Raw genomic sequence first — 72089 nt, 5'->3', positions numbered from 1 at the left:
GAGTTTTCGGAATGCAAGAGACGGAATTAGGGACGGCGCACGTGCCAGCCATTCTTAAGTCCTCACAGGCCTTTCTGCTCTTTGTTTCTACCAATTTTCTGCCTTCCAGGCTGTTCATCATTCCCCCACTCTCTGAGATAGTAGATTTTGAAGCCAAGGTCTCATCCACTCTTCTTTCGTTGGTCTGTAAAACCCTCTGTGTTGGGGGTGCCCATGGGCCCTGGCCCTTTTCGTAGTGTCCAACCAGTGTTTTCAGAACTTGAGGCTTTTGCCACACCAGGCTTCTGATTGGCCACTGGGGATTTAATAAGCTGTTCAGATTTAAAAAAAACACATTGCTTTCACAGCATCTGCCACAACTGCATGAGGTTCATCACTGTGCCATTGGATGTACACTGCAGCAGCCATTTTGTGGCTGGCTCTACCTCCTGCGGCAGCCATTGTATTTATTTATTTTGTTGAGTTTTTATATTACCCCTCTCCTTTTGAACTCGGGATGTGTGGCTGGCTCCACTTCCTGCAGAAGCCATTTTGTGGCTGGTTCCACCTCCTGTGGCAGCCATTGTATTTATTTATTTTGTTGAGTTTTTATATTACCCCTCTCCTTTTGAGCTCGGGATGTATGGCTGGCTCCACCTCCTGCAGAAGCCATTTTGTGGCTGGCTCCTCCTCCTGCAGAAGCCATTTTGTGGCTGGCTCCACCTCCTGTGGCAGCCATTGTATTTATTTATTTTGTTGAGTTTTTATATTACCCCTCTCCTTTTGAGCTCGGGATGTGTGGCTGGCTCCACCTCCTGCAGAAGCCATTTTGTGGCTGGCTCCACCTCCTGCAGAAGCCATTTTGTGGCTGGCTCCACCTCCTGTGGCAGCCATTGTATTTATTTATTTTGTTGAGTTTTTATATTACCCCTCTCCTTTTGAGCTCGGGATGTATGGCTGGCTCCACCTCCTGCAGAAGCCATTTTGTGGCTGGTTCCACCTCCTGTGGCAGCCATTGTATTTATTTATTTTGTTGAGTTTTTATATTACCCCTCTCCTTTTGAGCTCGGGATGTATGGCTGGCTCCACCTCCTGCAGAAGCCATTTTGTGGCTGGCTCCACCTCCTGCAGAAGCCATTTTGTGGCTGGCTCCACCTCCTGTGGCAGCCATTGTATTTATTTATTTTGTTGAGTTTTTATATTACCCCTCTCCTTTTGAGCTCGGGATGTGTGGCTGGCTCCACCTCCTGCAGAAGCCATTTTGTGGCTGGCTCCACCTCCTGCAGTAGCCATTTTGTGATGCCCCCCCCCCCCCCCCGCTGTGTCAAAACTCCAAAGGTGCCAGCAGACTCAAAAAGGTTGGGGATTTCTGTTCCATACTGTTAATAAGAAAGCAACACTGAGAATTGGCAGGAGCCAGACCAATGCTCTGCATAAAAAGCCATTGTCCTGGCAAGCCATGTACCCAGGCGCTTGAAACAGGGTCTGCTGTTTATCAAACCCTCTAAATCGTTCTGAATTGTCCTGCCATGTTTCGAGTGTGTGCGTTTTTGCTCCGGACAGCTGCAGCAGTCCTCTGTCTGCCCTGCCCAGTCCACACAGGGATAAAACAAAAGAGATGTTTCTCTTGGCCATTTCAGGCTTCTTAGGGTGAAGGAGGGGATCTCTCTAGCATTTTCCACTTGTCCATTTTCTTCACCTCGCCTCCAAAGATGGGCACATTTGTGGCAATTGGAATGTGTAAAGCAGTCAGACTGCCTTACACGTTCTTGAGTTTTCAGGCTGGAATTTGGTAGTCTGGCCCAGTCATGACTATTATTTATTATTCATTTACTTGTAACATTTCTATTCCCCTGCCTCTGCAGAGTGTTAGTTACCAAAGCCATTTACAAAACAGATACAGATAAAAACAAACGACTGCCAATCATGAGAACCACAAGAAACCTTTGACTAATAAACTCAGCAGGCCGTGTGCTACTGCTGGACCTTTTTCTGCCTGTCCTGCCATGCTCTGACATCACAGCAGGTTAGCCAATCCCAGCCAGAGGCTACGGACACGAACAGAAAACTCCTTATTGCTTTTATAATGGAGATTGTATGTCTCCAAGATAATGTGGCTAAATGAGGATACAATTTGGCACTTTCAGCCTGCGTTCCAGCTGTGTCAGGAGAGGAAAACAGCGATAAAGAAATCAGGAATGTCTCCAAATTCCATTACTGTGCTTGCCTGGTCCAAATTTTGAGAGGATACCAAACCAGGTGGCTTTAATTTTTTGCCTCCATTTTCCCTACTTTTCCGCCAGATACGATCACTCCTCATTTCACCCCGCTCTGGTTTTATATACCCCATCTTTCAAAAAAGCAAGAAGGAAAAGATAGATCGTCATGAATTTGGAAGATCTCACTGGGTCTCTCACAGCCAAAATGTTCTGTCATTGTTGATGTATATGCTTAAATGCACACTGGAGCATGAATGGCCATCTGTCCACAGAAAGACGAGGCGCACACTGTTAAAATGGAAGCAGTAACAAAGTTTACGGCTGAAACATCTTGCCAGAATATCAGGATGTTCTCTGGAAGCTGCTTTATCGCCATGTGGGCTACATATATTTACACCAAATAGTCGAGCTGCTTGTTCAAGGGGCTGATAATTTTAGATCAGGGTTCCAGGTTGCTATTTTTGGGGGAAGGGATCAGTACATTTAAATGTTTTGGTGAGGTTAAATGCATGGCTTTTCACTCCACCATCTGTGGTATTTAACTATCCAACTAATCTATACATTAATGAATGTTTGGCGGGGCCGTCATTAATGACCTGTACTGTGTATGAAATCTTACATTGTATTTCCCCCATGTATGTACCTCTAAAACATGTTTTAATTCTTATTTATATGGCTGCTATAATCAAACCTGATATCAAGAAGCTTGTCTGGTAGAAATGCCAACTTCCAGGTGATGACTGGAGATCTTCTGGAATTACAACTGGTCTCCAGCAGGGGCGTATCACCCACGGGAACATGGGGTATCACATGTCCCCAGGCGCACACCAACTAATCACATGGGGGCACAGGGCACTGGCTGCACTCACCAGCTCTGGGCGGTAGACCTGGGCACCTTGCCAGCTTCAGGCAGTTGACCTGGGTGCCATCGCCAACCTGGCACTCCTCCATGAGATCAGCAGATACATCAATGTCCCCCCCCCCCCGCCCACCAGTATCTAGGGAAAAGGGAGTCCGTGTATGTGTGTGTGAAAAACTCAGATTTTGCCCTGGGCTCTATTTTTCCTAAACACGCTTCCAGTGTCCAGGATATAGAGATCAGTTCACCAGAAAAAAAAACCTGCTTTGAAGGATTGACTGTATGGTATTGTCCCCTGCTGAGATCGCTTCTCAGGCTCCGCCCCCAAGTTTTGAGGAATTTCCCAGCCTGGTTGACCAGGAATGACCTATTATGTTGTTATGTGGCCAGGAATGACACTTGGAGCATCTCTGCAGTACAAACTCACGTTCATTCTGGAGTGTTTTCGTCGTACTCCTTTCCCCCAAAGTACCCAGGAAATTGTAGTCTAGTAACAAATACTTTGTCTGAAAGCCCCAGCCCTTATTTTGAGAGTGGTGGATGTGAAGTGGAGAGCTGTCTTGAGTATTCACACTGATGGAGGGAGTGATAGAGACAGTCAGACAGAGATGGACTAATTTAGCTAAATGTCTTTCAGGTCAGACATGGCGTCATTAAAGGTGTAGCCTGGATATTGTTTGGGATGGAGGGAGAGCATTGGGGGGAGGGGGGGGTTTGGAATGTGCCATCAAGTCATAACTGGCTAAATCACAACTCCATAGAGTTTTCAAGGCAAGAGACCAGGCCCAACTCTGATTAAGCTTCCAAATTCCAGTGAAGTCAGGCTATTCTGAGCCATTCACATCAGGCATTGCTTTAGGGCAGTGGTGGCGAACCTATGGCACGGGTGCCAGAGGTGGCACTCAGAGCCCTCTCTGTGGGCACGCGTGCCCAGAGTTCATCATGCGGGGTGGAAAATCACCCCCCCACACACACACACATCTAGGCTGGCCTGGGCACAATCCTTTGCCTGGGAGTAAGCTCGGTTGCTGGCAATGGGGCTTGCTTCTGAGTAAACTCTCCTAGGGTTGTGATTCACCCATTCGAAGCTTATTTCTGAGTAACGCGCACCTCGGAGCCAACCGTTTTTTCTAAATGAAAACCTCAGCATTCAGGTTAAATTGCCGTGTTGGCACTTTGCGATAAATAAGTGGGTTTTGGGTTGCAATTTGGGCACTTGGTCTCAAAAAGGTTCGCCATCACTGCTTTAAGGGAACAGAAATGGCTATTCACTTAACCTTGTGTCTAGGATCTAATGGTTCTATATTACACAATGGTGGTCACTGCACATGTGCCATCTTGAAAAATCATGGTCAGGACCACCCTGCAAGAGGCATATTTATTGCCCAACATGAATTGGCTCCAGCAAGCCACCCGAGAAACGAGTTTGAAAACATTTGCTCCCAACCATGCAACACATTGAGTGTGGTAGCAGAAATGCCTTTTTATAAATTTTAATTATTCACCGAAGCTATGATATCCAAAAGGTGCAGGTGAGAGCCAGCGTGGCGTAGTACTTAAGAGCAGTGAACTTTTATCTGGAGAATGGGGTTTGATTCCCTGCTCCTCCACATGAGCGGTGGACTCTTATCCGGTGAACCAGATTTGTTTCCTTGCTCCTCCACATGATGCCTGCTGGGTGACCTTGGGCAGTCACAGTCCTCTCAGAACTCTCTCCCTCCCACCTGTCTCACAAGGTGCCTGTTGTGGGGAAAGAAAGGGAAGGAATTTGTGAGCTGCTTTTGCAACATTTTAAAAGTAGAGAGAAGCAGGGTATAAAAACCAACTCTTCTCCTTCCCAGTGGGACAAACCCTTGTTAATTGAGAAGCGCCTCTCCCAGTGGTATCCTTTTCTCAAACCGTTGTAAGTCTCAGTAAAAAGCATTGCAAGTAGTTAGTGCCTTGCTGGCCTATTATAACCATTTTTAATTCTGCTTGACTTCTATCTGATTCGGGGTTTTTTAAAGCCATGCACCACTTTTCCCCTTCCCAGAAAAGAGAGACAAAGGAAAGCATTTCAAGACACAAAGAGCTGAGGGAGAAAGCAACCGAGGTGAGTTTTATTCTTACGCATCCCAGTGAAGGGTAGTTTCCCCCCCCTCCCCCGCCCCCTCTTATTTATTTATTTACCGGGAGGGTAATGCCGAGAAATGAACTGTGAAACCCAATTAATGAAATAGCTGTTCTGAATGGCGGAAAATGAAGTCTGTCCAGCTGCCAAGCATGTAACCACCGTCTCCTGTCTGTGCGGCAATGGCTGCCAGGAGAGCCGTTAGCCAGCCGTCCTTCGCCGAAAGCCTCCTGCGTTTTAATTTTGGTGAATAATAGATCAAGCAGCCGTGGGAGAGACCTTCCGCTTCTTTCTCAAGCAACTATCACTTGAAGGGGAAACGATCTTTTCTCTTCTGCCCCTTTGGACAGTAATGGAACACTCGGAGACAGAAAGAGAGAGAATGCCTTCTGGTAAAAGAAGTCATGTGATTCGCCTGAGATGTGGGTGTTAAGTTGGAATAACCACAGTCTGTGCCCGCCCCGTGCTCTTGTGGGGGGGGACTGGCCTCTGTTGGGGGGTCGGACCCGGGGCGGGGGAAGGAGGAGGGGTGTGGGGTGATTTTCCACCCCTGTGTGACCAAATGGCCTGCGCCCAGGGACGTGTGACCCCACATGTCCCCATGGGGGTACACCACTGCTCTGTGGAGTTTTGAGGTAGGACTAGGATCTGAGAGAATGACTATGCCATGACATTCACAACTGTCTGTCCTGAACTGTTGGGTCAGTTTCTCTCAGCCCCACCTACTTCATGCCCTGACCTGGAAGGCCCAGGCTAGCAGTCTTGTCAGATCTCAAAACCTATGTCGGGTTAGCCCTGGTTAGCACTTGGATGAGACAGTTCCAAGGAAGACCAGGGTTGCTGAGACAGGCCTTAAAACTCTACAGGGCTGGCATAAGTTGAGTGTGACTTTCCGCCACCATCAACCTAGCTTACAGAATTATTGTGTAGTAAAAGGAAGATCTTTACACTCTTCTGACAGAGGAAGTACAGGATAAAAATGGTCCAAGTAGCCATCTCCATTATCTTTGGAGATTCACACCAAGCCATTTTTAAAGGTAGAACAATGGAGCCACTACCCTGGGCCTCACATGAAAACACAGGAAGCTATCAGCATGGTATAGTGGCTAGAAGCAGGTGGACTGTAATCTGGAGAACGGGGTTCGATTCCCCACTCCTCCATATGAGTGTCAGACTCTAATCTGGATTTGCCACCTTGCTCCTCCACATGAAGCCTGCTGGGTGACCTTGGGGTAGTCACAGTTGTCTCAGAACTCCCTTAGCCTCACCTGCCTCGCAAAGTAGGGAAGAATAGGGGCAGTTAGTTTGTAAGCCCCTTTGAGTCTCCTTACAGGACAGAAAGGGGGTATAAATCAGAACTCTTCTTCTTCTACTGAGACTTTGTTTATGAATATCAGTGTTTCCTGCTCTGACTGGCAGTGGCTCTCTGGGGTCACAGATAGTGGTCTTTCACACCATCTGCTTCCCGATCCTTTTTGATTAAACGTGGGACCTTCTGCACTCCAAACAGATGTTCTACCACTGAGTTGCAGCCCCACACATGGAAGAATTTACATTAACATGACAAAGTGTATTTGGACATGGCCCCTTGGAGTCCACCAGTCTAGCCCAAATGAGAACTTTGGGGATTACTGAATTGGATGGCTGAAACCCAGCAACTGTATCCCAACTTGGCACGATTTCTGTCAATAACGTCCAGAGCAGCGGATGCACAAAAGTCAACATCTGTTTGAGGCTGTCCGAACTCAACCTTCATCAAAATGATGAAATGCAGTGTGACTATGGGCTCCCATGAGGAAACGGAAAATCCTCTCTTGACTCCCGATCCAACATTGGACATTTGGGAAGGGTTGAAGGGACACCTGCCAAGCCCGTAGTTGCCACTTGGGCTGCCCATTCCCAATTCAACGTGCCGTGTCACCGCCGATAGCCGTTTTTATCAAGATAAATCTTGTGTTGCTCCGAAGGATATTAATAAATTATCCGGTAATGAAAAATGTGAGAAGAACCACACTCCCACATCAGGACCCAATGATTACTTTGATAGATGCACTGGCAAGCTTTCCCTGACAAGGCAGAAATGAAAAACACAACACACGGACCTCTAAGGGTGACCTCCGAGGAAAACACACGTTACTGAATGATAGAGAAATGGAATGGGGAAACGGGAGCTCCGAGGCGTTCGGTGTCAGCAGGCAGACAGATGGGCCGGGCCGATCAACTGATCATTGAGTTTACTGTCAAAAGCACGAGGCGGGGGAAAGGAAAGTGCTAGATTGGCAGGACAGCCAAAGGGAGCGGTTCTTAAGGAACCAAAATGGGCTCTATTGATTGTTTTAACTAGCAAATGTCCGTTGTTACGAGGTACCTGTGTGTGTGTTAGGAAGGACTTAAAGTGTTGTGATATGGCAGCCATGGAAGCCATTGCAATTCTGGGCTGCATCAATAAGAGTATAGTGTCTAGATCGAAGGAAGTGCTTGTACCACTCTGCTCTGCATTGGTCAGACCTCACCTAGAGTACTGTGTTCAGTTCTGGGCACCGCAATTTAAGAAGGATATTGACAAATTGGAATGTTTCCAGAGGAGGGCAACCAAAATGGTAAAAGGTCTGGAGTCCATGATCCATGTACAGAGGTTTAAGGAGCTGGGGATGTTTCGTCTGGAGAAGCGAAGGTTAAGAGGGGACATGATAGACGTGTTTAAATATTTGAAGGGATGCCATGTCGAAGAGGGAGCAAGCTTTTTTTCTGCTACCTCACAGACTAGTACACGGAGTAATGGATCAAGGTGCAGGAAAAGAGATTCCACCTAAACATTAGGAAGAACTTCCTGACCCTCAGGGCTGTTCAACAGTGGATTCACTGCCTTGGAGAATGGTGGACTCTCCTTCTTTGGAGGTTTTTAAATAGAGGCTGGATGAAAATATGTTGGGAGTGCTTTGATTGTGTGTTCCTGCATGGCAGGGGGTTGGACTTGATGGACCTTGTGGCTCTTCCAGCTCTATGGTTCTATTTATGCCCTGCTCTTGATAGCCCAAGCTAGCCCAATGTTATCTCATCTCAGAAGTTAAGGGTTGTCAGCCTTGGTTAGTATTTGGAAGTATTTGGAAAGAGTTGCTACACTGAGTCAAGGCATAAAAATCACCTCTGAACATCTCTTGCCTTGAAAACTGTACAGGGTTTTCATAAAGCTGCTGCCACGCAACGGCGCGTTACACACACAAGTCCGTTTACAACACTATACACCTTGAAGAAGGTACAAAAACGTCCCCCAAATAAGCTTCAAAAAATGTCTCCCCAAGTTTCTCAGATCCTTGTCCAACACTCTAACCATTGCAATGTGCTGCCTGTAGATGTCCTCTAACATCGGTTTTCTAGGCACCCTGGATCTCAGAGTTCCTGCTTGCAGCTTCTCTTGTTGAAGCCAGAAATTGATGGCAGGACCCCTGGGCTGGAGAAGCAAACATTCCCAGCCTAGAAGTTGGGTACAATTGTATGCATCCTTAAACAGGGAACAGGGGTCACATTGACAGCCTGCTCATGATTCTTTTGTCTTGACGTGGCCCCACCAGCAGGAAAAGCCTTTGGAGAGAGATTCTTTTTCATGATGGATAGATATACATGGCATGGCCTGATCTCACTCATAAATGCCTTTTTATGGTCTTACTTCTGAGCGAGGCAAATGGCTTGATTAATGGTTCTCTTTTCCCCCTCGTTCTTCCTTCCAGGTCAAACGGGAAAGGTGAACAGGAGCTCTGAGCGACACAGGGACAAGGCACACGATTCCACGACGGCTCATCGGAAGGTATTTAGCGAGATGTGCCTTTGCTGTGTCGCTGTTTTTCGAAACAAGAAGATACAATTCAAATTGTTTTGCAACTTTTAGATTAGGGACAAGGCTGTGTCCGGCGGATGGACGGATGCACTTGTCATACCCAGATTTTGTGGCTCGATTTTTCTTGCAACCAATACACCTTCTCTCAGGTGTGAACCAGGTGTTTCCACACTCCTACATTGCTGCTGGGCTAGTCACAGTTCTTTCTGAACTCTCTCTCAGCCTCACCTACCTCACAATGTAAGGTGTCTGTTGTGGGGAGAGGAAGGAAAAGGAGCTTGTAAGCCACCTTGAGTCTCCTTACAAACTCCTTTCCCTTCCTCTCCCCACAACAGACACCTTACAGAAGAGAAAGATGGGGTATAAATCTAAACTCTTCTTCTTCTTCTCCATTATTTATATGTTTCTGCAGATGGCCATACCATGCTGTACAAGCTGATCTCAAAAACTAAGCAGGTGTGTGCCTAGTTAGTACTTGGATGGGAGACCACCTGGGAATACCAGGTGCTGTAGAATGGTGGGTTGTTCAAGGAGCAGCAAGGCCCTGCTCCCCTGGTTTCTGTAGAAGATGGCAGAAAGTCCCCTGCCAGTTGGTTGTGGTGGGTTTTCCAGGCTGTGTGGCTGTTGTCTGGCACAGCCCGGAAAACCCACCACAACCAGTTGAATCCAGCCATGAAAGCCTTTGACAATCCCCTGCCATCTCTGGCAGATGCCCCATTCCAGTGTCTTTGGCATCTTCCCTGCCTCCTTTGAATGGAGAGTGGGGCCAAGGTGGGCTTCAACAGGCATCAGCCTCAACCTTCAGCACATCACACTACAATGTATTTTGCAGGGTTTTTTGGGAAACAGTTCTAGCCATTGAAATGACGCTCCATCCTGAAACTCTAGAGCGCTCCCTGAGTCCTTGCTCCAATTCCATCCCAATATCTCCACGTTCCAAAGAAATGTCACTTTACGAGCACACACGCAAACAGAATGCCAAGTAGACCTGTGGCTACATGAAATAGAACGTCTTGATTGATTTCCTCATTGCGTTTGGCCAATTAATCAAAGGGTATCCTTTTTAGCCAGCCACAGATCCCTGTGCCACAACTCTTTTGTTGGCAGGATAGGGCTACGTTTGGAGAAGAACAAGGTCGATATTTCCTTCAAGTGGGGAAGACGGGTGGTGAAAAGAAGGGTCTTTCCTGCTCACAACTGCATAATTACGTTGGACTCTAATATCTCTTGACTGCAAAATGACAGCTGAAGGAGATTAAAGTTTTTTTCCAGCCAATGGGAAGTCGCCTGATGGCAGCTGGCAATCTTCCTCGCTTACTTAGGAACCACAAGTCTGGTCATAAATCTGTATTCTTCTTGGAGGAGAAAGTTCTTGATTAAAAGCATTTCCTCCTGCAGCTGTGGTTTGGTGATAAGAGAGTTATGTTCAACCCCCCTCCCCCGCAAAAAAAGCTTCAAAAAGAAATGTATATATACAATCGTTTTTCATTAAGTTTCCCGTTCTAATGTGGGAAAGGGACGAATGCAATGTCTACACTGGGAATGTCAACAAGGGAAAGGAAATTTGGCAATCGTTGGTGTGTGCATACAGTTATCAACTCTGTATGGAGAATGTCTCAAGGTTTCCAAGAATATGTCTAGGGTTGGGAGCCTCCAAGTACTGAATGGAGATCTTCTAGAATTGCAAGCGGCCACCAGGCAACAGAGATGAGATCCCATGGAGGTGGACTCTGTGTCCTTCTCTTCCCCAAATCCTGCCCTTCCCAGACAGCACCCCCAAATCTCTATTGACAAGCTGAAACGGGTCCTGAGGAGGGCAACTAAAACGTTCAAAGGTTTGGAATCCATGCCCTACAAGGAGAGACTTAGTGAGTTGGGTATGTTTGGTTTGGTGAAGAGAAGCTTAAGAGGTGACATGATAGCTATGTTTAAATATTTGAAGGAATGTCGTGTTGGCGAGGGACCAAACTTCCTGACAGTAAGGCCTGCCCGACAGTGGAATGCACTACCTTGGAGTGTGGTGGAGTCTCCTTCGTTGGAGGTTTTTAAAGAGAGGCTGGATGGCCATCTATCAGCAGTGCTTTGATTGTGTGTTCCTGCATTGCAGGAGGTTGGACTTGATGGCTCTGGGACTTTTTCATGGTGGTTAATTTTCTGAGGGAGATTTTAATGACATGTGGAGATGACTTAGAATGCTTCACCAAGATCCAGTCAGTGTAAATGTCCAAGGACATTGGGGTGTGTTTTGGTTCACTGCGCAAGGTCGCATAGCTGATTTGTTGTATTTTTAATGGATTTTGTATACCACCTTGGCAGAACAACTTCACTGCAAGGCAGGACAAAATGTCACTCGTCAGAATAAATATCTATCATCTTGTCCTCTGATTCTAGAAATTGCCCGAAACTGACTAATTTGCTAACGTGTTCCGGTCTAAAAATTCAACCCCAGCAAGCCCTAATTGGAATGAGTCAAACATTTGTTGTGCAAAGTCTGAGCATTCCTCATGGCGTAAAATTATTATTATGCTAAGATGCTAATTAAGCAATAAACCAAAAGTGTTTCTGGGATAAATATGGAGTTGGGTGCTGCCACAAAAGGAGGAGGCCACACCGTGATGCCTTCAGCAATTCACGATATCATTTCCCCCCGTTCTGTCTGATGCATGCCCCCAACTTTGTTTTATTTTACCAATAAAAAAGGAGTATATAAGGAAGATTTCATTTCATTGGGTTCTATAATTTCTCCGTTTTTAAATTAGGATATATTGACGTCAGATTATTGGGGCAAGGAGTTTACTACGCTGAGCATTTAAATCTGCACCACACAGGCTTCGCAGAATGGAAAAGAGGGTTAATCAAAGAATTTTATTGCTCTCTTTTTAATGATCTTCATTATGTTGGAAGAAGATGTAAATTTTAATTTCATCTTATTAGCTCCGATCTTCCACCCAAAGCCTAGATTTGCTAATCAGCTGTCGTTTTTAATAGGAAGCAGATGCCGCCGATTTAGAAACTCAAATGCCCCCAGATTTGTAACTTTTATTAATTTCACTGATATATTATTTAATATAATTTAGCCACCATTGATGCCATTAAGCAATATCGAACAAAATGTTTGATTGCATACAGGAGAGTACATTCAACTACATACAATGTATTCTCCATTTATGAGAGAGAGAAAAGTGAAAATGATCTGGGAATTTTCTTCAGAAAAATATGTTTCTTTTTTTTCCTTTGCAGTCTTTGTGAACACCTTAACCTAGTTGGGAAGCTTGTTGTCTGGACATATGTTTAATTCTGAATATCTTGATGTCAGCCCCAAGTGTTTCAGTTATGCAATCAAAGTTGTGGCAAAGGCAACTGGAATATTACATATAATATACCATCAACTTCCATCAGATGGTGGGTAGGCATCACTCCACCATTTCTGAATCCATCTCCAGTTATCATCAATGGGACCATCAGAGGGAAGACAGGAAGCAATGAGGCCTCTCTCCAGCATTCTTGCATCCATCTCCAGTTATCATCAATGGGACCATCAGAGGGAAGACAGGAAGCAATGAGGCATCACTCCACCATTTCTGGATCCATCTCCAGTTATCATCAATGGGACCATCAGAGGGAAGATGGGAAGCAACCAGGCCTCTCTCCAGTATTCTTGCATCCATCTCCAGTTATCATCAATGGGACCATCAGAGGGAAGACAGGAAGCAACCAGGCCTCTCTCCAGCATTCTTTCATCCATCTCCAGTTATCGTCAATGGGACTATCAGAAGGAAGACAGGAAGAAATGAGGCATCTCTTCAACATTCTTGCAGCCATCTCCAGTCATCATCAATGGGACCATCAGAGGGAAGACAGGAAGCAGCCAGGTAATTCCATGCAATGCCTAAATTCAGATGTTATGACTATTTTATTTTGACAGCCAGTGCTAGTTGAAAAGCAGGTTACCATGTTAAATATGTGCATGGATCATAGGAGGAAAGGAATGTAATTCTTGACCACATCTAAGAACTGAGCTGAATTTCAATTCCCTTCCTCTGGCTGTGACGAGAGACCAAAATGGCACAACGACTTGGTTTGAGTGTTGAAAGGCCCTGGCCTTAGGCTCAGTGCAGGCCTACAAATTCAGAGCTCTGCTACACCCAAATCTCTGCCATCCAGAACTGGCTTTTCCGTCATGCTTTAAGATCTGACAGGTTTCCCACAGCTTGTCTCTAATACCTGCAGCTTTGCTCCCCTTTGTCATACCACCACTTCTGTCTCCAAATTATTCCTCTTAATTGTATAAAGATGTTCCCTTGCCCCAATTATGCCTTCCCGCATCTTACCATAGAAAGGGCCTATTAGAATTGTAACAAGATAATGGAAATATTACCATTCGTTGTAAGCAGATAAATTACTGCCCAAAACTTGTTTCTAAAATGTCAGACTTCCATTGCCCTTATCCTCCAGAAGCAAGACCACTGTTCCTCCTTGCTAAACCAATTATATTACAATCTCCCCTTCTGCTCTTCCAGAGGTCAGCTGTTTCCAAAGCCAAAGGCTGCAGAACCTAGGGGCTGATGATGCAAAGCACCCCGGTGCTTCCTTGTGCACACTTCCAGCGAACTGAACGGAAGTCGTGCAATAGAACAGGTGGAACTGCTCAGGGGCTGGGTGAGGAATGCTAAATAGGGTTATCAGGCAGTTTTTGCCATGTGATGGCACGTCTTGATGAGTGCCAGGAAGTGACATCACCAAATCAGCGACACTTCCCCTCCCCGTAAACCGCCCCTCAAACTTCCCCTCTCCGGATCCCGACAGCTCACCAAACATTGCCAAGAAATAGACGGTGTTCAGAAATGGTTTCTTGCCATCTGTACAGGGCGTGTGACATAGGGCTGAAAAACTCCAGGTCACACTTGGCGGTCTCTCTAGATTACCAAGATCAGCTGCTGTTGAGAAAATGGCTGCTTTGGAGGGCAGGCCCTGTGGCAATATACCTTGTTGAGGTTCCTCCCACCTCAAAACCCCGCCCTCCCCAGGTGTTCCCCAATTCAGAACTGGCAAAGGCCACCATTTGCACTTCTAATCCTATGCAAATTCTCATTGTCCCATTTTTAAGAAGGGTTTTTTCCCAAGCTGGCTCAGTATGAATTCAGTCTATCTGCTTGTTTCTTGTGGTACCTACAGGGCTCATTAATTTAATTACAGCTGTTTTATCTTTTTCCCCCCTTTTTCTTTTTCTTTCTTTCCTTCTTCCCGAAGAGCTGACTTCGTACCAAACGCAAAGCGATGCCAGCAGTAAACTGTTGTTCCATTATTAATGGGATTTGTAATTGTTAGTGTGAAACTCTCTTTCTTCTACCTCCAGCAAGCAAGGATGCCGCCCAAGCTGCATGCAAAATGAGAAGACACCGGTAAACTGTGCTGGAGGAGAGTGGAAAGAAAACAGGCCATAAAAGAATCAAGAAAGACGAAGGAGGTTTCGGTCACCTGCCAGGTCAGCTTGTATCTTCCTCGCAGGAAGCAAGAATCATTTTATTTACTTCACGGCTACCCCTAGTTTTCTCCCCAGTGGGTTGCAAATTGGCTTACAACGTTGCGCCCTCCTCCGTGCTGTTTTCACAACAAGTTAGGCTGAGAATGTGCTCCAGGGATTCAAACCTGCATCTCCTGTATCGGAGTTCAACACAGTAACTACTACAGTGCACATATTCTATGTAAAAGGCCACATGCAAATTGTGTCCAAAAAGCATACTGTGGGGATGCACGGTACAAGTCTAAAAATGGAAGGCACAGAACCCGGACAGTAACAGACGAAAACAAATTAGTATGAAAAGAAACTAAACAGCATCCATACGTGTGGATGGAGAGCCAGCGTGGAGAGCCAGCAGTTAAGAGCAGGTGCACCGTAATCTGGAGAATCGGGTTTAATTCCCCACTCTGCCACTTGAGCTGTGGAAGCTTATCTGGTGAACCAGATGAGCTTGCGCACTCCAACACATGCCAGCTGGGTGACCTTGGGCAAGTCACAGCTCTTCAGAGCTCTTTCAGCCCCACCCACCTCACAGGGTGTTTGTTGTGGGGGAAGGGAAAGGAGGTTGTAAGCCCCTTTGAGTCTCCTACAGGAGAGTAAGGGGGGATATAAATCCAAACTCTTCTTCTTCATACACAGGAAAGACTTTGTAGCTCCAGAGCTGCCTCTGATTCCTGGAATCTTTCTTTCTTTCTTTCTTTCTTTCTTTCTTTCTTTCTTTCTTTCTTTCTTTCTTTCTTTCTTTCTTACTTACTTACTTACTTACTTACTTACTTACTTACTTACTTATATGTATACCGCCCTTCCCAAAGGCTCAGGGCGGTGTCCATCAGTGGTAAAACAATTTAAAACATCATGGTATATAATTTACATAAAATAATACATAAAATACTAAAACTACAGATGGCTTCAACCCCTCCCTCCCCCCTTTTATGTACCCATCTTCAATATGTTCAACCCATCTTCAATATGTTCAACCCAAAAGCAAAAAAAAAACAAAAACCCAGGCTTGAAATGAGTCTACAAAAGAATCATGGGAAACTGTAAAAAATTAATATAAAGAATCTTTTTTTTCTAATGATAATAAGGTGAAAATAACTGAGCTGTATACTCCCTTTATGTGATACTGGGAGAAGATGGATTGCGTCTCAATAAAATACTTGTTTTCAATAGCTTATCATAATGAAAAATATCGCAGCACAGGATATCATAGAAAGGATAATTTCCATTTCCTGTATGAATGTTCAGCAATGAATAAACTATTTAATCACATCTTGATAACACTCCAAGAGGCTCCCGTTGGCCTCTCAGGTTGCAATTTGTCACTTGCCACCTCTGATGTTCTTTCCTAATTTTTCATCATTTACGTGACGCGGAAATTATGGCTGTAGGGCCACGCGGGCGTTTATTAATATCTCCTGCATCTCGGTCCTGAGTCAAATGCTTGTTCCTCGGCACCCAAGAATAGGCATCTGGGAATAGGAGCAGAAAGTCTTGAAGTGTGCCAATTATGATCCTTAACGGGAAAAGGAAATGGTTGCGAAGCAGGGCCTGGTGTATTCAGAATGAACTTTCTAACTGTCCTGGGCCCCAAGGATGTCCGACTGGCATCAACACGAACCAGGGCTTTTACGGCCCTGGCCCCAACCTAGTAGAACACCCTCCCCAACAACATCCAGGCCTTGCGGGATCTGTCTCCATTCCGCAAGGCCTGTAAAATGGAGTTGTTCCACTGGGCCTTCTGTTGGGCCAGCCAGACACCCCTTTGGACATCATTCTTGGTCCCACCTGGGATATGATGCTCACACCTGCTCCCTTATATTGTTATACTGTTAAGTTTTTAGTGCCGCCTTGAAATTGTAATTTAACCCGTTTTTAGGCGGGTTTTAGTTTTTATATTGTATTTATAGTGCATTCCTATTTATATTTGATGATTTTGTACTGTTTTAATTATATTTTTACTATGTATTCTATGTAAAGCCGCCCTGAGTCCTTTGGGAGAGTGGGCGGGGTATAAGTGTAATAAACAAACAAACAAACAAATATTAGCACTAGTGCCTGATTCTCATAAATGCCATGTAATACAATGATACCTAGTAGTGTTGAGGCCTACAGAGTGGTCACCTCTCAGATGCCTTTGGTAGGAGAAGAAGAACAGTTTGGATTTATATCCCCCCTTTCTCTCCTGCAAGGAGACTCAAAGGGGCTTACAGTTTCCTTTCCCTTCCCCCCCACACAGACATCCTGTGAGGTAGGTGGGACTGAGAGAGCTCCGAAGAACTGTGACTAGCCCAAAGTCACCCAGCTGGCATGTGCTGGAGTGCACAGGCTAATCTGAATTCCCCAGATAAGCCTCCACAGCTCAGGCGGCAGAGCGGGGAATCAAACCCGGTTCCTCCAGATTACAGTGCACCTGCTCTTAACTACTCTGCTACATCACGCTGGTTCCAATGGTACCATTGACCATGCGGCCTACAGAGTGGTCACCTCTCAGATGTCTTTGGTACTATTGACCATGGTAGCCTTTTAGGCTGTCTTTCCAGGCTGAAACTGAGGGGGGAGGGTAGATTTCAGAAGGTCATGTGGGAAGTCCGTGTCGTCCCTCGCAGCTCCCCTTTGTCCACCAAGCTCTTTAACATCTACATGAAACCTCTGGATGAGGTCATTCAGAGATTTGGGCTGGGTTGCCACTAATATGCGGGCATATTCCTGGGCTTAATTTGAGCAGCTGGTGTTGAGCATTAATGCTCTGTATGGCTTGGGACCAGCATATCTGAAGGTACTCCATCCCTTCAAATAATCTAACGACACAAGCAGTGAATAGAAGGGGTGCAACGTTCCGTTGTAATATTGACATAAGTAGTGTCATTCTCAGGGCAAAAATGTCCTATTCATTCTTGGAGATAATTAGCCCAGGCAGGCAACAGATTGGCCAGAATGATCATCCAATCCGGAGGGGGGAAGCCACAACGCTATTCGGCCAATTGGATAAGGGATGCACAACTGTGATGCAGAACTGCATTACAGAGCTTTAACAAGAAATCTGACCTTTTCAGTGGAAAATGTAATTCAGAGTTGAAAGGATGCAAAGAAGAAAAACACGCATGCAAGACACAGGGATTTGGAATTTATGGATTATGTGGGGAAAGCCGGATCAGCCATTGGGCAGATCCCAGTGACCATGTATGGGGTTTTTTTTGTAATGGCTACCAATTAAAGGATAAGGTTGAGGGTTGTTCCTCTAACAGGGATCCTATCTTTCTTCACCTCTTCTTCCCAGATAAAATATATCATCTTTAAAGCTTAACAATGTAAAATCATGGCCTAATTATTTGGTAATTCTTTTTGCTATTTATCGCCCAAGCTCTAATAATGATGAACTCATTTAGTTTTAATGGAGGTGTCATAAGAACTTCAATAGCATTTCCTCCACAATTTATCATTCATTAACATACCATTATTAGAAAAAGTGGTTCCTTCTAATGTTTAGAGCAGCTATAAAACCAGAGGTGTGTATTTATTAAGTGCTCAAGTTTAGACTTTACCTTTAGAGGTTAACTAAAGTAATGAAGGGCATCCTTTTACACACAGGATATCCAACAATAGGAGGGAGCGAAGAACAGAAATCTGTTGGTCCCCACAATGCCTTCTTTCTTCTGGAAAAAGAACAAAGGTATGTATCCTGGAAGAAAAAGAGCAGTTCGTTTTTCTTTCCGTTTTTTTTTCTCAACCTTTAAGGAGTCACAAAGCATTTTATAATCACCTCCCTCTCTCCACAGAAGACACTTTGTAAGGTAGGTGGGGCTAAGAGAGTTCTGAGAGAACTGTGACTAGCTCAAGGTCACCCTCGCAGGCTTCATGTGGAGGAGTGGGGAGACAAACTCAGTTTCCCAGATTAGAGGCCACCACACATGCGGAAAAGCAGAATCAAACCTGGTCACCAGACTAGAGTTTGCCACTTGTGTGGAGGAGTGGGGAGACAAACCCGGTTCCTCCAGATTCCAAACCCGGTTCCTGCCACTATGCCACACTTGCTCCTATCACAGGCTCCTATCTGTTGGACAGAACTCTTTCTCGGTAGAGAGTATGATCTAGATATAAACGTACAGGGACTTGACTTCGTATCACAGCCTCAGTTGTAGAATTGATTATAGACATTTTCAACTCAAAACCTGTATTCAGGCAGAATAGAATGAAGCGCAGAGCTTAATAGAGAACTAGAAGGCTGGAGGACCACCTTAAGTGCCTGGGTCCAAGCACTGGACCATTCCATGACTAGGGCAGAATTCAAGTATCTTGACCCATTGAAAGCCAATGCGATTCTGGACTGTTTCAATAGGAGCACAGTGTCTAGATCGAGGGATGTAATTTTACCTCTCTATTCTGCATTGGTTACACCTCACCTGGAATATTGTGTATAATTCTGGACACTGCAATTCAAGAAGGATATTGACAAGCTGGAACGGGTCCACAGGAGGGTGACCAAAATGGTAAAAGGTCTGGAATCCATGTCCTGAGAGGAGAGACTTAGGGAGCTGGGGATGTTTGGTTTGGTGAAGAGAAGGTGAAGAGGTGACATGAAAGCCATGTTTAGATATTTGAAGGGATGTCGTGTTGGTGAGGAAGCAAGCTTGTTTTCTGCGGCTCCAGAGACTAGTACCAGGAGTAATGGGTTCAAGGTAAAGAAAAAGAGATTCCACCTAAACATCAGGAAAAACTTCCAGACAGTCAGGGCTGTTCGACAGTGGAATTCACTACCTCGGAGTGTGGTGGAGTCTGCTTCTTTGGAGGCTTTTAGACAGATGCCATCTGTCAGGAGTGCTTTGATTGTGCGTTCCTGCATTGCAGACTTGATGGCCTTTGGGGGTCTCTTCCAACTCTGTGATTCTATGATTCTGTGACCCAAGGAGCTGTCTTCTAATGATTCAGACCCTTGATTAAGGGCACGACAGTCCAGTTTGAATATTAGCACCTCTCCGGGGTCTTAGGTTGAGATTTTTAACATCATCTACTACCTTGTCCTTTTACATGAAGGGGTTAAACCCAGGACATTTGGCATTCAAAGCAGATGCTCTGCCACTGAGCCTTCCTGCCGTGTGAATCCAGGGCGGGGGAAACAAACTCTTTCCATTTCAGTTCTCCCTCTTGCAAATTAAATTGCTATTTTTGTGTCTTTTTTTTGTTTCTTCTCAACCCATTAAACATGCATATTTCTTAAAAGTAAATAAAATCAGCATGGTGTGCATATTATACCGATAAAGGATACCTTGGAGGTATAAACTGTACACATCATCTCTGAACACTGTGCGTAGATAATGCAAACAAACACGCAAAACCAACAGCAGAGATCCGTGTTATAGTGACAAAAATATAAACTAGGAGGACAAAGGGAATATTGGCTCTCCTGCTACAGGAATCAGTTATGTTAACTAAGAGGTATTATCAAAATTTGCATAATTTTTACAGCTTTGCTTGATATGAAAAGAAGCTATAATGGGTGGAAAACTTGGATTATGATTCAGAATTTTTAAAAATTTTGTTTTTACAGCAAAGCTCTTTCACCTTAATGTATTGTCGAAGGCTTTCACGGGCGGATTCAACTGGTTCTGGTGGGTTTTCCGGGCTGTGTGGCCGTGGTCTGGTGGATCTTGTTCCTAACGTTTCGCCTGCATCTGTGACTGACATCTTCAGAGGTGTATCACAGAGGGAAGGCTGTTACACACTGTAACTGGTGAGAAGGGAATGTTTGGGGTATATATTGTCCATGTCCCAGGGTGGGGAACCAATCAGTAAGTGTTTGGGTGGAACTTGTTATGCAAAGATGTGGTTGATAGTATTGTATTGTATTGTAGTATGGTAGATATTGTATTGTAGTATAGTAGATAGTATTGTATAGTATTGATAGAATGCAGGATTTGCAATCAGGATCCAATGCTACTGCTGCTGCAGGGCATGAAAATGTGAATCACTTCCTGGACTGATAAGCCCCACCCACAATACAATACTATCAACAACATCTTTGCATAACAAGATCCACACAAACACTTACTGATTGGTTCCCCATCCTGGGACATGGACAATATATACCCCACACATTTCCTTCTCTCTGGACACAGTGTGTAACAGACTTCCCTCTGTGATACACCTTTGAAGATGCCAGCTACAGATGCAGGTGAAACGTTAGGAACAAGATCCACCAGACCACAGCCACACAGCCCGGAAAACCCACCAGAACCAACTCTTTCACCTTGTCTGCAAAGCATGCGGTGGATCATTGATGAGAGACTGGGATAAAATGTACAGCCTATTTATAGCAAAGCAGCACTTTTCATTATAAGGGGCTTATTGAATGGCTGAATATAATTTATATCTGCATAGGATTTTACAGAAACTGTTTCCAAGACTTTGTCAACAGCGGGGCGAAGTGCATTTACTTTTGTGTGTGAGATAGATTTTCAAAAATGTTGCAGGTTTCATTACAAATGGCTTGCTGAACATATCTGCAACCTCAGTAACTCCATTTGCAGGCTTAGTAATAGCCCTTCAAACAGTTATAGCATAACAATAACCACCGCCAGCATCAATATTGCACAAGGAATCTATTGTTACTTATTTATCATTTATAACCCAAGCACCAAAAGCATTCCCGAATATTTATTAAACATTTATAGATAATTTTATGCTACCACCAGCCTGTGATCTAAATGCATTATTCATCCAGCAGTGAATCATTGAATAGACAGCTCTTGAAAGTTCAGAAGGATCGACAAGGGGGTTCGAGCCCAGTTCGAAACTGCCATGGAGTCATTACACTTTGTTTCCTAGGTCTCCTGGTTGTTTTTCCTTTCCTTTTCTAAAGATACGCCACGAGGCATGGTGGGAAAAAAATGGCAGCCCTGCTGGCTATTTCCGTCAAGGTTACCCATGGGCAACTGAAGGGCTCATTCCGCTTCTGAACTGCCTCCAAGCACAATGTGTGATCCCAAGATGTTTCCTTATTATGCCCACTGGGTTTTTTTCTCCCTCTCCACAGGAATACGAGACATATACATCAAGGATCAGTTACACACGTTAAAGGCCTGTCTAGTTTTCTCCACTGCAGCCAACTGTTAGGTAGGTCTAATGTTATCCTTACATTACAGAAGGGGAATCTGAGAGGGTTTTCTAAGGGGACATCATGGCAGAGTTGAAGTTTCAAGGTCACATCACATCGCACTGTATGGTCTCACCAAAAGAAATGAAAATTGTAACTTCATCTTTGTTTTAGGATGCTCCGTTTGGGTCCTGGTGGGTAGGCATCTTTGAAGGATCTTTGAAGGGACAAATAGGACAGCTGGGTGGTGTTTTCCTATTTGGCCAATGTTTTGTTAAGCTGCTGCAGTCTTAATGTGAATGGCGACAACCTCTAGAGAGGGGAGGATGGAAGTGGAGAGCAGAAAATTAGAATGGGCCCATAGGTTTTCACATTAGGGATAACATGGCTCTTTGACCAATCACAATAGGCATTTTTCACCTGGATTTCATTCAGATTTTTCTGTGCATGGCCAAAGAACATAAATAGGAGGCCTGGTTGCCACAGACCCTATTCCAGACAAAGTTTTGAGACAGTCCTGTGCAAAACTTAACTTTAGCTGCTTTTCCTCACTCTGAGTTTCTGAAGCTTCTGTTGCAGAACCCCTGGGTCACTGCCTGCCACCTGGAAAAGAAGACTTCAAGTAATTGCTTTATTTCAAAATAAGTTGGTTTATTTATTTATTTTTATGTGAAATGCACCTGTGGCACATTTTTCTTCCATCTGTTGGTGAGTTGCAGGGAGCCTCAGGGCCTTGTAAGGCCTAAAGAACTTTCATTTGCCTCAAACTCAGTTGTTTGGTTTCCCTGTTGTGTTCTTAAAAGTTGCTTCAGATTTTTAAAAAAAATGTTTAGGACCTTATTAATGTGGGTTTTTTCCCCCTGAGCTGTGTTTTGGGGGATGTTTTGGCAGGAGGGGCTTCCTTTACCCCTTCCAGTTGGCTTGGAAATTATTTTCTTCTGGTGTGGGACCGTGGGGAAAGAACAGGCCAAAACTCCTTGTGAGGTCTTAGGGACTGGTTGTCTTTTCCTGTTTGGTTGTGTGATTCTTGGAAATGCCTTGTGCAGTTTAGTTAGTTGCCTTTTGTTCGTTTGCCCTTGAAAGGCTGGACATGGGTTCTGTTGGGCTTGTACAGCCAGAGCGTGCCTGGATTTTGCTGGACAACCGTGCCTTGTGTGGACTTGTGGATTCATCTGGCCTGGTAAAAGTCCCCCCCCTCCCCCCCGCCAAATTTGATTTCCTTGGGTTGTGTTTCTGTGTTGTTTTGACATTGGGTCTGTTAGGCATTGTGATGCGTTGGCTTGTAGTTCCATTGGATTGGGTTCTGGTAGTTCTGTTGGGCTTGTGTTGGTTCTTGGGATGGGAGGCGTTGAGCACCCAGATGGAGGAAAACTGGGTGCCCATAGAATTGGACCCCCTCACCCCTCAGAGCCCTGGAAAGATCTTCTGAAGAATTCAATTGGCGCAAAACAGTTACCCCTCCCCCATCATTGAAGTCAATGATGGGAACTTTTTCCCATAAGTGCTCAGGTATAACATTGGCTCATTAAAGTCTGTGGGGAGCTTTTGAGAGGCTCTGGGAAAACAATTGAAAACTCCAATGGAAGATGGGGCACCACTTTGGGCGGGTCCATTAAATTGAACCCCCTTATCCAAACTTCACTAGACTTGAGTGTTCTTCCAAGGAAAGTCACCAGCAGCTGTGCTGCCAATTTGGTCCCTCTTCCTTAAAAAACAGCCCCTCCTCCCAGCCTCACAAAATCTCTCCTTAAACTTTAATAGACCCAAACATTTTTAAATATCCAGAAAATTCGCATTATGGATATTCGGCTTTTCGGCTTTTCTGAAACTTTTGGGATCAATAAACCTGATTTTTTAAAAAAGAACTGGGGGGGAAATGGTGCACATCCCTAATGCCAACTGGCTATCTGGAATATCAGCTCATTTATAGACTACAGAGATTAATTCCCCGTCTGGCATTATACTGTGCTGAAGTCCTTCCCTAAGGTCGACACCCAAATGTCCAGGGATTTCCCAATCCAGGCAATCCTATCTGCCCACTCAGAATTTTGTTTCTTGGGATTCTGATCAGGGATGTGACAGAATCCAAAACTCAGTTTCTGTGCTGCTCAAGTGTAATTTATAAATGCACAGCTATAAAATATTTTGTTAACCTATTTCTCTTCCAACTCTGGACTTTAAATCACATCAGGAATCTTCCTGAAGGGGTCTTTTATTGTGTGTTGGGGACGGCTTATCCTTTTCCTTTGGAGGTGGGGCGTCCTCGGATCGAAACCACAGAAAGAAAGTCTCGTATAATCCTCGCAATGTATCGATTCTCAACATAATCACTTAGCAACGACATTACTTGGTCAGAAGTCTGTGACAAAATGCCAAATCTCTGGCATTTTCAAATATTCATTAGTACCCATCTTCTGGGGACATAAAAGGGTTGTTATTAACAAAAAGATCCCCAGGCAGGGAAAGGGCAGGGGAAGCAGAGGCTAACAAGAGACAGAATCAGAGGTGACGCTTGCTCTGAGGTGCCACATGGCTAAATTAGCTCTCGGAGTCTTAAACCCGGACATGTAAAGAACACCCGTGTCACGCGGCAAATTCTCCAGAGGTTAAATTTAGGTTCCACGGCTCAGCCTGCCAATTTTAAGAAGATAGGGAAATGTCAGATGGTGCAGATCTAAGGTTCGGTAACGTCGCTTCTGCAAATTCCACAGCCGCTGCCGAGAGATGTTACAAAAACGTGCGCTCCGCTTCAGAGGTCTCCCAAAGCGCTTCTCCTTTTTGCTTGTTAGGCCTTCTGTTTGTTCTGCCGCATGGCAAATTTGCTACAGTTGACTTGATAGACCCGACGTTTGGTTCTCTTCCCCTCCCCTCCCTTCTGCTGATTTACCTGTTGGCAATCTTTACCCTGATCCTAAACACGGCCGTCCGTAAGCATTTCTTGGAGATTGTCAGTGATCCTTTCTTCCAGGCCAAATTGCTCCGGATCGTAGCCTCAATCGACTAAGTGTGGCTCCTGATAAATTGGTGTTGTAGGCAGTGAAGAATGGAAGAAAAAAGCCTGCTCACTGGACCGTGTGTAAAGACAGATACCGGGCTACCGAGAGATGATATTATCCAGAAATGCCAGTGTCTTTAAACCTTTTCTAGTTTGGCCAGCTAATAAATGGGTGAGGTTAAACAGTCAATTTTAATTCAGGGAACAACGTAGAATTTTATTGAGGGTTCGCAGACTTGCTTGTTCTGAGTTCAAGCTGCGTGCTCCGTTCAGGCCTCTGCAGGGCCCAGAGCTGTATCATGTTTTGCAGATCTGGGTTCCATTCAAGGCACTTGTTAGCACCTATCAAGCCCTTCGTAGCTTCGGATCCTCATATTGGCAGGCCTTGCTGTGCTCTTGCACAACAGCCAAGTTCAGCTGAAGAAAGCCTCTTGAAAACAATGCCCTGCAAGTAAGCAGGATCAATAGCTGCTCATACATATGCATTCTCTGCAGTAGCCCCCACCCCCCACCCCTGTGGAATAACCTACCTACTCCACAGGAAGAATCCTATCCTTCCATCCTTCTGCAAACAGTGTAAAACAGAGTGGGCATTTTTATAAAGGGAATGAGGCCATAGTATAAAGGAATGGTTCAGAAATGCCCTGTTGTTAAGGGAGTGGGACCGTTGTCTATGCCACTATACATGGTATGTCATAACAACTTATTGTACGTATTATCCTGTTTCTCACTGTTTTGTTTTCCACGTTGGTGATTCCGTATTCTGCATCACTTGATGTAACTGTGATACTTTTTTTTTGCTGTGTTTTTCGTTTTCGTAATCCTGTCGCCTGGCTTATTAGACAGCTTTCTATATGTTAGACCCTGGAGGGACGCTGCCAATCAGAGCAGGCATTTCTGAACTAATGGGTCAGTGGTCGGATATGATCTAAGACGACTTCATATGTTGTTCCCAGGGACCCGTAGTCCCAGCCTGGTACACATTCCACATTCCAAATGTGTTCTGCAGACACACTGAAATGGTAGCAGGTACTGGGAAAAACCAGTCATGAGAACCAACATGGTGTAGTGATTAAGAACTGTGAACTCTAATCTAGAGAAACAGGTTTGATTCCCCCCTCCTCCACATGAGCGACAGACTCTTACCTGGCAAACTGGACTTCTTCCCCCAGTTCTACATTCCTGCTGGGTGACTTTGGGCCAGTCACAGTTCTCTCAGAATTCTCTCAACCCCACCTACTTCACAAGGTTGTGGAGAGAGGAAAAGAAAGGAGTTTGTAAGCTGCCTTGAGTTTCTTTGCAGGAGAGAAAGAGGGGCTACAAATCCAAACTCTTCTTATCTCTTACTTCCTGAAGCCGCAGAGAGCTACTGCCCATCAGGATAGATAGAATCATAGAGTTGGAAGAGACCCCAAGGGCCATCAAGTCCAACCCCCTGCAATGCAGGAACACATAATCAAGATCATGCTGCACTAGGCAGATTGATAGATCTTCCGTAGTCTACAGCATCAGATGAGTTGGATATTGTATTTCTCATTGATTTGGCCTTGGTGTTCTTAAGAAGAAGAAGAGTTGGATTTATATCCCCCCTTCTCTCCTATATGAGACTAAAGGGGCTTACAAACTCCTTTCCCTTCCCCCCCTCACAACAAACAACCTGTGAGGTGGGTGGGGCTGAGAGAGCCCCGAAGAACTGTGACTAGCCCAAGGTCACCCAGCTGGTGTGTGTTGGAGTATACAGGCTAATCTGAATTCCCCAGATAAGCCTCCGCAGCTGAGGCGGCAGAGCGGGAAATCAAACCCGGTTCCTCTAGATTACATTACACCTGCTCATAACCATTACGACAATGCTGCTCCCGCCTTCATTGTGGTGGAACCAGGGTTCTTCTAGTATTCCAAACAGGAACCTAGAACACCTACTTGGACATGGCCGCTCAGGCGCACTTCAGCACCGGAGGGGCCATGTTTTGAGCCGCCAGCCATCAGCCGGCCCAAAAGCAAAGCTAAGTTGGCTCAATTTGCACATGTCCAGAGCCTAGGCGGACTGGAAACCCCGCATTATCATAATCAGCAGATGCCACCTTTCCGAAGAGAGCAGAAGAATTGCTAATCAAATTAACGATCGGGGTGCCTTTGCCATGTCGGGTCCATTAATGCAAGAATGGCAGCTCAGCAGGCACCTGTGTCGCCGCCTTGACTATGTTCTAATTAGCTCAGTTAATGAACTATAATGAAATTAATGTAGGGAGGGGGCAGGGAATTCGTGGATATCGCTCAAAAATATCCAAATGGCATCATCGGGATACAGCAGATCTAGACGTTTGCTTTAAAAAAAAAGTTTTGCATGTTTGGAAAAATGTGCATGCGACTACATCTGAATTCTGGAAAGGATATCGTTTTCTCTCTGCCCACCCTGGCCCCTTTTGACCCAAGCACAGCCAAATCATGTCAGTTCAACTAATTAAGATAACTTGGAAAATGCATGAGCCTCAGGTGAACAGTACGAAATGGTACCTTGGCCACCAGACTCCCTAATATGTCATCTCCCTTTTGGCACCAAAATGTCAGATCTCCTCAACACCTGTGCTGCCAATTCTAGGTTGGGAAATTCTTGCCATCCAATCCAGACAATCAGTCTTTTATAGTCTCCAAGAAAATGGATTTCTGCAGTCTGGAGACCAAGTTGTAATTCTGGGAGAACTCCCGAATCTACCTGGAGGATGGAAATTCTTCTGACCTCCCAGGTTTTCCCCAGCAGCTGAGCAATCGGCTACGACTGGTGTCCTGCGCTTGTTGATTACCAAGAACAATTTTGTCAACGCTGTTATGCGGAAGAAATTAGAAGTATGACAGTGTGTCCAGAGCCAGACGAGAGCGCCCGAGAGAAGGTGTTCTCTGACGGGCAAGCAACATCTTTGGGGGGCATTCTGCGAGCTTAACAACACGTCTGTCACAAAACTGGTGATTCGGAAAATTTACTAGTGCCAGCCTAATGATTAATTAGCCTTCTTGGTGAGAAACGGAGCCTCCTCATTACGCATGTTGTCACCGAGAGATTCATCAGCTTTCCCAAACGCGCACCGGATGTGCTTGGAGCTTTTAATGAGAACCGGAGTCTGTGGATGTTGCTCGGCGGGCAAAATTAGTTTGGTTCAAGATCTTTTGAGCAGACCTCGAGGGGGGGAAGAGGTTCCAATCAATATGTGTTCACATTGGGTTGATGGGGAAGAGTTGCTTTTTCAAGGAAAGGACAGCTGGTTAATAAAGTTGAACTCCTCGTGCTCGGGCCTCGGTTGTCTGACATTCGTTGAGCTCCGTCCTGAGTGCTTGAGGAATGTGCTACAGTCCTCCCAGAGAATGCAGTGAATTATAGCTGCTTGTGTCGGACTGAGCAGAATTTTGATTTCTCGGATTAGGTATTTTTCTGTGGGAAGCCTACTTGCGGGGGCGGGGGGAAATGACATTGACAGCAATATGGCAGCATTCAAATGAGGTTCAGTCAATAATAGAGGAGTCTCTAGACCTCTAGGTCCCTCTGAGGGCTTAATGACCCTTTTGACAACCTTGTTCATGGAGTGGAATTTATGACATCTCCAATTCCAATAGTAATTTCTGTCAAGAGAGGTCAGACTGTTGGACTTGGCCTGGGAAGACTCAGCTTCAAGCTCTGTTCATCATGACATGATCTTGGGCTAGTTATTGGGTGATCTTGGGCTAGTTATTGGGTGATCTTGGGCTAGTTATTTCCTCTGGGCTGTGGCGTGTATAGGTAGGGTTGCCAGTGTCAGGTTGGAAAATTCTTGGCAATTCAAGAGGAGAAGTTAGAGAAGATAGGGTCAAGGGAAGGGAGCAAGGTCAGAAGGAATCATGCCAAAGCTGCCATTTTCTTCAGGGAAAATGAAGGAGGAGGAGGAGTTGGATTTATATCCCACCTCTCTCTCCTGTAAGGAGAGGGGCTTACAATCTCCTTTCCCTCCCTCCCCCAAACAACAAACACCCTGTGAGGTGGGTAGGGCTCAGAGAGCTCCAAAGAACTGTGACTAGCCCAAGGTCACTCAGCTGGCATGTGCTGGTTCACAACTCAAGTGGCAGAGCGGGGACTCAAACCGGTTCTCCAGATTAGAGTGCATCTGCTCTTAACCACCACACCACGCTGTCTCTCAGTTGCAATCTCTCCAGGTCCCACCTGGAGGTTAGCAACCCTAAATACAAGTTTTCCTGTACTACACAGAGTTACATTCCACTTTTACTCAGTCAGCATCACAGCTCTGGAATTGTGCTTGTTTCCCTGCACTGCCTTCACCAAACTACCATGGGCCCCCAAAGCTTCTGTCTCCTTCCTGGTATACCAAGACTAGGCAAGCTTTTTTGGAATCACCACAGTTCCTCCCATATTTTCTAATAAATGGCTCAACCCACTGATCTATTTTAAAAAAATAAAACCTCGGCTGCCAAGTGGAATAATGGAAAATTCATTTGGAGTTCAGGGTTTTTTTGGTAAGGCCTAAGAAACCACACCGTGTTGAGTCATGGTAGAAACAAGCTAGATCCCCCCCCCTTAAAAAGACTAGAATGAGATTACTTCTACTTGAGAGGAGGTGTAAAAACAACTGGAGGAAAGGGTTACAGGAAGGCTGTGTGGCTACCTTCCAAGAGGAGGAAACTGATAAAAGGAGGAAGCAGAAGTGGCTGACCTCAGGAAAGAGATTGTAACTGTGTTGTGAAGGCTGAGAGAAATACTTGGTTGGGAATGGCAAGGCAGAGGGTGTAGCTCAGTCAATAGGGTATTTGCTGTTGGGTGCAGAAGGTTCTAGGTTAAGGTGACCAGATTTTCACCTTTTTAAAATGGGACACCATTGGGAATGGCGGCGCATGTTATGCAGATGCGCATATCATTGTCAGGGAGGCACTGCCTTCTGCGCTCCTCGCTTCCCACCCTGTTACAGGGCGGGAAACGGGAGCACCTCAGAAGGCAGTGCGGCAGCGCGGGAGGCTGCCACACTGCCAAAACCCTGTTTCCCACCCTGTCACAGGGGAACGCCCCAGAAGGCAGTGCGGCAGCCTTCCAAAAATTGGGACATTTTAAAAACCCCGCAGGACGCGGGACAAATTAGTCAAAAGCGGGACTGTCCCGCCAAAAGCGGGACGTCTGGTCACACTATTCTAGATTCAATTCCTGCTATCTCCCATTGCCGGGATTGAAACAGCAGGAAAGTCCTGAGTTCTCGGTTAGACTGCAGTCATATTCTTCCCTATGGGACTGCCCTTGAAGTCAGCTTAGAATCATCAGCTGGCTTTGAAACGGAAGGGAGCACACAGCTTCACTGACTCCCATTTGGCTTTTTGGGCCCAGTTAATGTAGCTGCTGGCAATTAATGGTCTGGAACCAGGATTTCTCAGAGAGTACTTTGACTTGGGTCTGGAGAGATTTGGGTTCAAATGCCCTCTTGACCTAACACTTACGTAGTGACCTCGAACAAGCCATTATTCTCTTCCTTATTTCTAAATTATCTCATGCTATTATGAGGATAAGGCTGAGAAGGAACAAATTATCTCTGCTCCAATTTCAATACAGGGTCATTACAATATTGGCCATTTTATTTCACCTCCTTTCCTGTCTCCCACACAGAGCTTGCCCTTTTTAACTGCTGCAGCACCTATTTTCATTGAGCTGTCCTCTATAACCCCCAGTTCTCTTTCCCTCCTTCCCTTTGTCATATCTACTCTTTTGGAGAGGTCTTTGAAGAAGCAGAATAAAGGCTTTCAATAAGTAAATTAATACTGGGTTGAACTGAGCACGGTCCCCTTTAATTTTGTTTATTCCATGCATGAGTCAAACCATAGCTTTGGGTTGATTTTTTTAGAATTCCCCTTTTGCTTGCCTATTTCTGTTTGACAAAATGTATACCATTATTTATTTGCAAGGCAGTTATCGCTATAATTAATTTTCACATCTTAAGTAGTGTACTGTGTAGGAAAGCCTTAATCTTCTCCAGTGCTTTTCCTCATGCTGGATTTTTTAAAAGTGCATGAATGAGTTTTCTAGTTTGCTTCTTTTCCGTGTCTTCTGTTATGTGTTCACTTAGCTCATTTTTACTCAGTGTTTCTCCCCAGTGGGTACTCAAATTGGCTTATGTCGTTCTCCTCTCTTCCATTTTAATCTCACAACAACCCTGTTCAGTTGGTTAGGCTGAGAATGTGTGACTGGCCCAAGGGTATCCAGCTAGCTTTCATGACACGGGTAGATATTCAAATATCCCAGATCCTAGTCTAATGCTCTAACCACTACACCATAAGAACATAAGAAGGAGCCTGCTGGATCAGACCAGAGTCCATCTAGTCCAGCACTCTGCTACTCGCAGTGGCCCACCAGGTGCCTTGGGGAGCTCCCAGGCAGGAGGTGAAATCAATGGCCTGCTGCTGCTGCTGCTGCTGCTGCTGCCGCCGCCGCCACCGCCACCACCGCCGAGCACCTGGTCTGTTAAAGCATTTGCAATCTCAGATCAAGGAGGATCAAGATTGGCAGCAGTAGACCGACGTCTCCTCCATCAGTCTGTCCAAGCCCCTTTAAAAGCTATCCAGGTTAGTGGCCATCACCACCTCCTGTGGCAGCATATTCCAAATGCCAAGCACGCGTTGCATGAAGAAATGTTTCCTTTCATTAGTCCTAATTCTTCCCCACAGCATTTTCAAAGTATGCCCCCTGGTTCTAGTATTGGGAGAAAGACTGGCTCTCTCATGTTAATCTACAGTAGCTTTGAATAACCAAAATGATGATGGGTGAATCTGATATCAGGTTGTCACTTTCACCTGGGGGGGGGGGTAATTATAGCAGTTACCTTCTAAGCCAGGGGTCCCCAACCTTCTTCAGCCTTCAGAAACCTAGTATGGTGGGCACAGTCACAAGATGGCTGCTGCAGTGTGCATAGCCAGCTGCAAAATGGTTGCCACAGCTTACCTTCAGTCAACCAGTGAGGATGCCTGTGCTATTATGGCAGCTGCTGCCAAAACAATTTAAAAAAAACTTGCACTGCCGGTCAAATCTCCAGTGGTTAATTAGATGCTTTGCTGGGCAGAAGTCCCAGATGGCCCCACTCATTTTCTAAAAACATTTGGTGGCCCCCTTGAAAAGTGTTGGCAGGCACCACAGTGCCCACAGGCAAGACTAGGCCCTGTTCTAAGCCTGGGTAGGTGTGGGAAATCTAAAGAAAACACACTTGTGATCATCATTACCGCGGAGGCATAATGCCCATTGGGCAAAGTGGGCAATTGCCCAGGGTGCCCCCTTGTGGCGGGCCCCAAAAATGCAAAGTTTGTTTGTGGGGTTTTTTGGAATTTTAGTGGGTTTTCCGTTTTTGGCCTGCAGGGGCACAGTTTTTAGGCTAGTGGTACCAAAATTTCAGAGATGTTTCAGGAGACTCTCCTGATGCTATCACCCAGGCTTGTTGAAGTTTGGTTCAGGGAGTCCAAAGTTATGGACTCCCGAAGGGGGTTACCCATCCCCCATTGTTTCCAATGGGAGCTAATAAGAGATGCGGGCTACATCTTTGAGGGTCAATAACTTTGGACCCCCTGAACCAAATTTCACCAAACCTGGGAGGTATCATCAGGAGAGTCTCTTACTGATACCACCAGGTTTTGTGAAGTTTGGTCCAGGGGGTCCAAAGCTATGGACTCCCAAAGGGGGTGCCCCCATCACCCATTGTTTCCAATGGGAGCTAATAGAAGGTGGGGGCTACATTCTTGAGGGTCCATAACTTTGGACCCCCTGAACCAAATTTCACCACCTGGGTGGTATCATTAGGACAGTCTCATAAAGATACCCTGAAAGTTTGGTGCAGCTAGCTTAACAATTGCACCCCTGACAGCAGGCACCCCCCAAATTTCCCCAGATTTTCTTTTTAAATCCCCCCCTTTGGCATGGTTTTAAAGGGAGAATCTGAGGACCCCAGTTTAAACATTGAAAGTGATGCTGTTTCAGGGTTGGGGAGAATCAACCCCAAAATAGCATCACTTTCAATGTTGTTTAAACTGGGAACCCCAGATTCTCCCTTTAAGGTGGATTTAAAAGGAGAATCTGGGCTCCCTAGTTTAAACACTATTGAAAATGATGCTGTTTGGGGGTGGATTCCAGCATCACTTGTTTAAACTAAGGAGCCCAGATTCTCCTTTTAAATCCACCTTAAAGGGAGAATCTGGGGTTCCCAGTTTAAATAACATTGAAAGTGATGCTGTTTCCCCCAATTGGGGGGACTGGATACAACACCGTAAAATGTTTTCATAGCAGTAATAAAACATTTTGAAAGCATTTTGAAAATGTTTTCTTGCTGTGTGGCATAGCCAATTGCTGTGTTCAGATTTGTGAGTTGGGGCATGTTCTGTAATGTGATGGTGACTTTGAAAGGACCTGGTGTAAAAATCATTGCTTGGTCATGGGGGTGGAGGGCGGCTGCCCATGGGGGGGGGGCTAAACTCCAGTTTGCCTAGATACGCCACTGGGGGGTGCACGTTGCACCAGGCACGCGCCTAGGGGGCATCAAACTCAGTTTTTGCCCAGGGCTCCAGTTGGCCTAGTTACGCCACTGCATTATCCCGAAGGATCTCTGTATACAGACCCAAAGGGGACAGTGATTTACCTGGGAGACCTTAGAACAAATGGGGACCTCCGTGGGCTTGGAGTGGCCCTGATAGTACAGCCCTTTCAGTGGCTACCAATCCGCTCCTGAGCCCAATCCAAGGTGTTCGTTTTTATCTGTAAAGCCCTACATGGCTTGGGACCTGGACAGTCTTCTCCCAGACGTTCCTGCCTGGGAAGTACTAAGATCACTGGTAGGGACCCCCCTGACTGTCCTGTCAATAAAAAATGGTTGCTTGGTGTAAAAATGAGAGAGGGTCTTTTCAGTGGCAGCCCCACAAGTAAGAAACAACCTCTCTGGAGAGAGCTCCGGATCCCGTCCCTTTTGGCCTTTAGGAATCAGGTGTTTTGTTTAGGACAGCCTTTAATTAAAGTGGTCCTCAATTGCATTTTGAAGTTTTTGGTTTCATGTTTTACGTAAGCTACCTTGAGCTCCGTAAGAATAAAGGCAGGTGATGAATATTTTAGATAAATAAATACCTCCAGACTTGAAGGGTCGGTGTGTCCCTTTGCATTCATCCCCAGTGCACAGGGCTAGAACGGATTGCTTATGCTATGCATGATTGTATTGGTAAATGGCATCTTTAAAACACGGCTTAACACACATCGTTGCTGAGATATAGTTTGCTCCAGAGAGCATCGTCCTCTGTGGGGCCGTGCGTGTAATATATCTCTAAAAAGGAACATTGTTTTGGCCGTTCGAAGCCATCTGAGAAGCCATGGCAGAAGCAACGGGCTTGCAGTTTCTTCCCCTCCACCCCCCGCGCCGTACAAATCAAAACCTATAGCTCGGTATGCATTATTAATACAGGCTTTATTGCATGCCTTTCTCCGGCTCTACCGCCACGCTCCTCTGGGGAAGGCGCCGAACACGGGGAAGATTGTGCAAATGTCCACATTAACTAGAGCCAGCCATAGACAAGGCAAATAAAGGCCCACAAATACAAATACGCGCTCCCCCCTCCCCAGTTCACATAAGCAATAATGCAGAAGGCCCGTCTCCCTTGTCGCTCCTCATTGAAGTAGTTTGTTCATTCATTATCGAAGGCACTTGGGTGGCTCGAAGAATACCAAGCAAAATCTTATTTCCGGGCTTCCTGGGAAAGAAATAGCCCCATCTGCTTGCAGGCAGGGAATGAATTGATGCAAGAGTGGATCGGGGCAACAATCTATTTATCTAAAAAAATTGGCCCTTTAGCCAAACAGTGGTTGGGCCATAAAGGGTACCTGGTTTTGGGGAATGTGTTATGCCACTATTTTGACAACAACGTTATAATTCCATCCAAAGGTCCAGTTCAGAAGGGCTGGGGTGTTGCAAACTGGGGTTGGCTCCAGGATTGGGGGGAGGGGGGCTTGAGTTGGTGTCTCTCCAGGGCCCCCTCTGAGCTATGGTTGTGGCCCTGATACTGAAGGCAGGCAAGTAAAAAGTGACTCAGTTTCTAGTCACTGTTCCTGCCTGGTTTGTTTGTTTATTTGTTTGTTTATTGCATGGAATTGTTTCGTGTTACAGAGCAATGCAGTAAACGTGTATCCCTCTGTCCATTTTAAATCTCAGCAGCTTAAAATATAAGCATGACTTTGAAAATAGAGCAGCAATACATAATTTTAAATCAGGCGCCCGTTTCAGGCTTTTCCAAATGTTTGCTGCGTGGTTTCTGTTAAAAAAACAAAATCCGACATAGGTGTTTGGCAGAGACTCCTTTACTATATGATTTACCATTTGGCTAGGATGCGCCCATGGACCTTTGGGGGTTCCCATCTATCGTAATTTATGTTGCAGGTACCCTCAGCACCCATGTCAACATGACTGACAGCCCCTATTTTTTAAGATTACTCTATTTGTAACATTCAGGACCATGGAGAGCTCTCATTAGACAAGCCACTTTTCAACCCACAGTTGATAGCTATTCCTAAAGAGATTAAATGAGCAATCAACAAGGATTTAAACTGCAGAATTCACCGCCAGTGAAGGAAAAGATGACTAGCTTTAAAAGAGCCATCGTGGTGTGGTGATTAAGAGCAGGTGCACTCTAATCTCGAGAACCGGGTTTGAGTCCCCGCTCTGCCGCTTGAGCTGTGGAGGCATATCTGGTGAACCAGATTTGCTTGTGCATTTCAACACTTGCCATTTGGGTGACCTTCCTCTCTCACTCTGAACGGGGAGGACACTGCTCATGGAATCATAACCTGAAGTGGGAGGAGCTTCTTTTAGAGGGCAACATGGCACAGCTCCATCTTTTTGGCTTACCACAAGTTCTCATTCAGCCACTAGGCTCATAAGAAAATAGCTGATCCAAATCTACCTCCTTTGTGTCTGAGCAGAATTTGGAAGGCAGGGAGGTGAAGGGGATCAACAAAGGGCTTTGCATTCTTGCCTTTCCTCGCCGACTCTCTGTTCTTTTGAAAATGATGATGCTTTGGCATTTGGGGGATGGGTGGGCGGGCGAACTAGTCTCTCTTCCCCCATCACACCCTGTGTAACTTTATAGCAAAATTCATTCATTTTCAATTCCCTCAAGTTCTGCTGTGCTCGACGTCTTTTTTTCTTCCTGAAGGAAACAGACTCTTCAGAGGCTTCTCTGGAAAGACTCTTTGTAATATTAGCGAACATGTACAGGAAAACCCGGAGGTTATGTTCTAGTCTTGGCATCTTTCACTTTAGATTTAAGAAATCCCCTTAAACTCTCATTAGTGGAGACACTCTCATGCCTATAAAAGTTTCATTAAAAAATATTCTGTGCCTCATCAGAACCAGTCACTGGCAGGCAGCCCTTCTGCGTGGTTTCTCCTCTCTTCCGTTTTTGTGAGAGGGTCGCCCACTTCTGAAATCCAAAATTTCTGGTGTCTAGATGTGGAAGAACCTTGGACTGGACCCAAATTATTCAGAATGTGGCTCCTCTTTCAACGTCAGTCACTGCCAGGTTGTTTCTGGGCACCGTATGTAGTGCTGGTGGAGACTTTCAAGGCTTTCAGTTGCATGAGCCCCAGGGGGAATTGATAGACAGCTTCTGATCCTTTCATATCTGCCCGGGGTGGGGGGTGGGGAACTGTGTTTCTGGAACCCATAATTTCAGAGATAGAACTGGTCGGCTTTTGCACGAGGACCTTTGAACAGTCATGGACACACGAAAGTGCCTTATCCTTAGTTTGGTGAGAAGACCTCTGAAGGCGGATATGATTGACATGACATGATGGCCACTACCCTGGATAGCTTTAAAAGGGGCTTGGACAGAGTGATGGAGGAGAAGTCGATCTATGGCTACCCATCTTGATCCTCCTTGATCTGAGACTGCAAACGACTTAGCAGACCAGGTGCTCGGGAGCAGCAGCAGCAGAAGAAGGCCATTGCTTTCACATCCTGCATGTGAGCTCCCAAAGGCACCGGGTGGGCCACTGCGAGTAGCAGAGTGCTGGACTAGATGGACTGTGGTCTGATCCAGCAGGCTCTTTCTTCTGTTCTTATCCTGAATGAGACCCTTGAGTCATCAAAATCAGTATATTCTACTCAGACTGGCATTCACTCTTCAGGGTCCCAGGCCAGGGTATTTCATATTTCCTACCACCAGATACTTTCAGCTGGCAATCCCAGGGACTAAACCTGGAACCTTCTGATGACTGTACACTGGTATTTATATCCCCCCTTTCTCTCCTGTAGGAGATTCAAAGGGGCTTACAATCTCCTTGCCCTTCCCCCCTCACAACAAACATCCTGTGAGGTAGGTGGGACTGAGAGAGCTCTGAGAAGCTGTGACTAGCCCAAGGTCACCCAGCTGAATTCCCCAGATAAGCCTCCACAGCTCAGGCGGCAGAGCTGGGAATCAAACCCGGTTCCTCCAGATTAGATACACGAGCTCTTAACCTCCTACGCCACTGCTGCTCCTCCTGGGTACCAGTGTTCCTTCAAGTGCCATTTTGGAATTGCTGCACGGGGCATCATGTCCAATTGTTCTAAAGTGCATATAGGTTACTGGAACAAAGGAAGTCAGCAATGGTTGTGGCATGCTTTCAGAAAGAACATTTGCAGAGAAGTGGGGATTATTGGCTGACTTCCCCTGAAGGGCTGAAGGCCGAGAGTGGGGGGCATCTATTTCCAAAGCCCGAGAAGCTGTTCATTTTATTACCTTGCATATTGCAAGTTTACAATGGTTCTGGGCTTTTAAATATAGCCATATATGCTGTTTATTGATTTTGGAATATAAACATCCAGATATGGTGTGTTCCCCCTTCCCCGCTCCTGCCTAAAAATCCGCTCTGCTTTAAAAAGCTGAAGGAAGAAGCTCCTCTAATGGAGATAATGGCAATTGCCTTGGCGTTCGTCCATCTCCGGCTTTGGCAAAACCGAGGCATTCGCATTTGTGCAACCTGTTCGGAGCTGCATTAAATAACCCACTTTATTTTATAAATTTATTACGGACATCTGGACAGGCATGGATCTGCCAAACCTTTTCCAGAATGTGTCTCCAGCAGCACATGGGGAGTTCTGGGACCTGCTTGGAAAGTACTTTTGTAAATAATCACACCCTTTGCGGTCACGAAAGCGATGGCATTGCAGATTTGTTCTTTGGTTTTGAACTGGCCTTCAGCCTTTTCTTGTGTGGGTATGAGGATTGATGCGGTGGAAGAGGGGGAGGTTTTGTGTCATGGCAGCTACCACTTTGTATGAAAGTGTACCTGAGGCAGGTTGGTCATTAATGCCACTGAGGTAGTCCTGGTCTACTGATGGGTTGGGAGAGAAGAAGAAGAGCTTGGATTTATACCCCACCTTTCTGTCCTGTAAGGAGGCTCAAGGTGGCCTACATGCTCCTTTCCCTTCCTGTCCCCACAACTGACACCCTGTGAGGCAGGTGGGACTGGGAGAGTTCTGAGAACTGTGACTAGCCCAAGGTCACCTAGCAGGAATATGAGAGTGTGGAAAAAATCTGGTTCACCAGATAAGCCTCTGCCACTCAGGTGGAGGAGTGGGGAATCAAACCTGGTTCTATAGATTAGAATCCACCTGCTCTTAACCACTATGCCGTGCTGGCTCTCCAGCATTACCTGCTGGAGCTACCAGGCTCAAGGTGAGCTGGAAGGTCTCTGCTGCTAAGGCTCTACAGTCAAGATAGTGTTAACAGGCCGAATTTCTGGGCAAATGGTTTCATTCCTCAAAGATCTACATTTCCCGCAGTCGGAGGAGAGCAATATTCCCCCTTCCCCTCCCGACAACGGCACTCCTTTGCTCGCAAAATATTGCAGAGCTGTCTGGTAATGATAAATGATGTACTTTGCTTTACATTTCCTTTCTGCTCAGTAGTAGATACTGGCTGGTGTGGATGTGTGTTCATTGTGGATAAATGACTTTGGCAAGTTGCGCCTTCTCGATGTGCGTCGCCACAGATGTGCAGCGGGCTGTTTGTTTCTTCGTTGCCCGGCTCACTTCTACCTGAAGCCGTTGATGTCACAAATAACTGCTTCCTTTCCCCCTTCCTATATTTCTCCCCTACCCACCCACCCCCTGCTCTGAACTTTACTCCCTGCAAGCTCATTCCATTTCCACAAGGTTGTGGATGGAAATAGGACGATGGAACTGCTCGGCTGTTGAAGATAGCCATTACTGGGCATTGATCCTTTTCAGGAACATGTGTAGCATAGCTGGATCATCTTTTATTTTATGCTTACACAAATGTGGACAATGTCTTTGTTTTGTTAATGAGATGTATTACTGGCCAGCTGAGGTTCCTTTGGGAAGGGCTGCGACTATAAGGCTTTCTGTACAGGAGGTCCCAAGGTTCAGTCCCCTGCTTCTCCCATTGGAGGATCTCAAGTGTCAGGTGAGGTTCCAACAGAATTACCTGGTTGAAACAGGGGTTGCACCAAATTCCCGTGTAGTTCAATTAGTGGGTTTTCAAGGCCAGCAAAATCCCCACTTCTATACCGTACTCACTGGCAGGGGTGTCAAACTCAGGCCCTCCAGATGTCCATGAACTACAATTCCTATCAGCCCTTGCCAGTATGGCTAATGCTCATGTTGGGAAGGACTGGTGGGAATTGTAGTCCATGAACCTGAATGTAGTCCATGAACCTGAGGGCCTGAGTTTGACACCCCTGCCTGTTTTTTTGCTGCTCCTGTCCCATGGTTTGGCTTTTTTCTTCTTTGCTGGAAAATCCTAACCAATCAGGGAACACATGGAGAAAATGAAGAAGAAGAGTTTGGATTTATACCCCACCTTTCTCTCCTGTCAGGAGACTCCAGGTGGCTTTCAAGCTCCTTTCCCTTCCTCTCCCCACAACAGACTGTTTGAGGACCATTTGATTCCACTTAACCAATCAGATCTGGTTATTTGCTTTCACTGACATCATGACGTTGACATTGCGCATAGTTGGACAGAGGGGGAGCAGATGGGTCTCCATTGGCCAGGTAAATCCCCTGAGTGGTGCTCCCTGTCATTTCCTGTCCACACTGTGCAATAAGACTCTGCTCATGTGTCGCTTACTCATTGGATCAGAACACAGAGACATACAAGTGCATTCAGATGTTAGTTAATGGCCTCCTTATTCCACATGACCACGGAAAGCCTGTTCATTCTGTCCTTTTGTTGTTGCTGCTGAGATCCCTGATTGTTAGTTTTTACAGCATTTTATGGCCCTTGCATATTGTAGGCTGTTTTCGTGCAAGTCACACCAAAACAAAACAAGGGTCCATTCTAATGAGAAGAATTCATTCCCATTTTGTTGTAGGGGGGAGAGAGCAGAGGTGGGATCCAACTAGTTCTCACCACTTCTCTAGAAGTGGTTACTAATTTTTTCTGAGTGCCGAGAAGGGGTTACTAAAACAACCTCCCTGCCCGATAGGGACTGGAGGTGCGTGTGTGCGGCGGCGCCACTGTTTGAATCCCACCACCATCGGAACCTGTTATTAAACTTTTTGGATCCCATCACTGAGAGCAGCAGTGGAGTGAGGAGTGGCCCATGCCAGTGGAAAATGTGTTCATGAACATTTGGCACCATCCTTAATTCAGGCACTGGAAGTGATGCAAATAATACCCCCAGGTGGGTGGGTGACTTTCAGAATATCCCAAAACCAATGGCATCCATCCATGTTGTATTTCCCCTCCAATGGAATGTGTCTGTTCAGTAGCAGACCCAAAGACACACCTTGCCCCGGCTAGTAAGCCATGCAAGGCTCGAGAGTGGGAGGGAACACCAGTCCAGTTGCCTTGACTACAGGATCACGTCTCCCTCTTCTTTGCCATGCCCCCTCTTTTTGCCAAAAGGTCCCCACCTTTTTGCAAGAGGGTTTGAAGGTCATCAGAAGGAGAGGAGGGATTTATTTGGGGTGGAGGGAGATATATTTGCAAAAGAACACTCAGTTTGACTCACCTGAGAAAATGTTTGTGCATTCGCCGTTGCGTGCATACACACAACACACACATATCCCTTGCGCAAGTCACAAATGGGGTATTGCCACGCCGGAAATATTAGCTCTTAAAATCAGGAGAGAAATAGCTCTTTGACATGAGGGTTCTTTTCTTTACAACCCTCCATTAAATATTATATTCAATTACAGAGAAGTGATCGTGCCATTTTTTCCCCCTTTCCCCTTCCCCCCCCCCCATCCCCCAAATCCACCCAACAGCTAAGAACCGGGGACTTTCCGTTCCACTGTAAATCCTGCACACTATAAACTCTTTTCTTTCCCTCTCTTCACAATAATGATATTGTAAATTAACGGTGAATCTGAAGAGAGAAAGGTAGTTTGAAATATTAAAAACTGGAGCGTCGTACAGCGTGGCTATTTAGAACGGCGCTCGGTGCCATATCATGAAGGTTCTATCAGCAAATTTCAGCCTTTTGCTACTTTCCCACCAGTAGCATTACTGGTCTGTGAGTTATAGCTGTGGTCAATAGATCTTTTTTTTCCTGTAGCATTCTGCTTATGTAGGTGATAAATCTTCCAGCCTTATGGGAAAGCCGGGTCAGGCGGCTTGTACTCTGTCCCATTATTTTTCTCCTACATCATTTAGAAAACTGCTGTTCTGGACCAATTTTTGATGCATACACTTTTTGCTTGGCTACATACTAAATTTTATTGTGCATATTAACTTTTTAGCTCTCTCCGTGTTTTAAATCTCGGTCGCGGAAGGGAGGGGCAAGAGAAGAAAAGGGTTGGGTTTTTTTGGTTGGGGCCAAAGCGTGTGTGTGTGTGTATTGGGGGGGGGGAATAATTAAAAACAAGACAGGTTCTAGAGAGGTGGGCTAGAGAAAGAGAAAAGCTGGTTCCAACGCAGCTCAGAATGTGTACAATCTTGAACCAGATTGGCTACGTTTTTTGATATGCTTTGCTTATTTTCTTTGAGTACTTGTGTCCCATTTTCCTCCTCAGTCTGGGGATTCAAAGACAGGTTGCAAAGAAATGCAACCCCCTCTCCCCAGATCCTTCAAATCTCGGCTAATTCTTCCTCTGTTAAATACCTGCAAAAGAAGAAGTCCGTCCCAGATCCCCTTCAGCAGGTACAAAGAGGCTTCCACTGTTTCTTCCTTGCAGCCAAGTTGTATTTTTTTAAACAGTGCTATAGTGAACTTTAGGGGCTCTGCTCTCTGTGTTCTCTGTTGAAGTCAAGTTTATGCCTAATTGTGTTATATTCCCACCTATCCTACATGGAGCCAGATACCAAATACCCTTGCACATTGACGAAGAAGTTATCAAATATTAAATTCCATTGCAAGTCGGCTATAAAATAGTGTCGCCATTTTTCTCTCTTGCGCACTTTGACCCCTGCTTCCTCCTCCAGTTTATCCCCCAGCTTGGCATCGTGGTTAAGAGCGGTGGATTCTGATCTGGAGAACCAGATTTCATTCCCCACTTGTTCACATGAGCAGTGGACTCTTACCTGGTGAACTGGATTTGTTCCCCAGCTCCTCTATGTGACGCCTGCAGGGGGACCGGCCAGTCCTGGTTTGCTCCAGACTCTCTCAACCCCACCTACCTCACAAGGTGTGTGTTGTGGGGAGAAGAAGGGAAAGGAGTCTGTAAACCACCTTGAGTCTCCTTATAGCGGGGAAAGGTGGGGTATAAATCCAAACTCTCCTCCTCCTTCTCTTCTTCCTCTTCTTCTTCTCAACAGCCTTCTGAGTTTTTTTTGTTCAGCTGTTCACTGTTCCTTCAAGGTGTTCAGTGTGGTTCAAGGATGGTGTTTGTGGTCTTCTAAAGAATCTTCCGAAGGCCGTTGGGCTAAGCATTAATGACCATCCCGAAGAGATCCAGTGAATTTGAGGCTGGGTGGGGACTTGAGCCCAAGTCTTCCAATCCCAACCTGGCACTTCATCCATTACCTCCTGAATCTCAAACACAGAACTCAAATATTCAGGAACTAACTCATGAACATTCGGCATTCAGAATATAACTACAGAATACAGGAGGCCCCAGAGAGGATTGCACAGGGGCTCTCTTGAATCAAATTCGTTTTGACCTTTGGAATGAAGTCATCCTTCAATACCCCAGCCAAAGATTTTTTCGGAAGCTCAATTTCCGACACACCTGTGTATAAAATCCCCTTGCCGGCCAGACTGTCAAAAGAGAAGGCAGTTTATAGGTGGGTTCGCATTTGCTGTCTCTTAAAACATTGAAAAGATTAGAGATGTCAGTAACCTTGCTCGTAGTAGGATGGGAACTTAATGGGAAGAAACTCGCCATTAGATCTTGATTGGCAGGCAATATCATTATTTTCACGGATGCTCCTTAATCAGCCATGCATTGAATTACAATGCAGATTGCTTCAAAAGCCCCAAAGGAGAGACCTTGATTCAGGGAGTCCCTCATCCCAAACCTTTCATACAACTGAACTTTTTTGGCCATTGATCTCAGAGGTGCTGTGTTTTGTAAAAACTCTGTTACAACTGTCAGAACCTTTTTGAGCAGTAGACCTGTCCTCCATTGTCTCTTTTTCCTTTCTGACACCTTTGCTGCCTGGAACGAAACCAGCCGCCGCCTCTTTTTAAGACGTTTCTTGAACGTCTTATTTTGGCCGTGCAGAGCAAAAAGTAGCACCCGCCTCATTTTAAGACATCCCACAGATGTCTTTTTTGCGCAGTGCAAAACGCACCACTGGACATGCAGCAAAAACCCATTCGCCATGATTGGCTACAATCACATAATAATATTCTTCATAATCTTGGGCAGCAACATTTTAGCAGCTCAATGATTACCTTGAATTACAACGGTCACCTTGAAACCACGGCAACCTCCTCCTTATAATCGCCGTGTGTAAATGTGGCAATAAATGTAGCATAGATATTGTGCAGATGGGCTAATAAACATGCTTCTTATTAAAAAAAAGGGGGGGGGGAAGTCACCTCCAAAGACATTGATCAGCTGTTGATGAAGCAGAACGCAGCACAATCGTTTTTGGTAGGTCACTCGCCAGGGCATGATTGTCCACCCCATTGGTGTCAATGGAACGACTCGGTTGTGAGTTGTGACAGACTCAAAAGTCTTCACTGTGAAGTCCACCATGTTAGGTCTCAAGCTTTAGATGTCAAACTGTTCCTATCAAAGCCGCGGTTGTATGTATTTTAGAATTGGTCTTGGCCTGTAACAAATAAGGCAATTAAAACTGTTCCCCTTCTTGACATTTCTAATTATTGATGTGCGCTGGGCCTCAGTGTACCAAACGTCAACACACTCCAGAAAATGCTGGAGTGTTTTAATACTTTGAGGAGAAGTTTTATGGGAAAGTATGTCAAATGTCCCTTTTTTTCAGTTCAGACTGACCCTGGACTGATGTGTGGACTGAATTTTAACGTTCTGGGTGGTGTGGGAAAAGCATGGGATGAGACACGCTGCTAGTCTACATGAAAGTGGGAATTTAATGAATTCCTGGGGTGGGTGAGGCCTGTACATCTTTTGTAAATACTTTTTTCATCTCCAAAGGGAGAGTTGAAAACAAGTACACAGATCACTTTGAAGCCTTATCAAGGAAGCAATTAAACAGAAAATACAGTTAATAGCATTGGCTTTAACCCGGCTCATTATAGCTCTTCGTCTTTCCTTTTATTGAAATATTAATGATCATTCCTACACTGTTTTCATTTTTTTCAGCATTGCCCTCTAACAGTTGGAAATTTGAGGAACTGGAGGGGAATGTTTAACACAGGATCTTTTTAAGGTGGAAAAACATCCAGTCTGAAACTGTGGCCAGCCTTTTGACCTCTAAAGCGACAGCTTATTACTCCTTATGAGTAATTTCTCATGACTGTTTCGTGCATTATTCGTGCAGCCTCAGGAGTTGTTCCTCGGTGCCTTAAATTGCAGGAAGGGGGTTTGGTCCCTCAAATCATCTCCTTTGCCCTTCTTTTTGAATACCTCTTCTCATTAAACTTTGTTTATTTGGTTCCCTCAACTTGACTACTTTGGCAAGAGTGTGAAGTTGCGTTGGAAACAGTTTGTGTGCTAGAACTGGGAGGTTGTTTAGCAAGTTAATGAGAGAGCCCAGTTTTCTGTTTTTGAAGGAATACAAGTTGAACTCTGTGTGTATGTGTGAGAGAGAGAGAGAGAGTGTGTGTGTCTGTCTACCCAGGTTGAAACTTGAGAGCCTGACAAAAAAAGAAAGTTCTAAAGGGAAAATATCCCTTTTATCTTTAATGCCCTTGTCTTCTTGAACTACACAAGGAGAGAGAAAAAGCAGTGAATCATTTAAGCTCGGAGAAGTTTTCACAACAATCGAGGCCATTTTTGAAGAAAATCTAAAAACTTTGCTTTTCTTTTAACCTGGATGAAAGACGCCCGGCGCACAACCAACACCCCAAAGTATTTTTTTTAACTTCGTGCTGGTAGTTCTGACGGAACAGAGGGCTGTGAAGAAAATGTCCTCCGGTCTCCGGGCTCTTTTGCATAAAGCTTGATCGCAGATGGGAGCAAGGTTAAATTGGAGTTCGGGTGTCAGGCGTTGCACTTCAGAAAGTGTTTTTAAAGACTCCAGATGCTCCTTATTATATTATCGGTATCATAAAAAGGTCCTCGTGTACAAGATTCCATCGGCGTCTCCTTTCCCCCCCCCTCTCAAGAGCCACACTGGGTTGGTCTTTGCATTTAAATTAAAGACTAATTAGATCCAGGAGGAGAAATTAAAAAAAAACCCGGAGTGTATGTTATTTCCCAAACTCTCATGCAAATGGAACAAAATCTTTTAAACAATTAATTGGATGGAGAAAGGGGATGAAATCAATCAACGGGTTGGCGGAAAATGCAAAGAGGTTTCCAGTATGAAGCTTGCTTCTAAAAGGTGATGTGGAATTGTGGGTCCGGGACTCATCTATGATGATGGGGTTGCCAGGTGCCCATTGGCCATCAGGGAGAGATGGGTGGGTAGGGTTGCCAAAACCCGGCTGGAAACCCCTGGAGATTTGGGAATTGAGCTGGGAAAAGAGGAGGGGGAAACCTCAGTGGGCTACAGTACCATAGAGTCCACCTTCCAAACAGGGCCATCTTAACAGCCTTATAGGCTTCCAGCAAAGCAGTGCACTGGGGCCCCTACCCATGCAACCACTCACAGGAATAAGAATGTAAAGGGTTGATAAGATTAAACATTTATTTACTTCAAACAAAACATCTAAAGTACTGCACTACAAATTCGTAATCTTGAATAACTACTACATTCTTACCCCACAAGTGTTCCTAAAGAACATTTGCCCTTCAAGTGTTCCTAGTGAATCTCAGATGCAATCTCTAATAACCGATGGCAAATGAATATAGCCAACATTATTGCTATGAACAGTTGTGAGTTGGAGTGACATTAACAGATATGCTTTTATGTTATGTAGTGGGCGTGATACATACATGTATATGCATGTGTGGTTGCAGAGGGGCCCGTGATACTAAATTAGAAGTGAATGCCAGTGTCTACTTGTTATCATAAAAATTAACATTAATATTGTTCATTATCTCTAGGCCCCACCTGAGGGATGGCATCCCTACCTATGCCTGCCTTAGAATAAGTTACTTGAGGGAGGGACAGTTGTAACGTTATTCTGTGTCTAACTGAAAGATATTAGTAGTCAGTTGAGGTGTAGCAATTAAGAAAATTGTATGCTTCTGCACTAGAAGAAGAAGAAGAGTTTGGATTTATACTCCACCTTTCTGTCCTGTAAGGAGACTCAAGGTGGCTTAAAAGCTCCTTTCTCTTCCTTTTCCCACAACAGACACCTTGTGAGGCAGGTGGGGCTGAGAGAGTTCAGAGAGAACTGGGACTAGCCCAAGGTCACCCAGCAGGAATATAGGAGTAGGGAATCAAACCCGGTTCTCCAGATTAGAATCCACCTGCTCTTCACCACCACACCACGCTTGCTCTCTTAGAATATAGTCCCGAATGGATATGAGAATTACGGTATCATTCTTATTTAATGAGCATTATTAAACATGGTACTTTGATACAAGAGCATTTATAGTTCATTGAACGATCATCATCAAATGAATGGGGGGGGAGCAGGACTAGGTAGGCACTAGGACCCAGCAGGAGCAGTTTACAACAAAGAAGATCTGGCATGTTGAGTTCTGTGACAGGGGCATATACAATCTACTAACATCTTCTTGTGAGACGGAGTACAGTTGCGCCAGGTTGACTTTGAACGTCTGTTTACGTTTTACTTGTATAAGATTGTCCAAGGTTATGTAAACCAACCTCAGTAACCCACACAGGTTGAACAGCACCGGCATATCATTTTTCAAACAAACAACTGAGTTTCCCAGTTACTTCTTGCGGAAAAAAAGGGTTTTTTCCCCCCCGAAAGTGTCAGTTCTGTGCCGAGGTAGGTGTTTAGAGTACAAAACATGGCAATATGCTATAAATCACCCAGAAAACAGCACTGAAGAGGGAAAGGACACAGGTCAGTTCTTGCAGCCAATATTTTTACAGTTTAGAAGTGGGGAGGGGACCCGTATAACAAATGGCTGCGTCAGCACTAAGCACTGCGGTCATTGGTAGACACTTTGTCATGGATTCTAAGCACTTTCTGTGAATTAAACTGTAATTCTTTCTAGCCCTTGATGACATTTGCCTGCTTGTATTTTTGAAAAGACACTGAAAGCTGGCATTGGCCAAGAACAAAGACCAAAGGGACATCTCTGTTTTGAGATAATATCTAGAGATCGGCGCCATCATTCCCTTAGCGCATAGGTGTCAAACTCGCAGCCCTCCAGATGTTATGGACTACAGTTCCCATCACCCCTGCCAGCATGATGCTGGCAGGGGATGATGGGAACTGTAGTCCATAACATCTGGAGGGCCGCGAGTTTGACACCTGTGTGAGGGACAGCTATCTCTGGCACTGAGCTTTGGCGACCATTACAGATAGGCCTATGCATTTCTTGGCCTGCCCTTCCTGCAGAGGACTGAGGTTGAGTGGCCAGCTTCAGCTAGGAACGCTTTTGGAGGTTTAGGGGTGCTATCTAGGGAGGGAGATCAGCCTAGATGTGATGCCATAGATTCCACGCTCTAGAGTTGTCTGTGTCCTCCAGGGGAACAGATTTCTGAAGTGTGGAGAAGTATTGATGAAGTCTGGTAAGGTTACATTCTGGATTTAATGATGTTATGGCCCTTTTTGATGGAAACATATAAAAAGGGAGGGTTTTCTGGGGGGGGGGGTGTTCAACTCTGTGTAGCTCAGGACTTCCAAGTCCAGTAACATGGTAACATGGCGCCTTAGTGTTCTGAGGGATTGAGGGATTGAAGCACCTTCCTTATGAGGAGAGGCTGCAGTGTTTGGGACTCTTTAGTTTGGAGAGGAGACATCTGAGGGGGAATATGATTGAAGCCTATAAAATTACGCATGGGGTAGAATATGTTGACAGAGATAAATTTTTCTCTCTTTCTCACAATACTAGAACCAGGGGGCATACATTGAAAATGCTGGGGAGAAGAATCAGGACTAATAAAAGGAAACATGTCTTCATACAACGTGTGATTGGTGTTTGGAATATGCTGCCACAGGAGGTGGTGATGGCCGCTAACCTGGATAGCTTTAAAAGGGGCTTGGACAGATTGATGGAGGAGAAGTCGATCTGTAGCTACCAATCTTGATACTCATTGATCTCGAGATTACCCAAAATGCCTTAGTAAGGCAGACCCCAGGGTGCTTAGAGAGGGAGCAGCTTGAAAAAAAGCAGCTTGGCGAGAAGGCCATTGGTTTTGTATCCTGCATGTGAGCTCCCCAAGGCATCTGGGGGGCCACTGCGAGTAGCCCTGAGTAAACCCCGCTGCCTGACAGAGCAGGCAGCAACCTGCTCCATAGGGCAGGGGGGGATGGCGGCTGTGGCCTGCCTGGTGCCGCCGCCTCTCATGCTGCGGGAGGCAGCTGCGCAGGGCAGGGAAACCCCCACTGCTTGATGGAGCAGGCAGCTGCCTGCTCTGTGGGGCAGAGGGGGGATGGTGGCCGTGGCCTGCCCGGGGCTGCCGCCTCTCATGCTGTGGGAGGCAGTGGCACCAGGCAGGGAAACCCCCTCAGGCAGCTGCCTGCTCCATGGGGCAGAGGGGGGATGGCGGCTGCAGGGTTGGCAGAGGAGGGATGACAGCTTCTCTGGAGGGACACGCCCATGCTACCCTCCGCCCTCCAGGGATCAGAGGGCAGTGTGGGCGTGTCCCTCCAGCCCTCCAGCGCAGCTCTGGAAGGAGAGGTGAGTGGAGGGGAAGCAAAAAGCGGTGCCCTCACGCACAGAGCTGCCTCCAGTTTGACTCCTCCACTCACCTTTCCTTCCAGCGCTGCTCTGGAGGGACACGCCCACGCTACCCTCCGACCCCCAGGCCATGTGGAGCTGCAGTATAAGGCTGAAAGAGCCACAAGCGGCTCCGGAGCCACGGGTTGCAGACCCCTGCTCTAGAGGCTCAGATGACTAACTGAGGCTGTTGTACTCTGGTCACATCATGAGGAGACAAGAGTCACTGGAAAGGACAATAATGCTAAGAAAAATTGAAGGTAGCTGGAAAAGAGGAAGACCCAACATGAGATGGATTGTTTTGATAAAGGAAGCCACCGCCCTCTGTTTCCAAGATCTGATCTGATTAAAGCTGTTAATGTTAGGACATTATGAAGAAAATTAATTCATTGTTTCAGCACAAGTTGGAATCCACCTGACTGCATTTAACACACATACGTGAAAAAGTGTTCATGGGAAATACTTGTCAAGTCCACACAGACTGGATGATTTTGAATTCCCCATCGTTGGCTGGTACTCAAACCTGTTATCCTTTCTTTTCACACTATTTTTCATCCCTGTGGTCTGAAATGAAATGTCTTCGTTTTTCAGCACTCTTTGTGTATCAGTAACCCAGCAAGATATGTCAGAAATAAATCTGATGTGTAAACAATGCACCTGTAAATATAAATACCATCTAAATTGCATTCAAAAGCCATCCAACATGCGCTTGTGATGGAAACAAATCTGCAACACCAAAAATCATAGAACCCGTATGCCTAGCACGTGCATTTTTTTAAAATGTTGGTACAACAGCAGGACTGTAAAATTGGATTTGAATTTATTCTCCATAGTAGAAATCTTTCCCCCCCCTCCCAGATGGGTTTGCCAGCCTCCAAGAGAGAGCTGGAGTTAATCCCAGAATTACAACTGATCTCTAGACTAGGAAGTTGAGTTTCCATGGAGAAAATGGCAGCTTCAGAGGACAGACTCAATGGTATACCATAGGTTCTAGGTAGAATCCCAACCCAAACTGCCCCCCTCCATAGGCACCATGCCTGAGTCTTCAGGGGTTTCCCAGGCCAGAGTTGGAAGCCCTTATCCGAGCCAGAAATCTGTCCTGAAGATCCACATATGCATTTCCTATTTCTTGCTATTTGATCAGCCCTGAAAACCCAGGAATTTCCCGCTCTCCCTCCCCTGTTCTGTCAGGAGCAGTCTCAGGGATTTTGTGGCGTTCTTGTGTTTTGAAAGCCATTTGGTGGCCTGCAATTTTTCATGCATTGTGTCTTTTGTCACAGTCCCCTACCTGTTTAGTTTATCCTCCTTGGGCTTGGCATTTGTTTTATGAGGCCCATTCGCTTCAAGTATCCCATTCAAATGCCGGGGTGAGGACAATGTTGGCTTTCAGACGGGGCTCTGGACGAAGATGGATGGCTGATTCTTCTTGGAAACACCTCATTCCTAGAATGCCCTGGCCAATAAAGGCAGCAACCTACACCGGCTTTGGCAAAAGACTTTCAGCTGCTGGCTTAGGCAGCCAGGAAGTCCTGGCTCGGAATGGGCCAGAGAGAAAGGCAGCGTCTGCTTTCAAGCTTGTATCTGTCCTTTCAGCCAATATCAAGAACTCTCATTAAGATGCGGGCAGAATATCCAGCAAGAGAAAATGGAGTTTCTAGGAGAACCAACAGAGAAGGGACAAGAACTGAGACGAGGCAGGAAAATATACCTGTTTTTTCCTATATATAAAAGGTTCTCTATACCAGCTGTATAGGGACTCTGCTCCTAGATACTCATCCAACACTCTTAACCACCACATAACACTGGCCAAACAGAAGACCTCCATCTGAGACACTGGAGAGCTGTTGCCATATGTAATGTGATACATAATCCAATGTGTAGCCTCTTTCCATGCAAAAAAACCCCTCGTCTGTGCCATGCCATAGAAAAGGAACCACAAGAATACACCTAGAGTTCAGATCAGAATGGAATATTCCAAGGAGAGAAATACTGAAGCAACCTGAGAATTTTGGAAGCGTTCGCCTCCCAGCACATGTGGCTGCTGTTTCTAGCGCCGAGGGAGACAAACCAGGGAGAAGTGCAGCATGCCTCTACAAACCTGGGCACGTCGTCCTTTGCAGTGTTCTGCGAGGGTTCTCTGCATTCCAGTGATTCCCCATGCAGGGTTGCTGTAACCCAACCAGCCCCGTCATAACAGACGGCTCCAAAAGCACTTTTTCAAAAAATGGATGCATTCAAATGGCTTCCATTTGCTGCTCTCTCAATGGGTAAACATGACCACAGCCAAGTTGTATTTCCTTTGGGTACAGCCTGTGTTTATTTACTTGATCTATTGATAGCTTGATGTCAGCCAGGCTAGCTTACTGTTCAAATCCATCTGGTAAGGCAGTTGAGCACCTTGCCGGCATCCACCAGAGCAATGGACCAAAGGAACGTATATCTCAAGCCTTCCCCAAGTTCAGGGGCAGGCCCAAAATTAATGTGGAGCCCGTGCTGCAAATAAAAGTATGGTGAGTCTGAAAGGCGCAATGGCTGGTAACTCAGTGCTCACCGGACAGAACCTGCAATTAGGAGAAGCCCTTTGTTTGAATCACTTTCTGAAGGTGGCCAAAGAACAGAAGAGATCTCCACACCACTTCCAGAAGATTATTCCAAAAGAGAGATGGACCCTTTTGAAAACCCATGCCCTTGCATGAGTATGTTTGGATAGAGAGCATGCTTAGCCATGTCAGGTAGATAGTCTCAAAGTGGGCCTTGATCCCAACCCATAGCCCCAGTGTCCGAACCAAAGCTTCAAAGACTTCATTCAGATGTATTGTGTTTGATGTTGGCTGATTGATATGCGCACTGATTGACAGGTTGAAGGGACTCCTCTTTTCCTTCCTGTATCTCTTTCCTTGATGTTTACTTCTTCACACCAATCGTAAATAACTAGGAGCGACCCTGAAAAGCCTCTTAGCCTCGGATGACAGGATGTCCGTTGAACTGCAGGTTCTCTCTCTCTCTCTCTCTCTCTCTCACACACACACACACACACACACACACGCACGCACGCACGCACGCACGCACGCACACATATATGACCTTGATGTCAGCATGATGTTAGTGTGTGCATTGTCCTTGGGCTTTTCCCCGCCTGTCATCTCTGGCTGTCTGCCTAGGCTGGGGGATTCCGGCTGGGCATTATCTCTGCTTGACTGTGTGAAACTATTCTTTGTTTAGTTTTCTGTGGCGGGAAAGAGGTTTGCTACTGTATTAAACTGCTACAGAGTTCTGAGGCTTTCAGAACTCGCATTGCTTGTCTTCGACTATGACTGCCACTACAATAAAGAACTGTTGAAAAGTTACTTTTGCCTGGACTTTCCAAGTTCGTTGCACTTGAGATGCCTCCACAAAATAACTCTTTTTTTCACACTTTTGCTTGGGAAGTGGGTGGGTGGGGGGTTCGAGTAAGGATATAACAACGTAGGAAAGCCAGATTCCCCCAGAACTGGCTTTCTTAAGCTAGACGCTTGCTGCCTTCAAACATCCAGAGTCCATTTATTGGTTCAAGGTCCGAGACCTAACACCCGTACAGTTGTTAGATATGCTATTCTGTGCAGCCAGCTTCAATGGTGTTTAGGGCAATTATTTTCCCAGGCAGATGGGGGTGCATTATAAGATGGCTGTTGTCTTACTTGGGAGTAAGCCATGCTCTACTTAGTGAGACTTCTCAATAAACGTGCGCGGGATTGGTTCAGGCTTTTCTGAACCTATGCCTGCTTACTCTGCTCCGAGGGCCTTAAACGTGTCCTTATTGTCAGAACTGTCTACCCAGAATATGAATTGTGGCGACCGAGGCCATACATTTCCACAGGGGAGACAAGGCGATAACTCCTCAGGCTGGTTTATCTTTTTGTGCAAGAGGAGGGGTGAAATCTAGAGTGGATGGATGAGGTGAAACACATTTAGGATCAATGGCACTCTGGCAGTGAAGGTACCTAATTTAAGAAAGCATTCCAATTTGTTCACCCCTCTGACAAATAGCCTCGGGACCCAATCCATCCAGAAGGGCCTCCCTATCCAAGCCAGAGGAGCTTCGGTTTTTTGTGATTGATCAAGGACAGTGGCGCTGTTTCCAAGATTGGGTGGAAATAGGTGCTGGGGCCCGGAGAAGAAGATCCAGGCAGCTGTATCCAGTCTTGTAAAAGCAGAGTTCTCGCCGGCTCTGCTCTTCCCCAGCCTCAACTACCCAAGCCTTGTATTTTTCACCAAGGGGCATATCGCCTCCCCCTCTTTGCAGCCAAGCGTTGCCAATTTCCAGGTGATGGCTGGACATCTCCCAGAATTACAACTGATCTGCAGATGAGCTCAGTTCTCCTGGAGAAAACAGCAGCTTTGGAAGGCAGACTTCATAGCCTTATATATCCTGCTGTGGTCCCTCCCCAAATGCCCACTCTGCACCCACCAGGCATTGGTGAATACTGACTTTCTGAAAATGATGCAGCTGAACTTTGCTGTTTCACGCTGTTGCTTGTACGAACTCTGTCAGTGTCGTGAGAATGATGCTCCAAAGTGCATTGGCAGGCAGGAAGCCAAATTCCAAGAGACGGCGTGCATAATCGAAGCACCGCCAAGAATCAAGGGATGCATTTGATCCGCAAAACACGCTGGCCAAAAAAGGCTTCGGTGTTAGAGATTTATTGCCCAGTTGGGAAGATGAGCTCTGCAAACGCCTGGCGAGAGGACGGAATGGAACCTCACCAGGCCGGGGGGGGGGGCTCGCATGCGAGCCTTTAGGCAAATTATCAATTGGACCCTGCAGGTTTTGTGTCTAAGCTTAAAGTGCTCTGGCCAATTAATCAGCCGCTACCAATTGATGACAAAAAAGGGGGTGGGGGGAGAAGAAAAGCCCAGCAGGCTAAGAAACCGCTGACAGAGAATTGCATTCAAGTTTGGACTGATAAGTTTGTCTACGTCAATCGTTCCGATTGGCCAGGGACAGGCCTGATGGTCCTTTCCCCGGTCCATCACTGTTCCTGTTTTTTTTATTTAGGGGATGCTTTAAAAAGAGAGACTCGCAGGAGAAGAGTCTCTGACAATGGTCATTTGGGAAGAGGCACTCCAGGATGTTTCATGTGAGAACAGGAATTCACATCCCCAGTTTCATTGGTGAAGTGTGTGTGTAAAGTGCTATCAAGTCACAAAAGAAGAAGAATTTGGATTTTTATCCCACCTTTCTCTCCTGTAAGGAGACTCAAGGTGGCTTACAAGGTCCTTTCCCTCCCTCTTCCCGCAACAGACACCTTGTGAGGTAGGTGGGGCTGAGAGAAGTCTGAGAGAACTGTGACTAGCCCAAGGTCACCTAACAGGAATGTAGGGGTGCGAAACACATCTGGTTCACCAGATAAGCCTCTGCCACTGATTCAGGTGGAGGGGTGGGGAATTAAAACTGATTAGAATCCACCTGCTCTTAACCACTACACCACACTGGACTTATGGTGACCTCCGGGGGTTTCCAAGGCACCAGATAAACTGATGCGTTTTGCTATTGGATGCCTCTGCAGAGCCACCCTGGACTGCCTTTGGTGGCCTCCAATCCAAGTACTAACCAGGCCTGACCCTGTTAGCCTCTAAGATCTGATAAAATCAGGCCAGCCTGGGCTATCTACACTTTGTTTCGCATAAAGATGTTAGTTCGGTCAGTTGAGATGCAGCAGTTGAGAAAACTGTATGGTCTTTGAATGCATGGACTGCCAGCATTGGCCAAGACTTTGCCTGCTTGGTTCCTGATCAATTTGAGGAGAAGAAATTCTGTGGATGGATGGATGGATGGATGGATGGATGGATGGATGGATGGATGGATGGATGGATGGATGGATGGATGGATGGATGGATGGATGGATGGATGGATGGATGGATGGATGGATGGATGGATGGATGGATGGATGGATGGATGGATGGATGGATGGATGGATGGATATCTAATATATATTCATCCTGCCTTTCCTCTAAGGACCCAAGAGTGTTGAGATAGCCCCACTTTTCTCAGTGCTTGTTGGGACTAAAGTAATAAAAGAATCCCCACAAATAATTAACAAGTCAAATCACACTTTTATTAATTGGATGCAAAGGGAAATTTTGTCAGGAACAATTTCCGCCCCTTGGGCAACACTCCTGTGGGGCAAGTCATGCCTGGCCGAATTGCCACTGAAACCCAGTAACAAATTGTTTTGCCCTTTGCAATCCTCCTCCTCCTCCTCCTCATCATCATTATTGACTTAGCAATACCTTGTGACATTGAAAAAGAACATGGGAAGATCACTAAATACCATGATTTGAAAATCAACCTTCAGCGTCTATGGCACAAACCAGCTGAGGTCGTCCCAGTGGTCATTGGCACCCTGGGCACCATCCCTAAAACACTAGGGCAGAACTTGAAACATCTCCAAATTGGCAAAATCAACCCCTGTCAGATTCAGAAGGCCGCCCTGCTGGGATCTGCAGGAATACTATGCCGATACATTACAATATGCTAGGCCTCTAGGTGAGTCTTGAGTTGTAACGAAAAGCCAACAACCAGCTAAAGCCCTGACAGCTGTAATATTAAACAAAATAATAACAATAACTCTGTCCCATTATGTAGGGGCAAGAATTTAAGATTCTTCACCATCTAGGAGCTTTTACCAGGAAATAGTATCACAAACCTATGCTCAGAGCAGACTTGGTAACAACACCTTGCAGAGTTTAACTCATCAAAGAATTAGGAGTCTGTGTTCATTTGGGAGTGCCTGGCTTCCTGGAGAACTTATTACTCCTTTCCCCTTCTCCGTTCCTCACCTTCCTTTGTATTTTTACAAATGCTGGCTACTGTACCAGGCAGTGCTGACAGATTTACCTTCTTTGCTGTTACAGCTTTGGAAAGTTCAATAAGTCAGCTGTCAGAGGCTGGGTCCCCTTGCAGGCTAAGGAATTTCAATTTCAAAGTACAAGAGACTGAAGTCTTGAAACAAAAGCTCATCGGATGCTAATCATTCTTGACTCGGGCAGGAGCCGGGGAGAGGTGGGCGGAGGCGAGGGGGCTCTCTCCTGAAGGGGCGCGGAGTGTGGTGGGGAGAATCTTGCGCTCTATTAATTCTGTGGGGTGCGATAAGGATGATATGAAGGAACTCAGATGCGAATGAACAGACCGTTTAAGAGTGGTGAAAAGGCGCCGAATGACCACCAAATTGCTTTCCGAGTAACTGGAGAAAGGACTCGCAGGCACTCAATCTCATTTAGGTGGTACCTTGGAAAATAGACTTGCCGTGACGCGAGGGCCGAATCTTGGAGAGACATACTCAGCTTCGCTCAAACTTTCAATGGGCCATGGCCTTTCAGGGGCTTGGAAAAGGCCCCTTTCTGCCAGGAGCATTTCTTTTTTCCTCTCACGTTAGACAAACTAAGTGGACATACTTTTTTAAAAACATTAAGCAGCCAAGAGGATGTGCTGGCCAGGGAGAAAGCTTGAAGGCCCATGAGTTGAGGCTGGTCAGTGGTTGAAGCTTGAAAAGCCATGAGTTAGGGGATGGTCAGTGGTTGAAGCTTGAAGGACCATGAGTTAGGGGATGGCCAATGCTTGAAGCTTGAAGGGCCATGAGTTAGGGGTTGGTCAGTGCTTGAAGGCCCATGAGTGAGAGGCTGGTCAGTGTTTGAAGCTTGAAGGGCCATGAGTTAGGGGATGACCAGTGCTTGAAGACCCATGAGTGAAAGGCTGTCAGTGTTTGAAGCTTGAAGGGCCATGAGTTAGGGGTTGGTCAGTGCTTGAAGGCCAGTGAGTTAGGGGATGACCAATGCTTGAAGGCCCCTGAGTTAGGGGATGACCAGTGCTTGAAGGCCCATGAGTTAGGGGATGGCCAGTGCTTGGAGGCCCATGAGATAAAGGTTGGTCAGTGCTTGAAGGCCCATGAGTTAGGGGATGACCAGTACTTGAAGGCCCATGAGTTAGGGGATGACCAGTGCTTGAAAGCCCATGAGTTAGGGGATGGCCAGTGCTTGAAGGCCCATGAGTTAGAGGTTGGTCAATACTTGAAGGCCAGTGCTTGAAGGCCCATGAGTTAGGGGATGGCCAGTGCTTGAAGGCCCATGAGTTAGGAGATGACCAGTGCTTGAAGGTCCATGAGTTAGGGGATGACCAGTGTTTGAAGGCCCATGTGTTAGAGGCTGGTCAGTGCTTGAGGGGTGCACAGGAATCCCGGGAACATTAAGGATACCCAGAATGCATTGCTGTTTTCCAGAATGCATTATTCCATCTGCACCAGACAGCTGTTTTATTGTTATTTTAGACTGCTCAGTTTATGACATGCTGTTTTTATCCCCTGGTAAGCTTTTATTGATCTCGGTTCGACTTATTATTTATTTGTGAGCATGCTTTTATTGCTTTAGTTCAGAGATACCTCAAGCAGATTCTTGAAGGACGGGGGGAGGGGGGATAACATTTTTTCTTAATCAATAAATGTCTAAGCAAAAGAAAGGACTGAAAATAACTAGGCCCTCCTGAACATGCTTGTCCATTGTTCTAGAAACTGATGTGTATATAGGTTTGTCTTGAGCGTAACAATGATTGCCCAATTCGTTGCAAAGTTAGACCCAGAATGGAATCTGCTATACATGAAACACTATACATGAAACACTAACGTCTTCAAATTAGTTTTTTGTAATCATTGAAAAAATTAGAGAAGGCCCACAAGGCCTTCTTGTGACTGAGTTTCCCCACATCTTGCACAGGAGAATCGCTTGCTGGAGAGGACAACAGTCATTTCTTCTGTAACGTTCTGCAGCTAAAGGAAACTGGCTTGCGATAAGCTGATGTTGCAGTTCATTTTGTTAGTCTCAAAAGGGCCACGGGAGACAAACTCACACCTTTACTCAGGGTCATACAACCTTGGGGGACATATGGGGTCAAATGTCCCAGGGCTGCAGCCATTTAGTCACGTGTGGGGCAGAAAATAGCCCCAGCACGCAAGCGCAGCACAGAAATTTTAAACATTGTTTAGTCGCGGTGGGGGAGGGCCACCACTCATACGGGGGGCGGGGGGACCAGAGGCGGTCAATTTTTCACACCAGAGGCGGTCAATTTTTTCCTGCCGCAATGGAAGTTTTTCAGTTAAAACTACTGCCACAATTACTTTACGGAGCTCCAATCTGGGGAGCAAAAACCGCTGAGAAATTAGAGAGTGTTCAATCTTTGTTTCTTCGTCGTTTATTGGGTCTTCCAAACTCAGTCACGTATCAAGTTCTTTGTTTAGAAACCGGAGCCAAGACAAGTTTTTCCCGGGTTTGGCTCTCTTTGTTTAAATACTGGCTTCGCCTTCATTATAGAGCCCTCCCGGGCAGTCTCACATATTTTCTGTTAAGCGACCACTTCCACTCCACCTGGCACACCAAAAAATTATCACAAATAAACAACATAGGTGTATCGTTTGACCAACTCCTACTGATGGACGGGAGGCGGGGGTTCGGAGTTTTGTAACGAGGTACTCTTGATTTTGAAGGGCAGCTTCGCACAGCTGGGGCCTGCTGGACTTGTTCTCCCACCTTTTATGGCATGTCACCACCATTGCCGGGCATAAATATATGAGAATAATCAATCCATCTCCTCAAGAGATATTTCATGCTTGCTCGGCTAAATGTAAGTTACCGACCGTTCCAAAAAAAACAAGAGGTAGATATCATGGCATCCCACAGGAGAACAGGACTTGTTCCTCTGTGCAGCCGGGCCCAATTCAAACAACTGAACACGTCTCTTCATTGCAAGATTTGGCAGTCTATCGGGTTGCTTTTCTCGCAGGCCATCTTGAAGAAATTCTTTGTTAGATTGCATGGGTTAAAATAGTTTCACACCTGCTTAGTGACCATCATCCCCACACTACTGAATCAGTTGCCAGGTTTTTAACAAAGGCACTTGGATCAAGAGTGAAACCTTTGTGTAAATTTTAGTCAATTGGTTTTAACATAATCTGTATTTTACCACTCTTTATATGCCATTAAAGGTTTTGTATTTGTATTTGTATTTGAAATTTTAAACATTGTTAGTCACAAGGGGGGGAGCCCCACTCATAATGGGTATGGGGATCGACCTTTCAGATTTTGCACCAGGCTACATTTTCCCTAGATACGCCTCTGCTTTCACCCATTTGGGATTGTTATGATTACTGCCTCTCTCTTGTTTCCTGCTCCATAAGAGGATTAAACTGAACAGGAAGGATAAATAACGTAACTTTAATCAAAATAACTGAGCTAAAAACCTTCTCTCGTCTTTCTCTCAGCCCCTGTGTTCGTGCGATTGCTTCGGTTTCCATTCGTGGTCCTAGCGAACCACGGCTTCGGGGCTAAGATCTCGACTCAGCAGTGTAGGAATATGCAGAAGGAATTTTTTATTTCATCAACATACAATTTTGGTGCAGGGAAGAGATGGGACACGGAGATAGTGAAGTCATGAAAGCAAACTGTGGTGGTAACGGACCATTTTTGCTTCCAAAGCAACCTGAGTTGTATTTTATTATTATTATTTTACGTTCATTCGTCTTTTCTTTATCAATTTAAAGCCACATGTCTATTTTAAATAGTCAACCAAACATGTCTAATTTGTTTCAGTCTGGCCCCTTTTCTTCCCGGCCCCCGGTGGGTTGTATTCGTGGTCAGGAACTAAATTAGTTGTGTTACCTCTTTCTGTTCTGTGAAGTTTCCACTCCAGACGGGGGGAGAGGAGAGAAGAAAGGAAGCAGAAAGCTTTAACTCAGTCTTAATGTAATTTTTGTATTGATTTCTCTTGGTGTTCTTAGCAGATCTATCTCATCTGGAATAAGTTATTGTCAGTGGAATTAACCAGTGTAACAGCTTAAGAATGACAAATCAGTCATGCATTCTTATCATGTTTGTTACACGACTGGCACTCCAAAGGGCTTTGCCAAAACTGGGAGACAGAAATGATGAGGCTGCCCCATAATCGGCCACTGGGTTGACGTTCCACTCTTTTCCTACAAAGGTTGTGACTGTCGGCACTGTCAATCTTGCACTCATTTTAAGATTTCATTTCATTTCATCATTCGATTTATAACCCACCCTCCCCCGTAGGGCGCAGGGTGGCAAACAACAATAATATACTGGTGGTTTTTCTGGGCTGTGTGGCTGTGGTCTGGTGGATCTTGTTCCTAACATTTTGCCTGCATCTGTAGCTGGCATCTTCAGATGTGTATCACAGAGGGATAACAGACTTCCCACTGTGTAACAGACTTCCCTCTATGATACACCTCTGAAGATGCCAGCCACAGATGCAGGTGAAACGTTAGGAACAAGATCCACCAGACCACGGACACACAGCCCGGAAAACCCACCACAAACAGTTGAATCCGGCCATGAAAGCCTTCGACAACAATAATATAAACAGCAAACATCCTGGGTCATAGTGAGTCAACAAAAAAATCAATAGGCATAACATTACAAAATAGTAAGAACATCAGTAAACGTAAACAATATGAGCAGCAAATAACAATAATCATAACATTTCACATGGTAAAAATATCATCAACTTAACGTCACCAATAAGAACATCAGTAAACATCACATAATAGCATGAAATGTGACAGTATAAACAACAAGATAACAGTAGTCATAACAGTATACCTTGCAAAGAATATCACTAAACATCACATAGCAGCATAACAATACCATCATTTACAAGAAACATCTAGTAACCATAACCTAATAAATAATCTAAATAAGCACAGATGGTGACTTTCTCTTTTATAGTGAAGACTACCAAACAACAGTACTAGTACTAATTGTCTAAGCAGTTCACAGAAGTGATAGGGTAATGACCAGGCCTAGCACTAACTTAAAGTAATATCAACCACTAAGCCTAATACAAACCAACTACACATAACACTAACTCTGTAAACTTACTACCTAAAAATACAAAGAATGAACTAACACAGTCAGTGTTTCCAATAGCTATTAACAGACGAGGACAGTGCTAACATTAGAATCTATCTACCTTAGTCTTACCCCATGAAGGAGCTTAAGGTAGTGTGCATGGATCTCTATCCTCCTTTTTTATATTCACAACAACCCTCTGAGGTAGTCTGGTCTGATGGAGGGGGAATGAGTGGCCCTGGGTCACCCAGGCAGCTTTGAAGCTAGAGGCCAGGATTTGAAACAGAGTCTGTTCAGATCCTAGTTTCCATGTTCCAGATCCTAGATCGCTTGGATCATGAGAAACAGCATGCGGTTCAGCACTCTAACCATGACGCCACACTGTGTTTCCAGAAAGGGCTCACAGCTTGTTTGACCAGCTGTGGCGTCAGCTGAGTTTTGCAACGGAAACACCAAGAACTTGCTCGCTGGCTCAGCCAGCAGACCCTCCAGCCTCTCCACCCGTTACCCTTTTATGGTGAGGAGTTCGCATCAACATTAATGTGCTGAATATTTCATTCTCTCCCTTGTTAATTTTTCCAAAGAAAAGATCATCCCCTGTGGCTCTGCCAATGGGTTTCAGTGCCCTCCATAAAGGATGCCAGCTCTTGGTGATGGAACCTTACCCAGATTTCATGAACCCAGCACTCTCTGGTTCCATTTTGTTTCCAAGAAGCGAGCATTTTGTGGTTGCTTCTGTGTGGACGAACTTTGCACATGATGGAGAATGCCAGGCAGGGAAACGGCTTCCTTGACAGCTGTGAGTGAAACATAGAATTCTAGATAATGTCTTAAATGCACTGGGGGAAAATCCTCCTTCAAGGTAACTTATAAATTAACCAAATTCAAATATTGTCTCCCGGCATGTATCTGTAATTAGAAAACTGTCTTCGAGAGAGAAAAGGATACCTAAGAGATGTCTGGGACACAAATGATTTTTTTTCCAAGCTAAAAACAGGAAGAGCTGGTTTGGAAAGATTTTGGAGGACATTTGGCAGGGTGAGATGCCTCTTTTAAAAACATGTTTAGATACGATTTGCAAGAAACTGCAGTCTGGGTGTCTTCCGACAAGAGAATCAGTCTTACATTGGACACAAATCAGATGAACACGAGCACTTAGCCTGCTCGCGTGTTTACTCAGAAGTAATGTGCATACTGCACAACCTTATGGAGGGTCACATGCTTCGGTCCTCTTGAGTCACTGAAGATCTGGTGGCTGTGATTTCATATTACAATAATAATGGAGCAAGAGAAAAAGAGATCTCCCACCTCCCCTATAGCTGGTGGAACAGACTTCACAGAGATATGATACTGGCCATGTTGGATACAGGGCTAGACACAGTTCCATTCTGACCTGGTAGGTCCGTCTTATGTCCTTACAATGGCAGGAGAGAATTGTGGCAGTAGACAACCGGCAATGTTGGACAAAGAGTCCAAAGCGTGTTTTATCAATTTGCAGAGCATTCATTTAGCACAAATCCTCCTTGAGGGAGAGCTACCCTTACGGCTCATTCACCACTGATGTGCCACACGGAAGAATCTCTGAGGATCTTAGCAGTCTTGCTGCCTTCTGGGACTTCTGACATCTCACATTTTTGCCTTGGCTCCTGAAAAAGATCACAATGCAAAACATTTCCCTGTTGCACATCCTTTTCTGTGCGGAGCTCTTGTGTTTCTTTGCTCGGGGTCGTTTGTTTCTGTGTTACCTTGACGGTGTTTTTTTTTTCCTGGAGGCTCTGAAAGGCAAAGGAGATGTTTCAGTCCCGTGGTTTTCCGTCCCTTTCCTTTGTTCTCCCGTGGCATTCTCCGCATTCTCCGCCTTTCCTTATGAATGAGGAACACAGTGACAGGCAAATATCACACACTTCCTTAGCTGCAGAATGTCAGTAAACTGAGTCTCTGTGGATTCAGGGGCATGAATTCAGGAGGGAGGAAAGGGAGGCTGACAGCATGTGGTTCTGTATTTGTTAGCGACAAATATATGTATATATATTTTGCCTACCTCGCTATCCCAAAAGGTGACACCTGACAATCATGCTAAACTGTACTATCAGACAACTCAAAGTGTTAATACTGCAATAAGAGCGTTGACAAACCAAACAATGAAGAAGAATAAGATATTGACAGCACGGAAATATCGGTGGTGATAGACAGCAAGTGTGGGCCTCAAACAAAACATTGTCCAGTAGTGCAAAATAGGAGGATCTTAATCAGGTTTTCAGAAGTAAGAAGAAGAAGAGTTTGGATTTATATCCCCCATTTTTCTCCTGTAAGGGGCTCACAATCTCCTTTCCCTTCCCCGCCCCCTCACAACAAACATCCTGTCAGGTAGGTGGGGCTGAGAGAGTTCGGAAGAACTGTGACTAGGCCAAGGTCACCCAGCTGGCATGTGTTGGAGTGTACAAGCCAATCTGGTTCCCCAGATAAGCCTCCACAGCTCAAGTGGCAGAGCGGGAAACCAAACCCAGTTCTCCAGATTAGAGTGCACCTGCTCTTAATGTCAGGAGACCTGTTAGAATTGGGGATTTGCTTTTGCTGCTTTCTGTATGATGGGGGGTGGTAGAATGGGGTAATCCAATTGTTCTCTTAGTGATAAATAGCTAAAAATGATTTTTTGGATGACCAATGTTACAGGAGGAAATGGGGGGGATATTACTCATTTAGTGGAATAAGGGGGACATTGAACTTGTCTTAGTCTGCTGATAGTTGTCTTGCTGGTGTATTACGGAAGGTTTACTAATTGTTATAGATAGTGAATAGTAGTGGATATAGTAAAAAGGAATTTTTTGTAAATATTTGTGTGATTAATAACAATATGTAAAGTTTTAATATTATAATATAATAATCTATATTTAGTAAGGATTGTTAAATTGTCATACATTTATGTTGTGTAACAGCTTGATTATTGATGTATATGTCAGTGATCTTTTGTTGGAAATAAATTTATTTTGGGGGGAAAAAAGAATGGGTTAATGCATTACTGTCTGCCTTCTGACTGTTTCTTGTGTGTGATTTCACATTCAAGGTGCTGGCCAAGGTCAGTGGCTGGGCATCTTCACTGTTATTTTTCTTACAGTTACTGTTAGGCGCGCTTTCCCAGGATTGGGGGGTGCAAGCTGTTTTAATTACTGGATTTTGCGTGGGCAAATCAGTTCTGGCTTTGTCCAGGGAAGATCCACATCTCTGAATAAACTACTGTTCTATACATGAGTCTGTTTCAGTTTTGGGGGATTCTGACACTTAACCACTGCACCACGCTAGCTGTCTGGGCGGAAAGTTCCGGATCCCTGTTTGGAATCCGATTGGCTCATTGTGTCACTGGATACCCATTGAACTAGTCATTTCACGACCACCTTCTGACCATTTATGGTGGGTGGTTCTGCAGTCTAATGGGAATGAAGCTGTCGACCAGCTAAAACAAAGCCTGCATCTCCGTCTTCCAGTGAATGGTCAAACTAACATAGAAATGGAGGCACCAGCTTCCCAAAGGTGTGCTTGGCATGGAACACACCTGCAGTCGATTTCACTTGCCTTCTGGGCAGTTCTTTTGGAAATGCTTCAGAAATGTCATCCAAAAGAGAGCCAGTGGTGGTGTAGTGGTTAAGAGCAGGTGGAGTCTAATCTGGAGAACTGGGTTTAATTCCCCACTCCTCCACCTGAGTGGCGGAGACTTATCTGGTGAACCAGATGTGTTTCCGCACTCCTACATTCCTGCTGGTTGACCTTGGGCTAGTCACAGTTCTCTCAGATCTCTCTCAACCCCACCTACCTCATAAGGTGTCTGTTGTGGGGAGAGGAAGAGAAAGGAGCTTGTCAGCCTCCTTGAGTCTCCTTACAGGAGAGAGAGGTGGGGTATAAATCCAAACTCTTCTTCTTCGAAACAAACTGTATGAGCAGAATTTTCCTTTTAATTTGGTTTTATGGTGGCCCCTGGGGCTACCTCTTTGCTTTCCCAGGAACTGCTACCCCGTTGAAATTATTAGCTTCTCCTGGGGCACCGAGACCACAACAGCATTTCCAGAAGGCCAGGGCACTGAATAGATCTTTTCAAAGCCAGATATTTACCTCTGCAGCCCTTTGCATCTTTATTTCATTCTCTTCAGAAGGGCAGCGCCCCATTCCATCACCGAAGCCTCTCTGATTCTTCGCAGAGCTAAAAACTCCACTTGTGCTGAAGGGAGGGGCTGAAGGTCAGCTGTTGAGTCCTGCTTGATTTAATATGCAGTAATCAATACCCACATGAATTACTAACCAACTCTGTTCATCCATGGCATGCCTATTAAGGGCGAACTGCAAAGCAGAAAGAAATACACATGGCCGTTGTTTTCCTTTTGGCGCATGGAGCCGAATGGCCCTCTTCCCAAGGTGATCAACCCCAGAATAGAACTCGCCTGGGGAACAAAGTGAAAAACACCTGCGGAATTGACTATTGGGGGATTTGGTTTCCTCAGTTTTGTGTGGCTTACACTGTCGTCTTAAGTAGCCAGTTGCAGTCGAAAGCAATGGCTTTAGACTGGAATAAATTTCCATAGGGCTGCGCCGTTTATCAGATTCGCTGATAATTTTATTTCAAAACATTCATCAGTAAAGGCCCACCGTTTGTGTTCGTCTCGCCCCGATGGAAACGGGCTTACCCACTTCCTTCCACCGCCAAAAACATCCACACTCGAACAAGTCCTACATTTCCTTTTCCTCAGCAAGCTCCCACTCATTATTTAAGCAAAACAGTTTGCATTCAGGGATGGGGTAGGAGCCATTAAATGTCACTGTTTATCTAGTCTCTGCCCTGAAAGTGTTTGCAGCCCCCAGCGCTGGGAACCATGTTGCGATATTTATTCCGGTGTTCCTAAAGAAATGTCACCCAGACCAGCGAGAAAAATTAAGCTGCTCCAAGGCCTTCCTACTGTGTGTGTGTGTGTGTGTTTGAACCATGTTTCTAACTTCTGCATTCCTTTTCTCTGCATAGTTAGGTTATTTCCCAAGCAAGGGCAATTCCTTTTCTTGTGCAGGGAGAGGAAGGGAAAGGAGCTTGTAAGCCACTCTTAGTCTCCTTACAGAAGAGAAAGGTGGGGTATAAATCCAAACGCCGCCGCCGCCGCCGCCGCCGCCTCCTCCTCCTCCTCCTCCTCCTCCTCCTCCTCCTCCTCCTCCTCCTCCTCCTCCTCCTCCTCCTCCTCCTCCTCTTCTTCTTCTTCTTCTTCTTCTTCTTCTTCTTCTTCTTCTTCTTCTTCTTCAGTGTACCAACAGCAATTCTTCTAGGCATGAAAAAGGGATTCCAATCAGGCATATACAAATTGACATGCATTCATCGTAAGGGGCAATTGGTCATCGGGAAGCCAGCTATGGAGTGAAAATAAACGATTATTGGTGTCCTTTTTTGGTAAACTGCTCGAGGCATTTATCCTTACTGCGATATGACACAACTGTAACAACATGGCAGGAAGAAACCAAGAACTATTTGCAATGTTAAACTCACAATTTAGTACCAGGGTGGGACTTTGATGGCAAATTGTTTTGGGGATGAAAATGTGCCTTTGGAAAGCTGCCACCAGCTCCTCCTTATGACAGGGACTTCCAGGGTGTTGGGGAAGTGATCGAGAAGACCTGCTTGCAGATTGGTGAAGGCATCTCCATGACAACAGGTTCTTGCATTCTCCTAGCCTAAGTACCCAGCCGTCTGAAATGGGGATTTTGTGGTTTAAATACCAAGGGTGAGATCTTGAAATTCATCCCAGTAGGAAAGGCCCTACAGTTCCTCAGGGTTTTTTTTTGGCAAAGTTGTTTTCAGATTACAGCCCCTCTGGAGGACTTCACTCAGCCATCCAAGTTCATTGGCTTCAGAACCTCTCCTGCCACTTCAATATAATCAGAAGAGGGGGGGAAATGACTTAATTGGAAGCTTCATCCAAACTCAGATGGGTTCCTGGTCACCTGCTATGGCTCTTGCCCTCTGATTGGCTGGACGCCTGCCTTAATTCTGCAGAAAGAGGACTGAGAGTCCCCGGATGGCTGTAGGCAAACGGAGCAAATAAGCTGAACCCGGGGATTCTTAAGAAAGCTTTAATCTATTTTCATTCAGGAGCGGAGCGCTCTTTCTCCAGGCGTCGGCTTTCTACAAGGCTACTGTATGATTTATTCGCTCAGCGCACAGTTTTAATGTAATTTTCTTCCATTGTATTCGTGTGGGCCCTTGAGCTACCTGCAAAGGCCCCGTCCTGAAAGTGCTGACTTGTGAATACAAAACTTCCATTGCAGTCAAATCTATGTATGATTTGTTCATCTGTTTCTGGTCTTCCCCTGGGGGTCTGGCGAAGCCTGCTTTCCTGCTGAGGCGGTACAATGGAGAGCTGCCCTTCTGAGTGGTACATTTTTAAAAAAATTAGTTTCTAGTTCAGGCTAAAGGAAGGAGCATGTTGTAGTGCACTGGATAAAGAAGTGAGCTATCAGCCCAGAAGATTTGGATTCAAATCCTGTCTCTCTTGTGAACTTACATGACTTTGAAAATCTACGGGCCCTTCCGCACATGCAGCATAATGCACTTTCAGTCCACTTTCAATGCACTTTGCAGCTGAATTCTACTGTACAGAATAGCAAAATCCACTTGCAAACAATTGTGAAAGTGGATTGAAAGTGAATTATTCTGCGTGTGCGGAAAAGAAGAAGAAGAGTTGGATTTATATCCCCCCCTTTCTCTCCTATAGGAGGCTCAAAGGGACTTACAAACTCCTTTCCCTTCCCCCCTCCCAACAAACACCCTGTGAGGCAGGTGGGGCTGAGAGAGCTCCGAAGAACTGTGACTAGCCCAAGGTCACCCAGCTGGCATGTGTTGGAGCGCACAAGCTAACCTGGTTCACCAGATAGGCCCCACAGCTCAAGTGGCAGAGTGGGGAATCAAACCTGGTTCTCCAGATTAGAGTGAACCTGCTCTTAACCACTACACCACTGCTGCCTTTGTCTCTGCCTTCTGTCCCTTATATTTATTTTTTACTCCTCTGATTTTTAAAGGAAATATTCTGTTAAGTTAGCCTGATCTGCTTGGTTCGTGGGTTGCCTTCTCTTCCTCCCCATTTTGAATTTAAACTAGGGATTTGCAACTTGGTCCTTCTTTGATTGTTTCTGGATGTGTTGATTCCCCCCCCCCCCTTGCTGCAAAGTTTCCAACTAGGTTGACCTTGGGGAAGAGTAGTCAAGGAAAATGTAAACGAAGAAAACTTTCCCAGTTGATGTCCAATTTTTTTCTCCCTGATTTTATTGAGAATGCAGCTAATTCTTTACTTCCTTATTAAACTCGGAGAAACGAGCTGCGATTCTGGAATGACACAAGCAAGCAATTTATTAACAGTGATCTAGCAAAGGGAAATTAAATAAATGTCATTTTTGTAAAGGGCAACAGCATTTGCTAGTATGCCAGTCTGCAGCGCTTCTCGGCTGCCTTTTTCTTTCTGGGCAACGCAGGCAGGACTGGAATGTGGAATGGGCAAAACGGGAAGTCAACTGGAGTTCCAGGCAAGGGTGGGCACTGGACTGAGGAGGTCCGCCATGATTAGGGAAGGTGTGGAGTAGAGATTAAGAGCAGGTGCACTCTAATCTGGGGGAACCAGGTTTGATTCCCCACTCCGCCATCTGAGCTGTGGAGGCTTATCTAGGGAATTCAGATTATCCTGTGCACTCCAACACATGCCAGCTGGGTGACCTTGGGTTCGTCTCAGCTCTTCAAAGCTCTCTCAGCACTATCCACCTCACAGGGTGTTTGTTTGGTGGGGGGGAAGGGAAAGGAGATTGTAAGCTCCTTTGAGTCTCCTACAGGAGAGAAAGTGGAGATATAAATCCAAACTCCTACTCCTACTCCTTTTCTCCTCCTCCTCCTCCTCCTCCTCCTCCTTCTCCTTCTCCTCCTTCTTCTTCTCTGATGTTCCTTCTTGCCTGGCACGGCACGGCCAAGGTACCACTGGAAAGGCTGAAGATCACTGTTCTGCGGGGCTTGCCCGAAATTTGCAACCTGTGTTGTTGTTTTTCAAGCCTGATGCTCTGAGCATTGGTCACAATCACCCACAAAATAATTCTGCTCCCAAAGATGACTCTGACTTGCTTTAATTTAAGACAGTAAATAGCTGATGCGGCACGACACGATCGGTTAAGTTGACCTGCTAATGGCTGTTGGGGGAGATCAGGAAATGGCACAGAGGCCTAAATCCATCCTAACCGTAAATGAGAACTCTTAAAATAGGAAAGAGATTTATAGAGCAGAGGAGAGCTTTAGAAGACCTTGGGACCATTCATCCACCCCTCACCCCATGATTTCTCACAGTAACCTGAACAGTAATACTGAGATTGTTCCATTTGAAGATTAATAGAAGGAATGGGACATAATCACGAAAGAAGGCCATCGAAAACAGAAGCACTGCGGCCAGATGCTTCTCTGAACACCTCTGTCCACAAATTTCCAGCGCAGCTGTACAAAAAAATGGATAAAATAAGGGATGCAGTTTATGACTGTTTATTCCCCCCCCCCCACACACACACACACACAGATACCTGGGAAAATAATATGCATCAAAACTGTGGCTCTGATGATTTTCTTTTAAGGGTAAAGAAAAAGATTCTGCCAGAAAATAAACACGTAACTGGGGTAATGGAATACTGTAAATTGAATGACTTTGTGGTGGTTTGAGAATGCATCTGTATATTCTGTGTGTTTTTTAAAATCAACATGTGCTTTATAATGTGAGTGAAAACAAAAGGCTAAATTTTCCACTGATGATGATGAAATCACATAACTTGCATTTGCAAATAAGTGTCCCCATCAAGACAGATATGTTTGGGATGAAGGTTGCCAGAGGAACTTAATAAACGTGGGGCTGAACTGAGATTTAACCCAGGACTTCTTGCTGCATATTAGTGGCCTTACTTGGGCAGTGGCTATCTTCAAGTCTTAGGGTCTGTGATGGACAGGATGCCCCATACCCCAGACTTCTAAGTTTCATTTTGAAAAGAAAGAATGGGACATACAACATAGTATGCATTTGAAATGTGGTGTTGGATGAGACCAGAAAGTCATTTCAGCGGGTTCGAGATCAAATAGAGCCTGAAATTACCCTAGAAATTCAAATGACCAAACTGTGGCTATCAAGTCTGGTCACAAGAGTCACGGGAAAAGACAATAGCACTAGGAAAAGTTGAAGGTCATACGTTTAGAGGAAGACTGAACATGAGACGAACCGACTCCACCAAGAACGCCGTGACCCTCAGTTTGCAAGACCTGAATGAGGCTGTTAATGAGAGGACACACACATGCACAAACACACACACACACAATGTAGTAAGGGTCATTCTTCATATCCTCATTGTACTTTATTAACCATCAGTGATAGCAAAGAAATACATACACAGTAAGACACTGGATGGCACGGGAGGTGTTGCCTGATATCTGGGCCGATCTGAAGATCCCGGCGTTTTCACATGAGGAAAGGGGTGTGCCTGCAACATCCTCCACTCCAAGCTAGAAGGGTGGCCAAATTGGATCCGATGAAGCACCTGCCTTCGATCTCCAACAGTAGGCACCTTTGGGGCTCCAAAGCAACACGTGGAGGCAATGCTGTCTTCTATGCTTCACTCTCAGGATCTGCTTTTCAAAGATAGCCTGTCTTTGTACAGGGAGGCTCCATTGTGTCACCCTGGCTAATAGCTGTCATCTACCCATATCCTCCCCAAGTTTGTCCAATTGCTTTCCCTCAATCTATCTCAGGTAGTGGTCCTATACCTCCTCTTCCATCGCCCACCACCGTCCACAGTATCTCCCAGTGTTTCTTTGTAAGCAGGAAAAGGGGGTGGGGTTGAATTTTTTTTAAAAAAAATCTGCCTCACTTTGATTATGGTAATATTATATGGGGGTCATTGCTCAGTCAACTGTTAAATAAATTGCAAATTCTCCCAAAGCAGCATCCGGCAGAGTCATTACTAACTGTAATGTTACAACTCCGAGCAGAATTACATCTGGCTGCAACCGGGCGGCGGGCACATAAATTATACAGCCTCAGAATTATCTTAAAGAAAATTCCGCTATTAAACTTATTTTTATAGGCGCCAAACAAGGAGAATTGCCGAGAGGGATCCGTACGTCCTGGAAAAGACATGATGGGGGAAGAAAATAATTGGCAATGCTCCCTTTTCTGTCTGCAGTTTCATAGAACATTCTCGTCTCTCGCCCTCCCCCCACCCCCATGACGTTCAGTCAACTCCCTCTGCTCGCATCTTTCAAACAAGGAGTTGCTGGGATAGGGCGGGGGGAGATGCCTGTGTGACTTTGTGACTCTGTGTGAAGGGAGGTCAAACAGATTTTCTCCCCCCCCCCCCCACCTTCTTATTAAACCTGAGGTCTCCTTAACCATTCAGGTCCTTGGAGAAGAATCTTGAGGCTTGTATGATCACTTTACATCTGTTCTCCATCATTTGCTGGTGGGGGTGGAATACTTTCGATAGTAAGGGAGAGAAGTATTGGAAAGTGTGGATGCCACCGAAGCTAACAGCAGTACACACGAGAGTCAGACCCTCAAACTCAAAAGGCATCCTGCCATTTTGGCTCCAAAAACTTGGTCTCAATTTGGCTTCTCCCTTATGCCAGTTGGACCTGCCTGGCCTCTTTTTCTCATCCTCTTATGTTGCCTCCTGCTGAATTTCACACAAATACCGCCCCCCACACACACACACACAGAGTTAAATGTACTCTTTTAACAAAATGTGGTAGTAGACTGGGTGTTGCCAACATGGTGCCCGCTGACTCTTTTCCTGCTGCCCACCATATGTTCTTTAGAAAGGGGGCATGCCCAGGCGAGGCTTCTGCCCAGCAGGATTTCTGATTGGTCATTGGAGATCTGATCAGTTGCACAGATTAAAATAATGTTTCAGCACCAGTGTCAGTTTTATTCGCTCTGTCTTGTTGCCCCCTGCATATTTGTGTGTGTGTGCGTGCATGTGTGTGTGTGTGTGTGTCTTTTCTGGTAGCCATTTTGGGGTTGCACCCATCACCCATCTGGAGTTGGCATGCCATGAAAGAGGCAAACTTGTTGGGAATCCAGTGACGACAACGAGGGGAACGAACACCGTCACAGCAACAATGTACGAAAACCAAAATAAGCCCCAGAGTAACAGCCGGTGCATTGTGGTGGTTGGACTATTGGACTAGAAGTACAAAGGTTTATCGGGAAGACTGTTTATTTGCCCCATCAGT

Source organism: Sphaerodactylus townsendi, linkage group LG04 (assembly GCF_021028975.2).
Source record: "Sphaerodactylus townsendi isolate TG3544 linkage group LG04, MPM_Stown_v2.3, whole genome shotgun sequence".
In the NCBI taxonomy this organism is placed as follows: Eukaryota; Metazoa; Chordata; class Lepidosauria; order Squamata; family Sphaerodactylidae; genus Sphaerodactylus; species Sphaerodactylus townsendi.
The sequence above is the reverse complement of the archived record's forward strand: the minus strand, read 5'-3'. Positions refer to the sequence as shown.